The sequence below is a fragment of the Lampris incognitus genome, chromosome 16 (assembly GCF_029633865.1).
Source record: "Lampris incognitus isolate fLamInc1 chromosome 16, fLamInc1.hap2, whole genome shotgun sequence".
NCBI classification, from domain to species: Eukaryota; Metazoa; Chordata; class Actinopteri; order Lampriformes; family Lampridae; genus Lampris; species Lampris incognitus.
In genome coordinates, this window is record NC_079226.1 from 43,969,080 (window position 1) to 44,041,168 (window position 72,089).

Genomic DNA, 72,089 nt, shown 5'->3' on the forward strand with positions numbered 1-72,089 from the left:
TTAACACATATATGAAGTGTGTTAACACACATATGAAGTGTGTTAACACATATGTGAAGTGTGTTGACTCATATGTGAAGTGTGTTAACACATATATGAAGTGTGTTAACACACACATGAAGTCTGTTAACACACACGTGAAGTGTGTTAACACACATATGAAGTGTGTTAACACACACATGTGAAGTGTGTAAACACATATGAAGATGACAGGACATTACAGTATTGGTACACAAGTTGTTCTTGTCTGGTATTTTTCATGCCAAAGAGCAAAACGTCGTGTTTGAGGTTGGAGCGAGGCTGTAAGCTGGACACATTAATCTGATTCATCCAGCTGACCTTGCATTTCCCAGGTAGCCATTTTAGTTTTCTGGATAAAGGGGCAAGATGGCCTCATGACAGTAGCCTGACAACAAACTGAGCTACACAAACTGGACAGATTTACTGGGCAAACCTACGTATAGTAACGTCCCCCTCATTGTCCTCCTCATGACTCCTCCTCTTCAGACGGTCGTGTCTAGTCCAGGGCTTCTTCACACAGCTCCTACTGTGTAACGGTAACCGTGGCCGACCGACTCATCCCATCATGTGGAATGATCTAGATCTTTAATGACGGGTTCTCTGTTCAGGTAGGTGGCCCAGTAGACCAGATTGAAGCTGCCGAAAAGCACCGGGAACGTGATGCGGGACATGCGGTCGATCTTGCTGACGCTGTTGAAGGTTTTCTTGTCTTGCTCGGGCTTGGCCTCCCCTTTGGTCTTGCTGCTATCCGCGGCTGCAGACTTGGAGATGGTGGGCAGTGTTGAGTCTTTTGTGATATTGGGGGCGTAGTTGGCCACAGCCACAGCATACGCATTGTTCTTCATAACAACCACTTCCTTTTTCTGTAGGGAAGAAAACATTTTTGAGTCGTCGTCCTTTCAGAGTACCAGTACTTAACCGTTCCCCAACACAGTAACATAGCTGACTAAAAATGTAAGGGGGACAAATCTGCAGTTATGTCTCATAAGGGGGGGGGGGCCCAAAAATGACCAAAATGGCTCAAAGCCTTCGGTAAGTTGTCTCAGGATTGGTCTGAAATAATCATGTAGAAGAAGAAAAATCCTCAGTGACATTTTCATGGATATGTGCTAATGAATAAGACTGGTCAAGACCCAGTCTATGACTGCCCCGGGTGTGGGCAATGTCCCGAAACTGTGGCCAGTGTTTTACACGGACAGTCAGTGGCAGTGTCTGTAATGTGAATTCCTGGATATTAAATGTTCATCTGCAGTTTTCTGAGGTGGTCCCAGTAGTACGTGCTGTTAAAGTGCATCGAAGCAGCATATCACAGGACATGGTCACGCTGCAAGAAGCTCCAAGAAGAACAACATATTCCACTCATATATTGGGATTTTTGATTTGAAAGAGAATTTAATGTAAGTGTTGTTATAGCTACTCTAATGATTGATCTGTTTCAATCTGTGGATGTCTCTCATATGTCCAAGACTCACCCGGTAGTGACAGGCCAATTCACAAAGAATGGATTGCAGCCGCTGATAGCACCATGAATTGTGCGTCAATTGCAACCACTATCTGCCCCGTCTCCAGGTCCGATTCACAAAAGATATTGTGTGAATGACATTACAGCTCAAACAGCCCCACACAGTTTAGCAGCTGAGTGCAAAGTGCCCTTGTTTTGTCTCTGATTGCAATTTCCCACATGGCAAAGTAAAAGATGTGGCAGAAGGCAGGTTCAATGTCTTTCTTGATGACATCAAGTATAGCAAGAATTTTGGACCTGGCAACTTGTATCTGCCAATGACTTCAGTCTCAGTTAAATCAAAAAGTGATGTAGCACTGGAGCACCGGGACGCTCTTTGCTTGGCAGCACAGTTAGGGCTGCATTTCACCCTTTGCAGGGGCTTTGCAAATCACATGATTTCTTTTTGTGTTATTATTATTATTATTTGGCTGAAAAAGCCGCACAATCCTCCTGTGAATTCGTCAGTGAGTGTTTTGCCAGAGTGGATGCATTACTGTGTGCTCTCCCTCAGGCCTCTCTCTCAGGCCTCTCCCTCAGGCCTCTCCCTCAGGCCTCTCCCTTAGGCCTCTCCCTCAGGCCTCTCCCTCAGGCCTCTCCCTCAGGCCTCTCCCTTAGGCCTCTCCCTCAGGTCTCTCCCTCAGGCCTCTCCCTCGGGCCTCTCCCTCAGGCCTCTCCCTCGGGCCTCTCCCTCAGGCCTCTCCCTTAGGCCTCTCCCTCAGGTCTCTCCCTTAGGTCTCTCCCTCAGGCCTATCCCTCAGGTCTCTCCCTCAGGCCTCTCCCTCAGGCCTCTCCCTTTAAGCCTCTCCCTTAGGCCTCTCCCTCAGGCCTCTCCCTTAGGCCTCTCCCTTTAAGCCTCTCCCTTAGGCCTCTCCCTCAGGCCTCTCCCTCAGGTCTCTCCCTTAGGCCTCTCCCTTAGGCCTCTCCCTCGGGTCTCTCCCTCAGGCCTCTCCCTCAGGCCTCTCCCTTTAAGCCTCTCCCTTAGGCCTCTCCCTTAGGCCTCTCCCTTAGGCCTCTCCCTCGGGTCTCTCCCTTTAAGCCTCTCCCTTAGGCCTCTCAGCACTCAGCCGGCAAATCAAGTCACATTAGTGACGTTGTTGGTCACCTGATTCAGCAGCCCAGTCATGTCAAACTGATCACTCAGTCGCTCTAACTATGACCATTGAGCCAGCCAGTCAGCCAGAGATATTGGTGTTTGTAGGGCTGGCCCCGCTGGCTGGTCCAGCTAAAAATTAGAATCATTTTTACCTAATCATCTGGGCTGGAGATCGTGCTGTCTTTTCCCCATTTTTAAAGAATGTAAACAATATATCACACCAAATGATTAGCTAGCTACAACTTGTGAAGTAGCTGGTAAGACTGGGCAACATTCTTTTCAAACGTTTTGCTTCCTGAATAAAATTAAGAGTTTATGATAGACAATGCCAAGCTGAACACAAAAATAATTTCAGCGTGTGGCACTGGTGTCATGGCTGAAGGCAGATTGGGGTATTCAATAGATTTCTTATTTTTAGTAGAAAAGCCAGATACCTTGGTCAGAGAGCAGGAAACAGTTTGCCGGGTGATCTTTCTGTTCTCGCCATATCATTGGCGCTGCAAATGGCATAGACTTCCGAATACCACTGAGCCAAGCTCTCAGGTTGACCGCACATATTGCAACATGTTGCACGGTAAATGTGAGGAGCTCAGGGTTTCTCTTGGTCACCAGTTTTACATCAGAAGTAGAGCTCATAGTGCAGCTCATCATGGTGCGTGTTTGAGTCTTAAGTGTATCCTCACCACAGTAACAAAATGTATTGCAGCTGTTGCAACACTGGAGACATTTCTGCTGTATTAAATCTCCCTGAAGACAATAAATCCTATTGTTAAGTGTGCTCACTATGCTACTGCCTGAAGAACAGGTGCATCAACATGCGTCCAAACAGCATGTGTACATGTGAGTAGCTTTCATAGCCTGTCTGCCAGCATCTAACCTGACTAAGCATGCCCAGGCTGCCCAAGACAACATCTGCATAGCACCTAACACTGAGTGCATGCCCATGCATGCTTGAACTGACCAAAACAGCTTGCTTTGTGGGTAATATACTAGCAGACTTAAAACTATGATGGGAAATCACAAAAATATTTTATATCTACAAAACGGTATGTGAACATTTTAAGGTGATTTTCGTGATCAGCAGCCCAAAATCCATAAAATACACCCAAAAGTGTCCAGGAAGCAAAACCTTTGTTGTCCAGTGATATTTATCAAGTGCTTTGCCATGAGATTCACGAAGCTATAATTTACGATAATAAGCTTCTGTTATGAAATGTACACTTTCACAAAAGTGGGATGGGGTGACATAACAGTTTTACCATGAGCATTGACATCTGTGTTTGTGGTGTGTTTCAATTATAACAGTTAACAAGATCCTTTGTATGTACAAAATCACATTTGTGAAAAAATGTTTTAAACACTAAACTGGTCAAACCTATTTTTTAATTATGTTTTCAGAAAGGTTGATAAATCAGATGCTCATCCTAGCATATCTGCCAAATTGGGTTTATTTTTTGTATGGCAACCGATCTCTCTTGAAAAGGAGATTTTAATTTCAGTGGCAGTTTCTAAATAAAGAGAAACAAATATCCTGCTACTGATCAAACAACAATTTTTGGTGCACTCACAAACAAGCAAGCAATGTGCTCAATTGCATTTGAGAATTCATCGATTATGCTATATTAAGCAGCTAACTCAGGCAGAACTCATTGGATTGTCTTGCATCAATAACTATCACAAATGATGGCAAATGAAAGATTGCTATTGCAATAGCTCAAGGGTTATTTAGGCATGTTCTTTCCCCGCGAGCCAAGGCAAGAAGTCAGGTCAGTTATAAACAAATCAAAAATGGTGTTTTAAACCAGCTGGCTAGCCAGTGGTGAAGGAATTGGGAGTCTTCTGTCATTGCTGGAGCCTATCTCAGCAGTCACTGGGCGGCAGGCGGGGAGACACCCTCGACAGGCCGCCAGACCATCACCAGGCACAAACTAAACAGCTGAACTTAAATATACAGAAACATAGTTGAAAAATACAACCACTTTAGGGCAAATGGGCAGCCAAGGAAAACTGGACAGTACTCAGGACTGGGAAAAGTCTAGCCCTGCTCAGTCACAGCAGGGCTAGACTTGACGGCAGAGTCCTGGGCTGATGCATTAGTGCTTCTGCATTGTGCCTTCCTCTTGGCCAGCGTCTGTTTAGTTTCCCCAATGTACAAGTCACAGCAATCCTCCTGACACTTAACAGATACACTATATTGCTCTGTTTATGCTGATGGACCCGATCCTTGGGGTGGACAAACTTCTGGCATGCCATGCTTTGAGGTTTGAAAACAACTAAGATGTGATTTTTTTTTTTTTGCAGATTGGCAATGGATAAACATTACCTAATTTTCGAGAGTACCTTCAGCTGGAGAAAGCATGACAGAACAACATATTTTTTTGTTTGTTTGTTTGTTTTTGCAGGGATCCCCTCACCTTTTCTCTCTCCACAATTGTACTTGGCCAATTATCCCACTCTTCTGAGCCATCCTGGTCACTGCTCCACCACCTCTGCCGATTCGGGGAGGGATGCAGGCTACCACATGCCTCCTCCGATACATGCGGCGATGCCAGCCGATTCTTTTCACCTGATAGGGAGGAGTTTCACCAGGGGGACGTAGCACATGGGAGGATCACGCTATTCCTCCCAGTTCCCCCTCCCTCCTGAAAAGACACCCCAACCAACCAGACAAGGCGCTAATGCAGCGACCAGGACACATACCCACATCCGGCTTCCCACCTGCAGACATGGCCAACTGTGTTTGGAGGGATGCCGGACCAAGCCAGATGTAACATGGGGATTCAAACCGGTGATCCCCATGTTGGTAGGCAACAGAATTGACTGCTATGCTACCCGGATGCCCTGAACAACATGTTTGATTTGATTATCAAAACCGAGGTTATCATGGCATATTACCCCAAGATTCCTAGCAGCCTGCTTAAGACTACCTGACAGACCACCAAGATTAGTACCAAAAGGACTAATGGAATTTGGAGGAACGAACAGAATGACCTCGGACTAATCATCATGAAATTTAAGAAAATTTCAGACATCCAGGATTTAATGTCAGAGAGGCAAGTTGTGAGATTTGCTAGGGTGCTAGGATTTGTGGGTTTTAGTGGCATGTATAACTGAGGGTCATCAGCATAAAAATGGTAAAGAACATCGTGATTTTCGTGATTTTTTATAGAAAACAGAAGGGGGCCAAGAACTGAGCCTTGAGGGACACCACGACTCAACTGAGCCATCGAGGAAGTTGAGTTACCCAGAGAAAGTTCTGTTGGTGAGGTAAGAGCATAATAAACTCGGAGCCAAGCCCTTGATTCCAACCCAAGTCTCTCAGCAACGTAAGAGGATGCTGTGATCAACTGTGTTAAAGGCAGCACTTAACCCTAAAAGAACTAAAATCGAGCATGCATTATTAAGCATGCATAAAAAAGTCAATGCTCTGAAGTGGAAGGAAATTCAAACAAATCCTATAAATATCAATGAGAGAGTATCTAAACTCCACATGTATAGTCTCGTTAGTCAAATAAAAGAGCAAGTGTATGGTGGATACTTTTTCCACACCTTCCACACTCCCCCTCCCAAAGTATATACTGAATATTAGTTAGGTGAATTCATTGATGAATCTTGAGAGGTTGTTTGATGATAGCAATGTATGACAACTTTTTTTTGGAGACATTTGTAATGAACAACACAAAAAGTACCTCAAATTACTATACCTTATCATTCACCACACTCTTTCCATCCCAGGCCCAGCCTCGCTTGGTGAAGTAGTTGACGGTAGCAAATTCAATGAGCGCAGAGAACACAAAGGCATAGCAGACAGCGATGAACCAATCCATAGCTGTAGCATAGGCCACCTTTGGTAGGGAATTGCGGGCACTAATACTCAAGGTTGTCATTGTTAGCACTGTAGTTACACCTACACAAAAGGAAAAAAACAAAACAAAACAAGTTAAGTCCCAGGATGATCCCACAAGCTTATTCATGTAAACTAAAGGATCATGCCAGCAGTAATACTTTGCTTGACTCAAAATACTGGAGGCTCTCAAATGATCTAACACAATCCTAGATCTTACAGTCTATACTTTGACTACAGTCTTCAATTTGTATACAGTATGATACCACTTTATTTATTCCCTTTATAGCTATTCTACCAAGGGCTACAGGTCAAGACATAAAAATACCGAAGGGCAGATCAGTAGGACACACAGTTACATTAACGATAATTAGATGTTGTGACAAGATGCAAACACTCATGGGGAAGAACACAGGGGAGGGAGCACTCCAGTTCAAAATAGTTATTATGTAACATAGTTAAGCAGCCTCAACAGACTTGAGCCTTGTTTACTCAAGTTAACACAGATTCCTTTCAAAGCAGAAAATTCCTTTAAATCCCATTTCAGGGTCTTTGAGTATAAGTTCCATTGTTACAACTGTTCCCAACACAGTGCCAGCATTCCAGCATTTCTTCCTGGCTTCCTTCTCCATTTGTCTGCTGAAACACACATAAGTGTGTGTAGTGGCTGGGTGGTTCATTATACACTGGCATTTCTCATTACTTAAAAGAGCCATTCCTAATTCTACCTGCCTTACAACTAGTGGCTAAATCACGGCCCTACTATATTTGTAAAAATAGGTAAAAAGAAGTCATTAGCCATAGAAGCATTCAGTCAGTTCTCATACTGCCTGTTGAACAGGTAAATGCTCCTGTGTGTGTTGGCCATGGAGCACTGTAAGTTCTGTCTTGATGGTAGTCAGTGTTCGAACTATACCGTGGCCCCAGTGGGGAGCCCACTTTTTGTATTTTTTACCAACGGGGGGTGGGGGGGGGACGCTTTCGCGTGCCTCAAAAAGAGGACTTACAATGACTTACAAAGATACAACAGCTGTAAGTGTATAGCGTACGGCCTACTTGCTTTATGCCAGCACATCATATAGGCTATATAAATATATACTCCCTCTATATAAACTAGGCTATAAACAAAGCACATCAGGATGCCTACAATCGAGTACATCAACAACGGTTCAAGTTACCTGTCACAGGCTACAGAAGAACACCATAATTCCTCCGTTCAGTTAAGACATCGAGGGTCATGTAGGGTCAACAGCCCAGCCACAACACATGGGGAATAACATACCTTACCTCAACACAGAATCGACCACAGAGGCCTGGGGTCAGCTGCCTCTGCTGTTCGTCCAGAAATCCATGATGTGGACGGGTGGTGACCTGCCTTAATCCAAGATGTGATAAAGGGCATTGGGTCGAAACTCTCCAACGGGGGTCCATTAATATCCAGAAAAAGGAGTGATGAGAGGCTGTTTTCATGCAACCTATTGCGGGTCTTGCTGTCAGCATCATTGATGGCAGAAAATCCCCTCTCACACTCAGCTCAAGTGGGGAGGTAGGTTCTACTGGCTGTACAAAGCTTTTCCAGCGTTTCGCCTGGTGCTCTGTCCTGTAACCTCCAGTCGCAGAACTCCTCGACCGCCTCTCTGGCTGGTTCTCCAAGCATTTTAGCAAGTACCCGTACTTTGTTTTCTCCATACAGAATCAAAGCATTCTGATCCTGTGGCCAAAAGTTCTTGTCCAGGGGTTTTAGCATCTGTAGGAGGTCCGATTCTGGCATTCGCCTTGTGAGACTGTCGATCACAGATTGATAAAACTGATTTGGGTTCATCTTTCCCGTGCCCTTAACTAGTTGACCATCTTTAAACAGCCCCAGGGATGTGCGCTGTCCGGCCTTCTGTGTGGATTTACCTCCACTCGCTTTCACTGCTTTCAGTCTATCAATAGACTGCAGAATGTGGTGACTGGCATCCACTAGAGTGATGTCTCTTTGCTGACATTTCAGTGACAGGCCCTGTAGGTCATGGAGTATGTCTTTCATGCAAGCCAGATCAAGTAACAACCCAGAGTTTGTGAGGTGTTTGTGTAGCGCCAGGAATTTCTTCCTCTCGGTGTCATTGCGAGATGCATCCTCGCTTGCAGTTTTGAAGTGGCGTGCTAAAGCAGGGTAGTTATTCCAGATTGCCTTTACAGGATTGAAACTACTCGTCATCCAGCTGATGGTGACTATCTGTCCAATTCTCAAAATCTGCATATTTAGATGTCCACATCTCCTTTGCCACTCACATCACATCTCATGTATACGATGAGATAGGCATGGCCTACACTACGTCACAATACGTACGTGTCAGAGGACACGTTTTTGCGAGACCGAAATACGTGTACATGGACACGTATTAGCTGCCACTGGGGCCGCAATCCCGTCTTCTGGCCACTGGGGGCGCAAGAAAAAGGGCGGACAGCGTCATGGTGGCAGCAGTCCTGCAACCAACATAGTAGATGAATGCGGGAGGTGCGGCAAGACGCAGCACACCGATGAGCGGAAGTGTCCTGCAATGAACAGGAAGTGCAACAAGTGTCATAAAAAGGGACATTGGGAGCGTGTACGTCACTCTAAAGCGGTGAGAGACGTCACTGAAGAGGTTAAACAGCTGTACTTTCTGGGAGAAGTTGGCAAAGACAGCAGTCAGGAACATTCGCTCCGCCATCTTTGTTCAACATTTCTGACATTCCATTGCGTCATGACCATGGTCATGACAGAGCTAGTAGGCTACAGAGCGCCCCTAGCGGCATCTGTGAGATACGTGTCAATGAACACGTATAAGTGACTTGCAGAAGCGTGTCCATACACACGTAAAGAGGAGGCGACCGGTCTGGCATGACCATGTACTGTGCTTTCATCAATGGTGATGCTGATTTTTGAATTAAGCTCTCACATATTGGAAACAAACTTCTCCCGCATTCGCTGCGCAGTATGACCTATAATCTCAGCGCAGGAGGGATCTGATTAAGCTCCCGAAGCGTCCTTAAAGGGGTGAGCTTTCTGTAAGACAGCCTTTCCTTAGCCACCATATAGGCGGCCCTGAATGATGCTGCGGTCTCCTCCATTAACCCGGAATTCACCTCAAGGACTTTTATTTGGCAGAATCGCGTTTCGCTTAGTCAACGCCACTTCACCGGCCCTCTTGTGTGCAATGCTGCCCAGGCTGGGTTTATATCTCTTTCTTCAAGCTTGTGCTGAGCGGTGCTGCTCACTTCCTCGTTAATCCTCTCCTCGGACAAGTGTGGGCCAGGTACCTTTTCAGACAGAGGAAGGGTTTTGTGTCCCTGCAAGCGGTGCACCCCAAGCTCCCATCCTTAATGAACAGCCATGTAGTATACCGACTCTTCCAGGCTCTCCATTGCTGGCCGTTCCAGGTTGACGGGAGAGAGGAGCAAGAGGGGTTAGGACCGTGACCGGCTGAGGCCTCTTCCTCTGACGAGCTGTTCCCTCCACCATCTTCAGCCAGAGAGGAGTCTTCTTCAGCTCCTTCCTGCTGCGCTGGTACCCCGGCGGGCGGTGGGCCATCAGCGGTCCCAGGGCTTGCAGCAGGTGACCCGGTCATGCTAACATCGCTAGAACACAGTTTCTTAGTGAAACCAAGGTTCCTTAAACTGCCTTGTTTCTTGTTGACATGGCTATTGATGCTAACTGCAGAAAGGAAACGCTAAGGACTTCCCGCGCAGATCAGTGGGCCTCAGCCTCCAACGTTTATATTTGTTCTACGAATCTTCGAGTTAACGCGTAAACACGAGTGGAGTTTAATTTGCACCACAGCGCCGCCACGCCGTGACGGTCATGACGAGAACAGCATGCGTCGTTATCTTTACTGAAGTGAACTGGTGTTAAACCGCCGTCATGCATGCATGAAAGACACATTCGCAATTTTACACATAATCATCCATGATGATGATGATACACACACAACTGAAATTGCATGTCAAAATAACACATTGTCAATATTTTTAGAGACCCCCCCCCCCCAAATTTCACAAATCATGTTTTCAGGGGAGCCCATGTCTTATTAAGGGGAGCTGAGCTCCCCCTAGCTGCCCCGTAGTTCGCACCACGATAACCTAAAATGGGACTGATTGGATCCAACCTGCCATGATTTTCAGAGTTGTTTTTTTTCCTTTTTCCAAAACTGCTGATCATAGAAGGAGGGCAGGCTATGAAGGGCTTTCAGCCGCAGCTTGCAGGCAGTTTCTGTTTTGGAATTGATGTGACTCAGCAGATAAAGGAGAAACACAGCATGCTCATAATGAAGACGGTAGAAAAGGGAATGAGTATAGACATATAGACTAAAAAAGTTGAGATTCCATATGATGTATTGTTGTTGGTGGAAAAGATAGTATTTGTGTAGTAGGGCATTGTCAAACATGGCTCTGAGGAATGCGAAATGATCCATTACGTCCACTTTTGTACCAAGTATTGACAGGTTCAGTACTGATGGTCCTCTGTAGCAGTCTTCTACCATCTTCTTTGTCTTGATGACATGCAGCCTCAGAAGGGAACAGTCACGCCTGCCAGTAGATGATTAAAGAGCAGGTTCATGGTCTGGGTATTGCCTTTAGAGGAGCTGGAGCAGGACCGTATCATTTGCAAAGTTAATGATGTAATGGTTTTCATAAGCACTTTGTCAGTCAGTAGTGTGCAATATCAAAATTAGAGGGGGAAGGACTTTTCTTTTCATGGTGTGTGATGCGCCATGCAGTGACACATTCCTTAAAACCATTACGAAAAAAAGGCCATATCCACAGAGCAAGGCCATGCTGTTGTGTAAGTTTTTTGGATGTTGTTGGGAGAGCAGGCTGCAAAAAGCTGATGAGAGGTGCACAAACAGAGGCCTAGCAAACCCATGCAGACACGGGGACAGCATGCAAACTCCACACAGAGGACGACCCGGGACGACCGCCAAGGTTGGACTACCCTGGGGCTCGAACCCACGACCTTCTTGCTGTGAGGCGACCGCGCTAACCACTGCGCCACCATGCTACCCATCCCTTTGTAATCAGCAAGTTTAAATACGGTTTGATAAGTTAAAGAAAACATGTTCTACCGAAGACGGTTCGAGCTGGCACAGATTCCCGGTTGAGCCAGAAGGAGACCTGGGAGAGGATGACTGTCATGATGCACGGCAGGTATGTTTGAATCACAAAGTAGCCAATCTTCCTCTTCAGATGGAAGTGGGCGGTCATGACGGTGTATTCACCTGAGGACAAGGGAGAAGAAACACAACCTCTGACCTGGTATCTGCTTCTCCTTTAACAGCAAATCATTTGTGGTTGGCCCTCCTGCTAACTGAACTACATATATGAACACCCCACCTTCTGCTAACTGAACTATATGAACACCCCCACCTTCTGCTAACTGAACTAACTATATGAACACCCTCTGCTAACTGACCCCCACCTTCTGCTAACTGACCCCCACCTTCTGCTAACTGAACTATATGAACACCCCACCTTCTGCTAACTGACCCCCATCTTCTGCTAACTGACCCCCACCTTCTGCTAACTGAACTAACTATATGAACACCCTCACCTTCTGCTAACTGACCCCCACCTTCTGCTAACTGACCTCTACCTTCTGCTAACTGAACTATATGAACATCCCCACCTTCTGCTAACTGATCTCCACCTTCTGCTAACTGAACTATATGAACACCCCCACCTTCTGCTAACTGAACTATCTATATGAACACCCCCACCTTCTGCTAACTTACCCCCATCTTCTGCTAACTGAACTATATGAACAAACTGCCCACCAAACCACTACAAATGAAGAGGCAAAACGGTCAGTGAAAAACAACCGACGGAGGAAGGTCAGATGGATAGTTAAAATGAAATTTAACTCACTAAATGCAAACAGTACATAAGGACTCATCAGCAGTACTGACACTGACAGGTTAAACTGACCGTTACACAATACGGTGCTGGCAGATTAGTTGTAGGACAAAAACTTTACAGCAGTTCAAATATTGGCAACACTATGTGCTGTATGGCGTTGGATTAAAAGTAAAAGAAGTACAAGCCATTCAAACTTGAGCAGCCATCTTGTGGCAGCATTAGCATAGTCGGTTGCATTATTTGCTTAGTTGTGTACAACATATGACTTGTTTGAATTGTATGAATAGGAAAAAGGTCTATAATTTAGTGCAAAAAAGTTTGTATTTTACTGCAAAAATATTTTCATAAACAAATATCACGATATTGTCTAAACTGGAGGAAGTCTTTACTTCATTTCCATATAAATGATTACAGTGGTGCACTTCACAAGACAGTATGTCTTAGACTACGTGATGCTGCCATGTCCTCCTCTTTGGGTTATTGAAGGAGTTGTTGGAGGGTATCCATCTCAGGGCTAGAGTCCCGCTCTAGAAGATCCTGGTATTGTTCTTTCCACCTCTCTTTGACTGACTTATTGTCTGTTAGCAGTGTGTGTCTGTTAGCAGTTAGCAGTATAGTGCTTTAGTAGCACCAAAGAAGCCTCCAGTTTCACCGGCATCTGCAAGGTGCTGGATCTGAAGGGCTTTCGTCACCCACCGCTGGTTCTTCAATTCCCTGACCCAGCTTTGGATGGCTGACTGCTCCTGCAGGGGCAGCTCTTTTATTTTGGCAGTTGGTGTCATTCTGCCAAATGGTAAAGGCGTGCCTCTTGATGTTGATTAATCATTGGATTTCCAGGTCGTTCTCAGCAAACCAATCTTGGTGGTTCTTCGTCTTATTTTCAAGAGTGGTTTTACAGGAGACAGTGAGTGCAGTCTTGAGCATCTCCCAGTGGCTTTCAACATCATCTGGCTACTGCTTGGGCACCGATGTACTGAGAATGGCCTGGCACTGTTGATGATAGGAGGTATCAGTAAGTCTTTAGAGGTTGAGCTTTGGGTGGCTCTAGATTTTAACTACTAGCTACACCTGTGGCAAGGGCCTTTCTGTTTTTTATTCTCTACCTCTCTGCTCCACCTTTCCTCTTCTTCTGACCATCCATTTCACCGGGCGACTTGTCTAAAATATTATCGGTAGACAAGGAGGTAGACGGTTGCTATGAGCGTCACCAAAAGACGTGATGACATCATTTTTTGGTAAGTGCAACCTTGCGCCGGGGACACTGGCGAGACAGTGTCGCGCTGCCTAATGCGCAGATTCTGAGGTCCGTCAACTTTTTTCTGCTTGCTATGTTATCTCTGGTCGAGTTGACTGTTCACAGCACGCCAGGGCACCGGGACGGGCTGTTCACGTGGGCATACTGAACTCACTCGCTTCCTGGGTGCCTTTTGGACTACAGAAAGTGGAGTCCCAGGCACAGATGTGGATGCCAATTAAAAGAACATACAAAGAATTTGTCTTGGTATGTTGGTGCAAGTTTAAAAAGAATTATATACACTACCGTTCAAAAGTTTGGGATCACCCAAACAATTTCGTGTTTTCCATGAAAAGTCACACTTATTCACCACCATATGTTGTGAAATGAATAGAAAATAGAGTCAAGACATTGACAAGGTTAGAAATAATGATTTGTATTTGAAATAAGATTTTTTTTACATCAAACTTTGCTTTCGTCAAAGAATCCTCCATTTGCAGCAATTACAGCATTGCAGACCTTTGGCATTCTAGCTGTTAATTTGTTGAGGTAATCTGGAGAAATTGCACCCCACGCTTCCAGAAGCAGCTCCCACAAGTTGGATTGGTTGGATGGGCACTTCTTTGAGCAGATTGAGTTTCTGGAGCATCACATTTGTGGGGTCAATTAAACGCTCAAAATGGCCAGAAAAAGAGAACTTTCATCTGAAACTCGACAGTCTATTGTTCTTAGAAATGAAGGCTATTCCATGCGAGAAATTGCTAAGAAATTGAAGATTTCCTACACCGGTGTGTACTACTCCCTTCAGAGGACAGCACAAACAGGCTCTAACAGGTACTATTTAATGAAGATGCCAGTTGGGGACCTATGAGGCGTCTGTTTCTCAAACTAGAGACTCTAATGTACTTATCTTCTTGCTCAGTTGTGCAACGCGGCCTCCCACTTCTTTTTCTACTCTGGTTAGAGCCTGTTTGTGCTGTCCTCTGAAGGGAGTAGTACACACCGGTGTAGGAAATTTCAATTTCTTAGCAATTTCTCGCATGGAATAGCCTTCACTTCTAAGAACAAGAATAGACTGTCGAGTTTCAGATGAAAGTTCTCTTTTTCTGGCCATTTTGAGCGTTTAATTGACCCCACAAATGTGTTGCTCCAGAAACTCAATCTGCTCAAAGAAGTGCCCATCCAACCAATCCAACTTGTGGGAGCTGCTTCTGGAAGCGTGGGGTGCAATTTCTCCAGATTACCTCAACAAATTAACAGCTAGAATGCCAAAGGTCTGCAATGCTGTAATTGCTGCAAATGGAGGATTCTTTGACGAAAGCAAAGTTTGATGTAAAAAAAATCTTATTTCAAATACAAATCATTATTTCTAACCTTGTCAATGTCTTGACTCTATTTTCTATTCATTTCACAACATATGGTGGTGAATAAGTGTGACTTTTCATGGAAAACACAAAATTGTTTGGGTGATCCCAAACTTTTGAACGGTAGTGTATATACGTATATATATATATCCATCCATCCATTATCCGAACAGCTTATCCTGCTCTAAGGGTCGCGGGGATGCTGGAGCCTATCCCAGCAGTCATTGGGTGGCAGGCAGGGAGACATCCTGGACAGGCCACCAGGCCATCACAGGGCCATATATATATATGTCCCGTGTAGCTTAATTGAAAGCTGATGATTGCTTATGGCATGAAACAGGTTTGTACTGTTTCATAAAGAATTTACTTGACTCACTGGATTATTTTGCTCCTTATTTGTTGAGCACTTGTCCTGTCGTTGAGTGTTTCTTTTTAACAAAGTTATTCATATATTTATACAAAATAATAAAATAGAATAAAGATGAAAGTAAGGTGTAATAAGGTGCAATCAACACCAGTTCAGAGTTGAACACGACACCACATGGCAGTCCCTGATGCCCATCACTGGGTGGCAGAATGCAGAAAGGTAAATTGGAATTTCAACACATTATCTACAGAATAAGAGCGGTGTACAGGGTAGCACAGCTTTTATGCCGGGTGTCCATATGCAGAGAGCACAGTAGGGAAGGTAAAAGGGTGAGGGGGTGGGTGGGTGGAAATGTCAGGATTTGTGAGTGTCTGGGGGCTTGTTAGACAGGCCTACTGCTGTAGGGAAGAAGCTGTTCCTGTGGCGTGAGATTGTGGTTTTTATAGATCTTAGGCTCTTACCAGAGGGGAGTATTGTATTATTTTTTTTGACATTTTCTGCCTTTATTTGATAGCAACAGTCGAGAGAAACAGGAAAGGCAGAGGAGAGAGAGGGTGTGACATATAACAAAGGGCCCAGGCTGGATTTGAACCCAGGCTGCTGCGGGAAGGACTCAGCCTTATGTGGTATGCGCTCTACCAGGTGACCCACCGTAGCACTCCCCAGAGGGGAGGATTTTGAAGAGATCATGGCCTGGGTGGGAGGGTCGGCCATGATCTTTCCTGCTCGGGTCAATGTCCTGGAGGCATACAGGTCATGGAGGGAAGGCAGGTTGCAGCCAATTGCCCTCTCAGCAGAGCGAATGATAAACTGCAGCCTGCCCTTGTCTTTGGCAGTGGCAGCAGCGCACCAGATTGTGACGGATGAGGTGAGGATGGACTCAATGATGGTAGTGTAAAAGTCATCATTCGCTTTAGTAGGTTGAGCTTTTTCAGCTGCCGCAGGAAATACATCCTCTGCTGTGCCTTCTTTTTGAGGGAGCTGATGTTCAGCTCCCTCTTGACGTCCTGGGGTGGTGATGGTGCCCAGGAAATGGAAGGATTCCACAGTGCCGACTGGAGAGCCACACAGGGTGATGGAAGTGGGTGGGGCTGGGTATTTTATGAAGTCCATAACCATCTCAACTGTCTTACGAGCATTGAGCTCCAAGTTGTTTTGGCCACACCAGCACACCAGATGGTCAATCTCCGACCTGTCGGAGGGTTCATCTCCACCAGATATGAGCCCGATAAGGGTGCTGTCGTCAGCAAACTTCAGGAGCTTGATTGACTAGTGAATGGAGGTGCAGCTTTTCATATACAAGGAGAAGAGTGGAGGGGAAAGGGCACAGCCTTGAGGGGAACCAGTGCAGACGGTCCAGGAATCAGAGATGTGTTTCTCCAGCTTCATGTTCTGCTTCCTGTCGGATAGGAAGTCGGTGATCCACCTGTAAGTGTAGACAGGCACGTACATCTAGGAGAGCTTGTCTCGCAACAGATCTGGGATGATGGTGTTGAAGGCAGAGCTGAAATCCAAAAATAAGCTCCTGGTGTAGGTTCCTGTAGAGTGCTGGAGGAGGAAGTGAAGTACTATGTTTACTGCATCGTCCACAGACCTGTTGTTTCTGTAGGCGAACTGCAGGGAGTTCAGGTGTGGGTCAGTGATAGTTTTAAGGTGGGACAGAACAAGACACTCAAAAAGCTTCATTATCATAGAAATCAGGGCAACGGTTCTGCAGTCATTGAGTCCTGTGGTCCTTGTTTTCTTTGGGGACCGGGATGATAGTGGATGTGTTGAAGCAGGCTGGTACATGGCATGCCTCCATTTAGGTGTTAAAATGTCGGTGAACACCGGAGACAGCGGATCGGCACAGTACTTCAGGGTGGAGAGAGAGACAGATTCTGGTATAGCAGCTCTGTGGGGGTTCTGTGTACTGAACAGCCTACTAATGTCTCTCTCCATGAATGAGAGAGTTGTCCTTGTGGAAGGGGATGAGGGCACATCTAAGGTGGGCAGTTGTGAAGAGACCCGGTCCCCTGCTGAGGTGGGGGAGGAGGAGCCGGTGGATGGAGTAATGGGGTATAGCGACAGAACTGTCCCATTGTCTTTAAACTCGTTTAATTGCTGAGACTGTTGGTGTGGGCTGGTGGAAGCTTTGGACGTGATCATCCTGATTTAATTTGAATAGATCATTGTCCGATGGGGATAGTGAGAATGCAGTCCATACTCAAGTTGAGGAGAGTGGATGGATGATGTTACTTGTATGATGAAGCAGTAGCTCAGTTATTTGTGTGCTGGAGGCAATGTGTCGTGATCTCGGTTGTGGCGCAGAATACAAGACCAGAATAGGAGGAGAGGGTTGTGCAGGTATTTATAGGGATGTCAGAAGTGGTGTGGTTAAGGTGTAGTCCTGCTCCTGAAACTTCACTTGGTAAGCTTCAATTAATTTCCTTGGCATGATGCTTAAATGTGTCTCCAAGTTCTCTGAAACAAATTATGGAAGAGACGGTGGGGCTTGGCTATGTTACTCACCAGTGCTGGATTTGATGGTTTCCTTCCCCATCGTTTGGCCAAGCAGGTCATATTGGTTGAGCCTGGATCCGTCAGCTGCTACCTCCACTGACTGAGAAGCATTCCGAGTCCAGATGTACGTGACCTCGGCCTTGGTGTAAGCATCTGAGGCAAGGAGGGACACACCAGTGAGCAACAGGGAAACAACAGAACTACCTTTAATACAAAGGCAGAAATATATATCCATCCATCCATTATCCAAACTGCCTATCCTGCTCTCAGGGTCGCGGGGATGCTGCAGCCTATCCCAGCAGTCATTGGGCGGCAGGCGGGGAGACACCCTGGACAGGCTGCCAGGCCATCACATGGTAGTGTATCTACAGATCTCATAATACTCAATGCTTCCTTCTTCACAGACCTTTGGAATTGGCTCTCAGACCTCACAAGGTCGGGTATCCTGTCTATCAGACCAGAAAACCATCTCCAGTCAAAACTAAAATTGCATCTGTGACATGCACGGATAAGTAGACTCACTAGCCCTTGGCTAAGGGGTTGGACCCTTTAGTCAACCGGCTAGCATAGTCGCCTGTGGTGAGGGAGACCCGGGTTTGCGTCCCAGGTGCAGCGGTTCCCAGCTGCCCCCTGAACTGAATTCCCTACGCGTCATTATATAAAAAGCAAGTTAAACGATCTTTAGCCTGCCTCCACCCTCTGAGTGGTGGAGAGCATCACTGATGTCCTCATGATGTAGAGGGTTCAGGGGCTGGGTCGGTTGCAACGTGCATCATACACTGGAGATAGGATATATTTCCCCCCCTAACATGGGCCATGTGATGTGGTCTTGTGTCCTTGTGCGAATCTGTCACCAGGGCAATCCATTCTGCCACCGTAAGGAGATACCATTTACCGTTTGTGACCTCTTTAAATCCAGGCACAGGTGACGAATACAGCGTTTCTGCGTTTGCTACATAGAGACAGGATGGGGAATAGGCTTAACTCAGGCAGGGCTAACACAATGGAGGTGGGACAGGATGCAGAGGGTCTCAGCTGGGCTCTGCAAAGGCCCCTCACAGCATCAAGTGCTGCCGCTAGCGAGGCGCCTTTCTTTGAAATGTGAAGAAATCCTGTGTCGGAGAAATGTTGAAAAATGCTGTGTGTGTGTGTGTGTGTGTGTGTGTGTGTGTGTGTGTGTGTGTGTGTGTGAGCATTACACTTGCTCCTACTCACAGCTGCCGAACTTGAGGGGACATGAGTGGGAGTCCATGGGAAAGTCTTCCAGGTGCATTGGACACTCAGCTCGAACTGTTAATCTAGCATGAAAACACACACACACACACACACACACACACACACACACACACACACACACACACACACACACACACACACACACACACACACACACACAGGTTACATAAGCCAGATACATGACAGGAACACGTGATGTGTTCTCTCTTTCCTCGTCAGTGTTGACCATCTTTTGTCTTCCTCGGCGGACTGACTTTGGTCCAGTGTGTGCTAGCTTGTTCCAAGCTTATGGTGGCCTGGCATTTCCCATATATTTACAGATTTATTTCAGGAACGTCTTACTATATCCAAGTAATGTGACAGCTAAGGTGCAACAGCACTTGGAGGAATTTCCCCTCTCCATGGTGGCGGGGGAAGGGTGCGAAGTTTCATCTAGAATCCTTCTTTGGAAGTGGACATAACCCCCCTTCCTATGCCATAACGCTTTACAACCCGCGTCTTCTACAAGAATATTCATATAATCTCACATGGTGTTCCTGTCGCTACTAAGATTTGGGGGGGATTTGGTGGCTTCTCATACAAACTGGTATCATGGCAAAACCATATGTCTTCAGACCTTTCCTCTAACTGGGAGCACCACCTCTAAACAGTGTTCCTGTCTAAATATATCTAAACAGTGTTCCTATCTAAATATATATAAACAGTGTTCCTATCTAAATATATCTACACAGTGTTCCTGTCTAAACATATATAAACAGTGTTCCTGTCTAAATATATCTACACAGTGTTCCTGTCTAAATATATCTAAACAGTGTTCCTATCTAAATATATCTACACAGTGTTCCTATCTAAATATATCTACAAAGTGTTCCTATCTAAATATATATAAACAGCGTTCCCATCTAAATATATCTACACAGTGTTCCTGTCTAAATATATCTACACAGTGTTCCTATCTAAATATATCTACACAGTGTTCCTGTCTAAATATATCTACACAGTGTTCCTATCTAAATATATCTAAACAGTGTTCCCATCTAAATATATCTACACAGTGTTCCTGTCTAAATATATCTACACAGAGTTCCTATCTAAATATATCTAAACAGTGTTCCCATCTAAATATATCTACAAAGTGATCCTATGTAAATATATCTAAACAGTGTTCCTGTCTAAATATATCTACACAGTGTTCCCATCTAAATATATCTACACAGTGTTCCTATGTAAATATATCTACACAGTGTTCCTGTCTAAATATATCTACACAGTGTTCCTGTCTAAACATATATAAACAGTGTTCCTATCTAAATATATCTACACAGTGTTCCTGTCTAAATATATCTAAACAGTGTTCCTATCTAAATATATCTACACAGTGTTCCTGTCTAAATATATCTACACAGTGTTCCTATCTAAATATATCTAAACAGTGTTCCCATCTAAATATATCTACAAAGTGTTCCTATCTAAATATATCTAAACAGTGTTCCTGTCTAAATATATCTACACAGTGCTCCTATGTAAATATATCTACACAGTGTTCCTGTCTAAATATATCTACACATTGTTCCTGTCTAAATATATCTAAACAGTGTTCCCATCTAAATATATCTACACAGTGTTCCTATGTAAATATATCTACACAGTGTTCCTGTCTCAATATATCTACACAGTGTTCCTGTCTAAATATATCTACACAGTGTTCCTGTCTTAATATATCTAAACAGTGTTCCTATCTAAATATATCTAAACAGTGTTCCCATCTAAATATATCTACACAGTGTTCCTATCTAAATATATATAAACAGTGTTCCTGTCTAAATATATCTAAAAACAGTGTTCCTGTCTAAATATATCTACAGTGTTCCCATCTAAATATATCTAAACAGTGTTCCCATCCAAATATATCTACACAGTGTTCCTATCTAAATATATCTACACAGTGTTCCCATCTAAATATATCTACACAGTGTTCCCATCTAAATATATCTACAGAGTGTTACTATGTAAAAATATCTACACAGTGTTGCTATCTAAATATATCTACACAGTGTTCCCATCTAAATATATCTAAACAGTGTTCCTATCTAAATATATCTACACAGTGTTCCTATCTAAATATATCTACACAGTGTTCCTGTCTAAATATATCTACACAGTGTTCCCATCTAAATATATCTACACAGTGTTCCCATCTAAATATATCTACACAGTGTTCCCGTCTAAATATATCTACACAGTGTTCCTATCTAAATATATCTAAACAGTGTTCCTATCTAAATATATCTAAACAGTGTTCCCATCTAAATATATCTACACAGTGTTCCTATCTAAATATATATAAACAGTGTTCCTGTCTAAATATATCTACACAGTGTTCCCATCTAAATATATCTACACAGTGTTCCTGTCTAAATATATCTACACTGTGTTCCTATCTAAATATATATAAACAGTGTTCCTATCTAAATATATCTACACAGTGTTCCTGTCTAAACATATATAAACAGTGTTCCTACCTAAATATATCTACACAGTGTTCCTGTCTAAATATATCTAAACAGTGTTCCTATCTAAATATATCTACACAGTGTTCCTGTCTAAATATATCTACACAGTGTTCCTATCTAAATATATCCAAACAGTGTTCCTGTCTAAATATATCTACAAAGTGTTCCTATCTAAATATATCTAAACAGTGTTCCTGTCTAAATATATCTACACAGTGTTCCCATCTAAATATATCTAAACAGTGTTCCCATCTAAATATATCTACACAGTGTTCCTATGTAAATATATCTACACAGTGTTCCTGTCTAAATATATCTACACAGTGTTCCTGTCTAAATATATCTAAACAGTGTTCCTATCTAAATATATCTAAACAGTGTTCCCATCTAAATATATCTACACAGTGTTCCTATCTAAATATATCTACACAGTGTTCCTGTCTAAATATATCTAAAAACAGTGTTCCTGTCTAAATATATCTACACAGTGTTCCCATCTAAATATATCTAAACAGTGTTCCCATTTAAATATATCTACACAGTGTTCCTATCTAAATATATCTACACAGTGTTCCCATCTAAATATATCTACACAGTGTTCCCATCTAAATATATCTACACAGTGTTCCTATGTAAATATATCTACACAGTGTTGCTATCTAAATATATCTACACAGTGTTCCCATCTAAATATATCTACACAGTGTTCCTATCTAAATATATCTACACAGTGTTCCTGTCTAAATATATCTACACAGTGTTCCTGTCTAAATATATCTACACAGTGTTCTCATCTAAATATATCTACACAGTGTTCCCGTCTAAATATATCTACACAGTGTTCCTGTCTAAATATATCTACACAGTGTTCCTATCTAAATATATCTAAACAGTGTTCCTATCTAAATATATCTAAACAGTGTTCCCATCTAAATATATCTACACAGTGTTCCTATCTAAATATATATAAACAGTGTTCCTGTCTAAATATATCTACAGTGTTCCCATCTAAATATATCTACACAGTGTTCCTATCTAAATATATCTAAACAGTGTTCCCATCTAAATATATCTACACAGTGTTCCTATCTAAATATATCTAAACAGTGTTCCCATCTAAATATATCTAAACAGTGTTCCTATCTAAATATATCTAAACAGTGTTCCTATCTAAATATATATAAACAGTGTTCCTGTATAAATATATCTACACAGTGTTGCTATCTAAATATATCTACACAGTGTTCCCATCTAAATATATCTACACAGTGTTCCTATCTAAATATATCTACACAGTGTTCCCATCTAAATATATCTACACAGTGTTCCCAACTAAATATATCTACACAGTGTTCCTATGTAAATATATCTACACAGTGTTGCTATCTAAATATATCTACACAGTGTTCCCATCTAAATATATCTAAACAGTGTTCCTATCTAAATATATCTACACAGTGTTCCTGTCTAAATATATCTACACAGTGTTCCCATCTAAATATATCTACACAGTGTTCCCATCTAAATATATCTACACAGTGTTCCCGTCTAAATATATCTACACAGTGTTCCTATCTAAATATATCTAAACAGTGTTCCTATCTAAATATATCTAAACAGTGTTCCCATCTAAATATATCTACACAGTGTTCCTATCTAAATATATATAAACAGTGTTCCTGTCTAAATATATCTACACAGTGTTCCCATCTAAATATATCTACACAGTGTTCCTGTCTAAATATATCTACACTGTGTTCCTATCTAAATATATATAAACAGTGTTCCTATCTAAATATATCTACACAGTGTTCCTGTCTAAACATATATAAACAGTGTTCCTACCTAAATATATCTACACAGTGTTCCTGTCTAAATATATCTAAACAGTGTTCCTATCTAAATATATCTACACAGTGTTCCTGTCTAAATATATCTACACAGTGCTCCTATCTAAATATATCTAAACAGTGTTCCTGTCTAAATATATCTACAAAGTGTTCCTATCTAAATATATCTAAACAGTGTTCCTGTCTAAATATATCTACACAGTGTTCCCATCTAAATATATCTAAACAGTGTTCCCATCTAAATATATCTACACAGTGTTCCTATGTAAATATATCTACACAGTGTTCCTGTCTAAATATATCTACACAGTGTTCCTGTCTAAATATATCTAAACAGTGTTCCTATCTAAATATATCTAAACAGTGTTCCCATCTAAATATATCTACACAGTGTTCCTATCTAAATATATATAAACAGTGTTCCTGTCTAAATATATCTAAAAACAGTGTTCCTGTCTAAATATATCTAGACAGTGTTCCCATCTAAATATATCTAAACAGTGTTCCCATTTAAATATATCTACACAGTGTTCCTATCTAAATATATCTACACAGTGTTCCCATCTATATATATCTACACAGTGTTCCCATCTAAATATATCTACACAGTGTTCCTATGTAAATATATCTACACAGTGTTGCTATCTAAATATATCTACACAGTGTTCCCATCTAAATATATCTACACAGTGTTCCTATCTAAATATATCTACACAGTGTTCCTGTCTAAATATATCTACACAGTGTTCCTGTCTAAATATATCTACAGTGTTCCCATCTAAATATATCTACACAGTGTTCCCGTCTAAATATATCTACACAGTGTTCCTGTCTAAATATATCTACACAGTGTTCCTATCTAAATATATCTAAACAGTGTTCCTATCTAAATATATCTAAACAGTGTTCCCATCTAAATATATCTACACAGTGTTCCTATCTAAATATATATAAACAGTGTTCCTGTCTAAATATATCTACACAGTGTTCCCATCTAAATATATATACACAGTGTTCCTATCTAAATATATCTAAACAGTGTTCCCATCTAAATATATCTACACAGTGTTCCTATCTAAATATATCTAAACAGTGTTCCCATCTAAATATATCTAAACAGTGTTCCTATCTAAATATATCTAAACAGTGTTCCTATCTAAATATATATAAACAGTGTTCCTGTATAAATATATCTACACAGTGTTGCTATCTAAATATATCTACAGTGTTCCCATCTAAATATATCTACACAGTGTTCCTATCTAAATATATCTACACAGTGTTCCCATCTAAATATATCTACACAGTGTTCCCAACTAAATATATCTACACAGTGTTCCTATGTAAATATATCTACACAGTGTTGCTATCTAAATATATCTACACAGTGTTCCCATCTAAATATATCTAAACAGTGTTCCTATCTAAATATATCTACACAGTGTTCCTGTCTAAATATATCTACACAGTGTTCCCATCTAAATATATCTACACAGTGTTCCCATCTAAATATATCTACACAGTGATCCCGTCTAAATATATCTACACAGTGTTCCTATCTAAATATATCTAAACAGTGTTCCTATCTAAATATATCTAAACAGTGTTCCCATCTAAATATATCTACACAGTGTTCCTATCTAAATATATATAAACAGTGTTCCTGTCTAAATATATCTACACAGTGTTCCCATCTAAATATATCTACACAGTGTTCCTGTCTAAATATATCTACACAGTGTTCCTATCTAAATATATATAAACAGTGTTCCTATCTAAATATATCTACACAGTGTTCCTGTCTAAACATATATAAACAGTGTTCCTACCTAAATATATCTACACAGTGTTCCTGTCTAAATATATCTAAACAGTGTTCCTATCTAAATATATCTACACAGTGTTCCTGTCTAAATATATCTACACAGTGTTCCTATCTAAATATATCTAAACAGTGTTCCTGTCTAAATATATCTACAAAGTGTTCCTATCTAAATATATCTAAACAGTGTTCCTGTCTAAATATATCTACACAGTGTTCCCATCTAAATATATCTAAACAGTGTTCCCATCTAAATATATCTACACAGTGTTCCTATGTAAATATATCTACACAGTGTTCCTGTCTAAATATATCTACACAGTGTTCCTGTCTAAATATATCTAAACAGTGTTCCTATCTAAATATATCTAAACAGTGTTCCCATCTAAATATATCTACACAGTGTTCCTATCTAAATATATATAAACAGTGTTCCTGTCTAAATATATCTAAAAACAGTGTTCCTGTCTAAATATATCTACACAGTGTTCCCATCTAAATATATCTAAACAGTGTTCCCATTTAAATATATCTACACAGTGTTCCTATCTAAATATATCTACACAGTGTTCCCATCTAAATATATCTACACAGTGTTCCCATCTAAATATATCTACACAGTGTTCCTATGTAAATATATCTACACAGTGTTGCTATCTAAATATATCTACACAGTGTTCCCATCTAAATATATCTACACAGTGTTCCTATCTAAATATATCTACAGAGTTCCCGTCTAAATATATCTACACAGTGTTCCTGTCTAAATATATCTACACAGTGTTCCCATCTAAATATATCTACACAGTGTTCCCGTCTAAATATATCTACACAGTGTTCCTGTCTAAATATATCTACACAGTGTTCCTATCTAAATATATCTAAACAGTGTTCCTATCTAAATATATCTAAACAGTGTTCCCATCTAAATATATCTACACAGTGTTCCTATATAAATATATATAAACAGTGTTCCTGTCTAAATATATCTACACAGTGTTCCCATCTAAATATATCTACACAGTGTTCCTATGTAAATATATCTAAACAGTGTTCCCATCTAAATATATCTACACAGTGTTCTTATCTAAATATATCTAAATATATCTAAACAGTGTTCCTATCTAGATATATCTAAACAGTGTTCCCATCTAAATATATCTACACAGTGTTCCTATCTAAATATATATAAACAGTGATCCTGTCTAAATATATCTAAAAACAGTGTTCCTGTCTAAATTTATCTACACAGTGTTCCCATCTAAATATATCTAAATATATCTAAATATATCTACACAGTGTTCCTATCTAAATATATATAAACAGTGTTCCTGTATAAATATACCTAAAAACAGTGTTCCCATCTAAATATATCTAAACAGTGTTCCTATCTAAATTTATCAAAACAGTGTTCCTATCTAAATATATCTACACAGTGTTCCTGTCTAAATATATCTAAACAGCGTTCCTGTCTAAATATATCTAAACAGTGTTCCTATCTAAATATATCTAAACAGTGTTCCCATCTAAATATATCTACACAGTGTTCCTATCTAAATATATATAAACAGTGTTCCTATGTAAATATATCTACACAGTGTTGCTATCTAAATATATCTACACAGTGTTCCCATCTAAATATATCTACACAGTGTTCCTATCTAAATATATCTACACAGTGTTCCTGTCTAAATATATCTAAACAGTGTTCCTATCTAAATATATCTAAACAGTGTTCCTATCTAAATATATCTAAACAGTGTTCCTATCTAAATATATCTACACAGTGTTCCTGTCTAAATATATCTAAACAGTGTTCCTATCTAAATATATCTAAACAGTGTTCCTATCTAAATATATATAAACAGTGTTCCCATCTAAATATATCTAAACAGTGTTCTAATCTAAATATATCTAAATATATCTAAACAGTGTTCCTATCTAAATATATCTAAACAGTGTTCCCATCTAAATATATCTAGACAGTGTTCCTATCTAAATATATATAAACAGTGTTCCTGTCTAAATATATCTAAAAACAGTGTTCCTGTCTAAATATATCTACACAGTGTTCCCATCTAAATATATCTAAATATATCTAAATATATCTACACAGTGTTCCTATCTAAATATATATAAACAGTGTTCCTGTATAAATATACCTAAAAACAGTGTTCCCATCTAAATATATCTAAACAGTGTTCCTATCTAAATATATCAAAATAGTGTTCCTATCTAAATATATCTACACAATGTTCCCATCTTAATATATCTACACAGTGTTCCCATCTAAATATATCTACACAGTGTTCCTGTCTAAATATATCTACACAGTGTTCCTATCTAAATATATATAAACAGTGTTCCTATGTAAATATATCGACACAGTGTTGCTATCTAAATATATCTACACAGTGTTCCCATCTAAATATATCTACACAGTGTTCCTATCTAAATATATCTACACAGTGTTCCTGTCTAAATATATCTAAAAACCGTGTTCCTGTCTAAATATATCTACACAGTGTTCCCATCTAAATATATCTACACAGTGTTCCTATCTAAATATATATTAACAGTGTTCCTATGTAAATATATCTACACAGTGTTGCTATCTAAATATATCTACACAGTGTTCCCATCTAAATATATCTACACAGTGTTCCTATCTACATATAGCTACACAGTGTTCCTGTCTAAATATATCTACACAGTGTTCCTATCTAAATATATCTAAACAGTGTTCCTATCTAAATATATCTAAACAGTGTTCCTATCTAAATATATCTAAACAGTGTTCCTATCTAAATATATCTACACAGTGTTCCTGTCTAAATATATCTAAACAGTGTTCCTATCTAAATATATCTAAACAGTGTTCCTATCTAAATATATCTAAACAGTGTTCCCGTCTAAATATATCTACACAGTGTTCCCATCTAAATATATGTAAATATATCTAAATATATCTACACAGTGTTCCTATCTAAATATATATAAACAGTGTTCCTGTATAAATATACCTAAAAACAGTGTTCCCATCTAAATATATCTAAACAGTGTTCCTATCTAAATATATCTACACAGTGTTCCTGTCTAAATATATCTAAACAGTGTTCCTGTCTAAATATATCTAAAAACAGTGTTCCTGTCTAAATATATCTACACAGTGTTCCCATCTAAATATATCTAAATATATCTAAATATATCTACACAGTGTTCCTATCTAAATATATATAAACAGTGTTCCTGTATAAATATACCTAAAAACAGTGTTCCCATCTAAATATATCTAAACAGTGTTCCTATCTAAATATATCAAAACAGTGTTCCTATCTAAATATATCTACACAATGTTCCCATCTTAATATATCTACACAGTGTTCCCATCTAAATATATCTACACAGTGTTCCTGTCTAAATATATCTACACAGTGTTCCTATCTAAATATATATAAACAGTGTTCCTATGTAAATATATCGACACAGTGTTGCTATCTAAATATATCTACACAGTGTTCCCATCTAAATATATCTACACAGTGTTCCTATCTAAATATATCTACACAGTGTTCCTGTCTAAATATATCTAAAAACCGTGTTCCTGTCTAAATATATCTACACAGTGTTCCCATCTAAATATATCTACACAGTGTTCCTATCTAAATATATATAAACAGTGTTCCTATGTAAATATATCGACACAGTGTTGCTATCTAAATATATCTACACAGTGTTCCCATCTAAATATATCTACACAGTGTTCCTATCTAAATATATCTACACAGTGTTCCCATCTAAATATATCTACACAGTGTTCCTATCTAAATATATCTAAACAGTGTTCCCATCTAAATATATCTACACAGTGTTCTTATCTAAATATATCTAAATATATCTAAACAGTGTTCCTATCTAGATATATCTAAACAGTGTTCCCATCTAAATATATCTACACAGTGTTCCTATCTAAATATATATAAACAGTGATCCTGTCTAAATATATCTAAAAACAGTGTTCCTGTCTAAATTTATCTACACAGTGTTCCCATCTAAATATATCTAAATATATCTACACAGTGTTCCTATCTAAATATATATAAACAGTGTTCCTGTATAAATATACCTAAAAACAGTGTTCCCATCTAAATATATCTAAACAGTGTTCCTATCTAAATTTATCAAAACAGTGTTCCTATCTAAATATATCTACACAGTGTTCCTGTCTAAATATATCTAAACAGCGTTCCTGTCTAAATATATCTAAACAGTGTTCCTATCTAAATATATCTACACAGTGTTCCCATCTAAATATATCTACACAGTGTTCCTATCTAAATATATATAAACAGTGTTCCTATGTAAATATATCTACACAGTGTTGCTATCTAAATATATCTACACAGTGTTCCCATCTAAATATATCTACACAGTGTTCCTATCTAAATATATCTACACAGTGTTCCTGTCTAAATATATCTAAACAGTGTTCCTATCTAAATATATCTAAACAGTGTTCCTATCTAAATATATCTAAACAGTGTTCCTATCTAAATATATCTACACAGTGTTCCTGTCTAAATATATCTAAACAGTGTTCCTATCTAAATATATCTAAACAGTGTTCCTATCTAAATATATATAAACAGTGTTCCCATCTAAATATATCTAAACAGTGTTCTTATCTAAATATATCTAAATATATCTAAACAGTGTTCCTATCTAAATATATCTAAACAGTGTTCCCATCTAAATATATCTACACAGTGTTCCTATCTAAATATATATAAACAGTGTTCCTGTCTAAATATATCTAAAAACAGTGTTCCTGTCTAAATATATCTACACAGTGTTCCCATCTAAATATATCTAAATATATCTACACAGTGTTCCTATCTAAATATATATAAACAGTGTTCCTGTATAAATATACCTAAAAACAGTGTTCCCATCTAAATATATCTAAACAGTGTTCCTATCTAAATATATCAAAACAGTGTTCCTATCTAAATATATCTACACAATGTTCCCATCTTAATATATCTACACAGTGTTCCCATCTAAATATATCTACACAGTGTTCCTGTCTAAATATATCTACACAGTGTTCCTATCTAAATATATATAAACAGTGGTCCTATGTAAATATATCGACACAGTGTTGCTATCTAAATATATCTACACAGTGTTCCCATCTAAATATATCTACACAGTGTTCCTATCTAAATATATCTACACAGTGATCCTGTCTAAATATATCTAAAAACCGTGTTCCTGTCTAAATATATCTACACAGTGTTCCCATCTAAATATATCTACACAGTGTTCCTATCTAAATATATATAAACAGTGTTCCTATGTAAATATATCGACACAGTGTTGCTATCTAAATATATCTACACAGTGTTCCCATCTAAATATATCTACACAGTGTTCCTATCTAAACATATCTACACAGTGTTCCCATCTAAATATATCTACACAGTGTTCCTATCTAAATATATCTAAACAGTGTTCCCATCTAAATATATCTACACAGTGTTCTTATCTAAATATATCTAAATATATCTAAACAGTGTTCCTATCTAGATATATCTAAACAGTGTTCCCATCTAAATATATCTACACAGTGTTCCTATCTAAATATATATAAACAGTGATCCTGTCTAAATATATCTAAAAACAGTGTTCCTGTCTAAATTTATCTACACAGTGTTCCCATCTAAATATATCTAAATATATCTAAATATATCTACACAGTGTTCCTATCTAAATATATATAAACAGTGTTCCTGTATAAATATACCTAAAAACAGTGTTCCCATCTAAATATATCTAAACAGTGTTCCTATCTAAATTTATCAAAACAGTGTTCCTATCTAAATATATCTACACAGTGTTCCTGTCTAAATATATCTAAACAGCGTTCCTGTCTAAATATATCTAAACAGTGTTCCTATCTAAATATATCTACACAGTGTTCCCATCTAAATATATCTACACAGTGTTCCTATCTAAATATATATAAACAGTGTTCCTATGTAAATATATCTACACAGTGTTGCTATCTAAATATATCTACACAGTGTTCCCATCTAAATATATCTACACAGTGTTCCTATCTAAATATATCTACACAGTGTTCCTGTCTAAATATATCTAAACAGTGTTCTTATCTAAATATATCTAAACAGTGTTCCTATCTAAATATATCTAAACAGTGTTCCTATCTAAATATATCTACACAGTGTTCCTGTCTAAATATATCTAAACAGTGTTCCTATCTAAATATATCTAAACAGTGTTCCTATCTAAATATATATAAACAGTGTTCCCATCTAAATATATCTAAACAGTGTTCTTATCTAAATATATCTAAATATATCTAAACAGTGTTCCTATCTAAATATATCTAAACAGTGTTCCCATCTAAATATATCTACACAGTGTTCCTATCTAAATATATCTAAACAGTGTTCCTATCTAAATATATCTAAACAGTGTTCCTATCTAAATATATCTACACAGTGTTCCTGTCTAAATATATCTAAACAGTGTTCCTATCTAAATATATCTAAACAGTGTTCCCGTCTAAATATATCTACACAGTGTTCCCATCTAAATATATGTAAATATATCTAAATATATCTACACAGTGTTCCTATCTAAATATATATAAACAGTGTTCCTGTATAAATATACCTAAAAACAGTGTTCCCATCTAAATATATCTAAACAGTGTTCCTATCTAAATATATCTACACAGTGTTCCTGTCTAAATATATCTAAACAGTGTTCCTATCTAAATATATCTAAACAGTGTTCCCATCTAAATATATCTACACAGTGTTCCTGTCTAAATATATCTACACAGTGTTCCTATGTAAATATATCTACACAGTGTTCCTGTCTAAATATATCTACATAGTGTTCCTGTCTAAATATATCTACACAGTGTTCCCATCTAAATATATCTACACAGTGTTCCCATCTAAATATATGTACACAGTGTTCCTGTCTAAATATATCTACACAGTGTTCCTATCTAAATATATATAAACAGTGTTCCTATGTAAATATATCTACACAGTGTTGCTATCTAAATATATCTACACAGTGTTCCCATCTAAATATATCTACACAGTGTTCCTGTCTAAATATATCTAAACAGTGTTCCTATCTAAATATATCTAAACAGTGTTCCTATCTAAATATATATAAACAGTGTTCCCGTCTAAATATATCTAAACAGTGTTCCTATCTAAATATATCTAATTATATCTTAACAGTGTTCCTGTCTAAATATATCTAAACAGTGTTCCTATCTAAATATATCTAAATATATCTAAACAGTGTTCCTATCTAAATATATCTACACAGTGTTCCTGTCTAAATATATCTAAACAGTGTTCCTGTCTAAATATATCTACACAGTGTTCCCATCTAAATATATCTACACAGTGTTCCTGTCTAAATATATCTACACAGTGTTCCTATCTAAATATATCTAAAAACAGTGTTCCTGTCTAAATATATCTACACAGTGTTCCTATCTAAATATATCTAAACAGTGTTCCTATCTAAATATATCTACACAGTGTTCCTATCTAAATATATCTACACAGTGTTCCCGTCTAAATATATCTACACAGTGTTCCCATCTAAATATATCTACACAGTGTTCCCATCTAAATATATCTAAACAGTGTTCCTATCTAAATATATCTACACAGTGTTCCTATCTAAATATATCTACACAGTGTTCCTATCTAAAAATATCTACACAGTGTTCCCGTCTAAATATATCTACACAGTGTTCCTATCTAAATATATCTACACAGTGTTCCCATCTAAATATATCTAAACAGTGTTCCCATCTAAATATATCTACATAGTGTTCCCATCTAAATATATCTACACAGTGTTCCTATCTAAATATATCTAAATATATCTACACAGTGTTCCTGCCTGTTCCAGACCAGTCTTCCGGCTCAGTGGAGGTGTAACAAGTGTCAGAATGCAGAAGGCTACTGGAACCCCTTCACAAGTCTTCTGTTTGTCGAAGGCTGTTGCCTCTAGTTCATGTACCTTTCTAAGTATATTAAAATATGTTTGTGCTTTGCAACCAGTTCATCTAAGTAATGTTCACGGCCATAAGTTCAAGCGTACAGTGGCACTATTCAATCCTTAACTTCCACTCGGGGTGAGAAGAACTACCCTTTTAATGCAATGCTTGAAAGAAATGTTAGCATCAAAACAGAATGTCTATTGTTGACCTTGTGCCAGTGAATGAAGCTGTGACCTTAAGAGCTGATATGAGGGAGAACCGTGCAGAGTCCATGATGGACCACGTGTTCCTCCCCACCGCTCGGAGGACCACATTCGACGTGAGATGGTGTGAACAAGCCGAGAGGAGCAGCCACCTCATGGTGTAGAGCAGCGTGCCATCCTCCATGATCCTCAGCAGCTTGTTGGGCATGGTCATGTTGTGGGCCACCGACTTCTTGCCATTGTGGAAGAACGTGTCAGGGGTCCAGATCTTACTCGCCATCAGGTTGTTGAGACGCAGGATGTTCATTGGTCCGTGGAACTTCAGCCTCTCATCCTTCCACCTTTGGCGGAAAAATACATCCACTGTGTATTCCTGGGCAGGGGAAGAGGTGGCGTGAAAGACAGAAAAGAGGAAGAGGGTAAGGAACAATACAACGTCAGGGATGTTGGAGTATTTTGAATGTTTATACTGAACAGGGCTCTTCGTCGTATTTTAAACAAACAACAACAACAGAAAAAGCAGCTATAACGAACTGCACTCAGCGAGCGTCCTTCCTTGCCTACCGAAAGAATAACGGCAAAAAGCTGCTTGCTGCTTCTCGTTCCAGCGGACGTTGCTAGAGCGAGGGAGAAGTGGGTAACCGAAGGGCGCCGACATGAACGTGGCTAGAGGCTGGTGTACCCAACCGGAGGGGGCAGCCATAGTCACAAGCAGGGCTAAGAGGAAGCAGAACATCTCCATTTTAAAGGTTTCTTCCTGGTTTCTTGACTTTCCTAAACCCCTCTCCTTCTTTCTATACCTCTTCCCTGTACACCTGCCTGGCTATGGAGACTGTGCAGAACTACATATGTGTGTGTATATATATACATATACACACATATATATATATGTATGATATGTGTGTGTGTGTGTGTGTTCCATCTTGGTGGAAGACGGCTGCTCCCCAGGCAGGCAGGTGTCAGCCATGGTTTACATCAGCCCTGCAGCTCTCCACTCCACCCAGCCATTAGGGAAGCCCCTACCGACCTACACCATGTTACACCACATTACAAGGCGCCACACTCAGCTCCTCGGGGAGGGGCATGGCTGCATCTTTAAGGCAGCCGGGCAAGCACATTTGCTTCTGGGAAAACAAATGTGTGTATTTCAGAATAACGTGTCCAAGTCTGAAGATACCATGTTGGTGCTGTGAACGATGTGGATCTGTTAGGTATCTGAAGATAAAGCCTGCAATGTCCCAGGCACTCCACGCTCCATGCTTCCCGCTTGCAGTGTGGGAAGATGGCGGCGTGACTTCACGCTTGCACCGGCCTCACCCAGGCAACGGTGTGGGAAGATGGCGACGTGGTCTTGCGTTTGCGGCGGCCTCACCCAGCAACGGTGTGGGAAGATGGCGGCGTGGACTTGCGTTTGCGGCGGCCTCACCCAGCAACGGTGTGGGAAGATGGCGGCGTGGACTTGCGTTTGCGGCGGCCTCACCCAGCAACAGTGTGGGAAGATGGTGGTGTGGACTTGCGTTTGTGGCGGCCTCACCCAGCAACGGTGTGGGAAGATGGCGGCGTGGACTTGCGTTTGTGGCGGCCTCACCCAGCAACGGTGTGGGAAGATGGCGGCGTGGACTTGCGTTTGCAGCGGCCTCGCCCAGCAACGGTGAGGGAAGATGGCGGCGTGGACTTGCGTTTGCGGCGGCCTCGCCCAGCGCTGCCCGTGCCGTGTCTTTTCCCAGGTCCACGTTTGTTTTGTGTTGGTTTGGTGGCTGGGAGAGCCTGGTCTGCTGCATCCTGTGGGACGGGCACCACGGCCCTGCTGGAGCTGCGCCCGAGGAGGAAACACCGAGGGCGGTCTGACAGCACGCGGTAGCGGGGCAGGCTAAGCTAACCGCTAGCCCATGCAGACCGGCAGGTCCGACAGCCAGCCTGGCTGGCGTGGTTCTCCTGGACGGGGGAGTGTGTGGACTGCGCTGCACTGCGTGGCCTGTGTTGTTAACCGTGTGTGTGGTTTTATGTGTTCTCGTTTTTGGGAGTTTTGGATGTGTGGTTTTGTCTTTTGTGTTGCACTGCTGTGGGCTGGGGGACATGAGACCCCCGTTTCTTTTGTGTCCCTGATTTTTCTGCAGTCTTGCTCTGACAGGGGAGACGTCAACCATCTGTGGAGGAGGCGCAACCCAAGCTGCAGCAAGAGGGCGCAGTGGAGGTGAGGAAGACACACGTGTGTGTGTGTGTGTGTGTGCAGGCCTCGAGGGAAATCCTCCAGCGCTGGACTGAGAGGGACAGGGTACCAACTTTAGATGGAACGATGTCTGTCTCTTTCTTTTCTTTCCCAGACTGGATAGTCACGTCTTCCGTCTCCACCCACCCACGTCTCGGCTGTTAATGGCTTAACTATTTGAGAGGAGCCCTGGGTGGTGCTGGTGGTGGTGTAGTGGGGTGGCGGGGGTGATGAAGGAACAGAGGAAAGCTTTTAAGGTAGATGGAAATGGACAGACCAGGAGGGGAGGACAGGAGAGCATGAGGGAAGAGGCTCTAACAGGGAGGTGGAGGTGGAAAGGGGTTGAGAGCCACATGCATGCACTTGTGCCTGCACACGGGTGTGTTCGTGTTTGCATGTGTGTGTGTGTGTGTGTGTGTGTGTGTGTGTGTGTGTGTGTGTGTGTGTGTGTTCACGTGCCAGCGAGCAAGAGGCCTCCCTGTCAGCCGAGCAATGGCGCCATCGCTCTCCTTCTTCACATGCAATGGCTGGATTTCCAGCACCAACAGGGCACAGACATCCACCCAGTGCTGATGCAGATCCTAGTCAAAGCCCTCCGCCTGCTGGATATCACCACGACCTCACTAGGCGTGGTGACGTCATACCTGGTGTCACTCGAACCCTCCTTTCCCTCCAAAACTCGAAGTCTAGGTCAGGGGTGTCAAACTCCAGGCCTCGAAGGCCGCAGTGTCTGCAGGTATTTGCTGCAACCGTGCACTACACCACCTGATTTCACTAATTAGCTCACCTCCTGGATCAGGGAGGGAAAGGGACTAGTTTAATCAGGTGGTGCAGTGCACGGTTGCAGCAAATACCTGCAGACACCGCGGCCCTCGAGGCCTGGAGTCTGACACCCCCCTGGACTCCAGGTTCTCCACACTTTATCGCTTAACATCAGTGTTTGAACTGGCAGCATGCTTGCTGTGACTGGGTGTGAGGACCACAACACACTCCTCATCACAATCCTCACACTGTTCCTGAGCGGCAAGGCAAGCCAAGTCTTGTACCGACTGGGTCAGATGCTGACGCGACCTTGCAGAGTCCCGCACAAACACACAGGTCAGAGTTAAGCCACTTCAACTCGTGTGCACCCAGCACGTTTGGAGGCGTGTCAGGAAGTGCGTGAGAACGGAGAACCTTTTCCTGCAGAGTCTGCTGTCTGTACAAGTACTCTGTACACACCTGTACAAGTACTCTGTACACACACACCTGTACAAGTACTCTGTACACACCTGCAAGTGAAACCGCCGTGTCTTTTCAAAGCCAGATAGTGTGAAGCAGAGCGAGCCGCGCTGTGGCGACCTCCTCAAAAGGGGATTCGGTCGTTGCAGAAGGTGGGGCGACTTGAAAGTCAGCTGGCTTGTGGTGTTTCTGGTCGGCATGCGGCGCCATTTTGTCCCGTTAGCAAAACGTAAAGAGCAACATCGGAGTTTCTTGAAGTGTGCTCAGCTAATTAAAAAGATACACAATCAATACTGGGGTTGAAACTCCATTTTCCTCCTCTGCTGCGGAAGTGCATTTCCTCACCTTCATTATAACCACGGGCTTTCCTTCAGACAGGAGGTTCTGAGTACCTGTCTACATATGCACAGGCACCTCCTCCATCTGAGCCTTACTGACTCATCTGTCACTAGATAATGACTCCCCGCTGGCTGCTTCAGCTCTCACCCGTGGAGACCACGGCCCTTTCTCTGTACCGACTACTCTCTGATATTCCTTTACTATATTTATAATATAAAATAAATACTATCTATTTACTATACTAGTCTATATACTGACTACTCTCTGATAATCCTTTACTATATTTATAATATAAAATAAATACTATCTATTTAATATACTAGTCTATATACTGACTACTCTCTGATATTCCTTTACTATATTTATACTATAAAATAAATACTATCTATTTAATATACTAGTCTATATACTGACTACTCTCTGATATTCCTTTACTATATTTATAATATAAAATAAATACTATCTATTTAATATACTAGTCTATATACTGACTACTCTCTGATACTCCTTTACTATATTTATACTATAAAATAAATACTATCTATTTAATATACTAGTCTATATACTGACTACTCTCTGATATTCCTTTACTATATTTATAATATAAAATAAATACTATCTATTTACTATACTAGTCTATATACTGACTACTCTCTGATATTCCTTTACTATATTTATAATATAAAATAAATACTATCTATTTAATATACTAGTCTATATACTGACTACTCTCTGATACTCCTTTACTATATTTACAATATAAAATAAATACTATCTATTTAATATACTAGTCTATATACTGACTGCTCTCTGATACTCCTTTACTATATTTACAATATAAAATAAATACTATCTATTTAATATACTAGTCTATATACTGACTACTCTCTGATATTCCTTTACTATATTTATAAAATAAAATAAATATTTACTTAATATACTAGTCTATGTACTGACTACTCTGATACTCCTTTACTAAATTTACAATATAAAATAAATACTATCTATTTAATATACTATTCTATATACTGACTACTCTCTGATATTCCTTTAATATATTTATAATATTAAATAAATACTATTTATTTAATATACTAGACTATATGCTGACCACTCTCTACTATTTCTTTAATATATTTATAATATTAAATAAATACTATGTATTTAATATGCTATTCGATATGCTGACTACTATTTCTTTAATGTATTTATAATTTAGAACAAATACTATTTATTTATTATAATATTCTATATGCTGACCACTCTCTACTATTCCTTTAATATATTTATAATATTAAATAAATACTATCTATTTAATATACTATTCTATATACTGACTACTCTCTGATATTCCTTTAATATATTTATAATATTTAATAAATACTATTTATTTAATATACTAGACTATATGCTGACTACTATTTCTTTAATGTATTTATAATATAGAACAGATACTATTTATTTATTATAATATTCTATATGCTGACCACTCTCTACTATTCCTTTAATATATTTATAATATTAAATAAATACTATTTAATATACTATTCTATATGCTGACTACTCTCTACTATTTCTTTAATATATTTACAATATAAAATATATAATATTTGATATAATATTCTATATGCCGACTACTGTTGATACAAAAAACACCGGCCACATGTCCCAAGCCACAGCCGGTGGTATTCAGCTTAAATTAATTTAAGTTGTTGTCACGTTGCTGTAGGAACCAATAAGTCTATCATGTAACTGATGCAAACCTGTGAATTTACATTATCTCCTATGTTGCTACACGTTACATTACCTCCTATGTTGCTACTCACATTACCTCCTATGTTGCTACTCACTTTACATTACCTCCTATGTTGCTACTCACATTACATTACCTCCTATGTTGCTACACATGTTACATTACCTCCTATGTTGCTACTCACATTACCTCCTATGTTGCTACTCACTTTACATTACCTCCTATGTTGCTACTCACATTACATTACCTCCTATGTTGCTACTCACATTACATTACCTCCTATGTTGCTACACAAATTACATTACCTCCTATGTTGCTACTCACTTTACATTACCTCCTATGTTGCTACTCACATTACATTACCTCCTATGTTGCTACACACAATACATTACCTCCTATGTTGCTACTCACTTTACATTACCTCCTATGTTGCTACTCACATTACATTACCTCCTATGTTGCTACTCACTTTACATTACCTCCTATGTTGCTACTCACATTACATTACCTCCTATGTTGCTACTCACATTACATTACCTCCTATGTTGCTACACGTTACGTTACCTCCTACGTTGCTACACACATTACATTACCTCCTATGTTGCGACTCACTTTACATTACCTCCTATGTTGCTACTCACTTTACATTACCTCCTATGTTGATACTCACATTACATTACCTCCTATGTTGCTATTCACATTACATTACCTCCTATGTTGCTACTCACATTACATTACCTCCTATGTTGATACACATGTTACATTACCTCCTACGTTGCTACACGTTACATTACCTCCTATGTTGCTACTCACATTACATTACCTCCTATGTTGCTACTCACATTACATTACCTCCTATGTTGCTACTCACTTTACATTACCTCCTATGTTGCTACTCACGTTACATTTCCTCCTATGTTGCTACTCACGTTACATTACCTCCTATGTTGCTTCTCACTTTACATTACCTCCTATGTTGCTACTCACATTACATTACTTCCCATGTTGCTACACACATTACATTACCTCCTATGTTGCTACTCACTTTACATTACCTCCTATGTTGCTACTCACTTTACATTACCTCCTATGTTGCTACTCACATTACATTACCTCCTATGCTGCTACTCACTTTACATCACCTCCTATGTTGCTTCTCACTTTACATTACCTCCTATGTTGCTACTCACATTACATTACCTCCTATGCTGCTACTCACTTTACATCACCTCCTATGTTGCTTCTCACTTTACATTACCTCCTATGTTGCTTCTCACTTTACATTACCTCCTATGTTGCTTCTCACTTTACATTACCTCCTATGTTGCTACTCACATTACATTACCTCCTATGCTGCTACTCACTTTACATCACCTCCTATGTTGCTTCTCACTTTACATTACCTCCTATGTTGCTACTCACTTTACATTACCTCCTATGTTGCTTCTCACTTTACATTACCTCCTATGTTGCTACTCACATTACCTCCTATGTTGCTACTCACTTTACATTACCTCCTATGTTGCTACTCACATTACCTCCTATGTTGCTACTCACATTACATTACCTCCTATGTTGCTACTCACATTACCTCCTATGTTGCTACTCACTTTACATTACCTCCTATGCTGCTTCTCACTTTACATTACCTCCTATGTTGCTACTCACATTACATTACCTCCTATGTTGCTACTCACATTACATTACCTCCTATGCTGCTACTCACATTACATTACCTCCTATGCTGCTACTCACTTTACATTACCTCCTATGCTGCTTCTCACTTTACATTACCTCCTATGCTGCTTCTCACTTTACATTACCTCCTATGCTGCTACTCACATTACATTACCTCCTATGCTGCTACTCACTTTACATTACCTCCTATGCTGCTACTCACTTTACATTACCTCCTATGCTGCTTCTCACTTTACATTACCTCCTATGCTGCTACTCACTTTACATTACCTCCTATGCTGCTTCTCACTTTACATTACCTCCTATGCTGCTTCTCACTTTACATTACCTCCTATGTTGCTACTCCCATTACATTACCTCCTATGTTGCTCCTCACTATGAGAAGACTTGCTCCTCTACATCCCAGAAGCCCTTCTGCACACCACTGGTCTGCCTGCCCGCCACTGGCAGATTAAAGCGGACTGAAATGTTGACTGTACAAGTGCCGACTGTGGGACTTGGTTTTGCTGCAGGAACATTTCTCTTCACCTTCATTACAATGCCTAGAAAGATGTCACCAGCACTCTCTGACCGGTACGTACCATATCTGTGTCTGATACCGGACCGAAGCTGGTGACGTAGATGTCCGTTTTGACCTCTGTCACTCTGTCTGTGAAAACAAGAAAACCCACGTCAGACGTAAACCGATAAAGCTTTTTTCCACGATTATCAGGAATCACCATTTAATGTGTATTTCTTACATGATTTTATCGTCTCTATTTAGTTTTGCCAGCGAGAGCCAGCTTCATATTCCACATCCCACTGCAAAGAACAACAGGGGGGGGGGGGCAGCCGGGGGTTCGAGGTCTTGGTCAACTTCACCTCAGGGGTCTTTTTTTTTCGGGTGGGGGGGACATCAATGCCACTCATTTACCCTGTTGTACCACATTCTCCCTACGGCTACAACTCCTCCTCTACATTTCAGGCAACTGCCACACCTCCTAAATTATCTGAATGTTTAGTACATGAATACCCGCGGGACATGAATACCCGTGGGACATGAATACCCCTGGGACATGAATACCAATGGGATATGAATACCCCTGGGACATGAATACCTGTGGGACATGAATACCCGTGGGTCATGAATACTCGTGGGTCATGAATAGCCGTGGGACATGAATACACGTGGGACATGAATACTCGTGGGTCATTAATAGTCGTGGGACATGAATACCCGTGGGACATGAATACCCGTGGGTCATGAATACTCGTGGGACATGAATCATTGTGGGACATGAACACTCGTGGGTCATGAATACCCATGGGTCATGAATAGTCGTGGGACATGAATACCTGTGGGACATGAATATTCGTGGGTCATGAAAACCCGTGGGACACGAATACTCGTAGGTCATGAATACCCGTGGGACATGAATAGTCGTGGGACATGAATACCTGTGGGACATGAATATTCGTGGGTCATGAAAACCCGTGGGACACGAATACTTGTAGGTCATGAATACCCGTGGGACATGAATACTCGTGGGACATGAATCATTGTGGGACATGAACACTCGTGGGTCATGAATATCCATGGGTCATTAATAGTCGTGGGACATGAATACCCGTGGGACATGAATACCCGTGGGTCATGAATACCCGTGGGACATGAACACTCGTGGGACATGAATACCCATGGGTCATGAATAGTCGTGGGACATGAATACCTGTGGGACATGAATATTCGTGGGTCATGAAAACCCGTGGGACACGAATACTCGTAGGTCATGAATACCCGTGGGACATGAATGGTCATGGGACATGAATACTTGTAGGTCATGAATATCCATGGGACATGAATACCCGTGTGTCATGAATACCCGTGGGACATGAATACCCGTGGGACATGAATACTCGTGGGTCATGAATACCCGTTGGTCATTAATACCCGTGGGTCATGAATACTCGTGGGACATGAATACTCGTGGGACATGAATACACGTGGGACATGAATCATTGTGGGACATGAACACTCGTGGGTCATGAATACCCATGGGTCATGAATAGTCGTGGGACATGAATACCTGTGGGACATGAATACTCGTGGGACATGAATACTCGTGGGATTTGTGAATAAAAAAGGCAGTTGTGGTTCATCTTGTTGCATCTGTGGAGAAAGGGACATGGGACGTTCTAGATTTTGGAGCCAACATAAGTTCAAATGTTGTACAGGACCATGTTATGTCCCCCCTCTGATATTCATTCTCTCTCTCTCTCTCTCTCTCTCTCTCTCTCTCTCTCTCTCTCTCTCTCTCTCTCTCTCTCTCTCTCTCTCTCTCTCTCTCTCTCTCTCTCTCTCTCTCTCTCTCTCTCTCTCTCTCATTTACTTAAAGATGTGCTGTATTTGCTCAGTGACTTAAATGTTTGTGATGCTGTTGTAATATAATGTGGACTTTTTCAAAATATATTTTTAAAATGTTTTCAACCAGGTACCATCCTGAGACCCTTCCCCGTTTTCATGTGCTGTCTTCATACAAAACCAAAGGCTGCCTGGACTGCTGCCAGTTCCATCCAACCCACTTCACAGAGCCTCCTTGTAACGAAGGGGTATTGCTTCCCTGATCACATCTTCACGTTGACCGGGTAGGACCTCTCACCACATTAGCCAGAGGTAACGAGTACGTCCTCATGCTCGCCGTCCCATCTCCTTGTGATTTGGCCCGCCGACGCGTCAACTCAGATGGAGGGACGGACGCACTTTACTGCCGATGTCATGCAGCAACTTTGGCAGCTTCTGGGTGTGAGAGATCTCTAGGCGAGACTTGATGGAACATACATGAGAGTTGAGAACTTCTCCTGGCGGGAGCACGAGACCAAAGCTGGAATCTACGGTGCTACACCACCTACCCCAACCCACGCCTGCAGAGGAGAGCACGTGTTGCAGGACATTGCTATAGAACAAAAGATCAGATTACATCTGACGTTATCTGTATGTGTCCCCCGTGTCCTAACAGAGGAAGGCGACCTTTCAACCACATACACTGTATTTCAAGAGACACTCAAATAAATGTTCAAGACTTACCAAATCAGATGGGAAACAGAGAATACTGGCATGGCGTTGTGAATGCATGCTCGACTGCGGTCGAAGGATGATGATGATGATGATGATGATGATAGGTGTGAAAGCTAACTTCCACATCAGCCACCACCCTCTGGCCTTGGGCTAGGTAGAACGGGTCAATTGAACAGCAGTCAGCATCCTGACAAAAGTATGTGGCATCCAACTATGGGCTTCATGGTGTCCCACTGGTTAGCACTGTTGCCTCACAGCAAGAAGGTCCTGGATTCGAACCCCAGGTCGTCCCAGGTCTTTTCTGTGTGAAGTTTGCATGTTCTCCCCGTGTCTGCGTGGATTTCCTCCGGGTGCTCCGGTTTCCTCCCACCATCAGTGAGACATGCATGTTAGGGTTAATACTCCTGCCTGTGCCCCTGAGCAAGGCAATGGAAAGAAGAACTGGAGTTGGTCCCCGGGCGCTGCAGCTGCCCACTGCTTCTTTACAATAGGATGGGCTCTTCCAATAATCTGGTTGGCCTTTCGAGTTGGCTGGACGAAGATGTAGTGCCAAGGCGTCTGGGTAGTGTAGCGGTCTATTCCGTTGCTTATCAACACGGGAATCACCGGATCGAATCCCGTGTTACCTCCGGCTTGGTTGGGCTTCCCTACAGACACAATTGGCTGTGTCTGTGGGTGGGAAGCCGGATGTGGGTGTGTGTCCTGATCACTGCACTAGTGCCCCCTCTGATTGGTCGGGGCACCTATTTGGGGGGGGGACTGGGGGGAATAGTGTGATCCTCCAACGTGCTACATCCCCCTGGTGAAACTCCTCACTGTCAGGTGAAAAGAAGCAGCTGGTGACTCCACATGTGTCGGAGGAGAAATGTAGTAGTCTGCAGAGATGGTACAGGTCACGGGCTTCCTGCACAGCTGCAGGGAGATCTTACAGGTCATGGGACTCCTGCACAGCTGCAGGGAGATCTTACAGGTCACGGGGCTACTGCACAGCTGCAGGGAGATGATACAGGTCACGGGGCTACCGCACAGCTGCAGGGAGATCTAGGGGAAATGGTGTGGGCCTTGTGCAGCTGGCAGGTGAAAATGGTAGGAGGTTGGTGACCATCCGAGGATGCACAAGACTAGTCTATGCTGTACAAAACACTGCCAGCATCTCTGAAGAAATGTAAACACAAAATCCTCATCCAAAGAAGTTGAATCAAGTGCAACTGGACTTGGTATATATCCGTGAAGACGTTTCACCTCTCATCCAAGAGGCTTCCTCAGTTCGTGCCTTTCTGACTAGACCAAGCTAGTCTGACTGGCTGCTGATGAGACTCAGTATTTATCCTCTAGGAGTCGTTGTCAGAGCTATAGATATGCGTGGCTCTTTGTGATCCGATGTTTATCAACGCCCGTCGCTAACAGAGCCATAGATATGAGTGGCTCTTTTGTGTTCCGATGTCCAGCCGATTTGTATTTGTTTAGCAGCGACGGTCGTTGGGGGTGTTAGTTTCGACTTCATTGTTCAGTGGTCATGAGAGTGGTTAGAGCCGTTAGTGAGTGACTGTTGTTCTTGGAGGCTAGGCTTCTTGAGTCTCCTGGGTAGAGATGAAAGGACGGCATTGTAAGTGGGAGATAGGTGGTGTCACAGACCTCCTCCTCTGTTGAGGGATGGTTTTTCCAGTTTCGCATAGATGGCTTCCTTCACCCCTCTTTCAAACCATCTATCTTCTCTGTCCAAAATGTGTACGTTGCTGTCCTGGAAGGAGTGTGTCTTCTCCTTTAGGTGTAGATAGATTGCTGAGTCTTGTCCTGAGGAGTTTGGCCTCCTGTGTTGGGCCATCCGTTTGTGTAGTGGTTGTTTGGTTTCTCCTATGTATAGGTCAGCGCAATCCTCATTGCATTGTACAGCATATACCAGATTGCTTTTCCGGGTGTGTGGTACACGGTCTTTGGGATGAACCAGTCTTTGTCGGAGTGTGTTGCTGGGTTTGAAGTATACCGGGATGCGGTGTTTGTTGAAAATTCTCCTGAGTTTCTCGGAGACCCCAGAAACATATGGGATGACTGTGCTCTTCCTTCTGTTCCTTTTCTCCTCGTCGCTCACCCGGTTGGTCTTTTTGGAACGTCTTGCAGTTTTCACAAAGGTCCAACTGGGGTAGCCGCAGGTTTTTAAAGCTCCCTCAGGTGTTTGTGTTCTTCTCGTTGGGCCTGAGTGCTGCTGGGTACATTGTCAGCTCTGTGTTGCAGAGTTCTGATGATGCTCAGTTTGTGTTCCAGAGGGTGGTGTGAGTCGAAAATAGATATTGGTCTGTGTGTGTAGGTTTCCTGTAAACCCCAATGTGGAGGTTCCTGTCTTCCCCAATGTGGATGTCACAGTCCAAGAAGGGCAAACTGTTGTTCTTTACGTCTTCCCTTGTGAACTTAATGTTCTTGTCCACTGAGTTGATGTGTTTGGTAAACGCTTGCACCTCTTGTGTTTGGATTTTGACCCATGTGTCGTCCACATATCTGAACCAGTGGCTCGGAGGTGTTCCTCTGAAGGAGTTCAGGGTCCTGTGTTCTACCTCTTCCATATATAAGTTGGCCACAATGGGAGATACTGGTGAGCCCATTGCACAGCCGTGTTTCTGTCTGTAAAACTGGCCCCTGAATTGGAAATATGTAGTGTTCAGACAAAGGTCCAGTAGTTGGCAAATCTGGTCTGGGCTGAGGTTGGTCCTATTGTGGAGGGTGTCGTCCCGTAGCAAACGTTGCCTCACAGTTTCCAAAGCCTCCATGGTTGGTATGCAGGCGAATAACGACGTCACGTCGTAGGATACCATGGTTTCATCTGGTTCCAGTTTCATGCCTTGGACCTTGTCCATGAAGCGACGGGCGTTGGTAAACATCGGATCACAAAGAGCCACGCATATCTATAGCTCTGACAACGACTCCTAGAGGATAAATACTGAGTCTCATCAGCAGCCAGTCAGACTAGCTTGGTCTAGTCAGAAAGGCACGAACTGAGGAAGCCTCTTGGATGAGAGGCGAAACGTCTTCACAGATATATACCAAGTCCAACTGCACTTGATTCACCTCCTTTGGACAACCATGACCTGGATGAATGAGAACATTCACAGACACAAAATCCTCATGTTTTCTACAATGAAGGAACCTAATCCACTTCAGTAACCCATTGGGACTATGTACCCCACATGTTAGTATGAAGCATCCTTCTGAGCCCTGTTTGGGAGGCAGTACCTCCAAGGCTCAAACTGTGTCAGCAAATGGCAATCTTTTATGTCAACTCTGACCCAATAAAATGTATTAAGCCAGTTGATCTATTACCAAAAATGGATGGATAGTCTAGATCACCTTCCTCCACATGGAACAGTGATTTGCAGCCATAAGGAATCAAACAGCAACAGAGTGTAAATATACAGATGCTCTGTGATGAAAGCAAAGGACCACATGTATTGTGTAAAAATGTGCCATTAAAAAAAGTATTGATAAAAACGCTTTAGATTCAACACCACCCCAAACAGCTATTGTACCCAATCAGCTACTGTACCCCAAACAGCTACTATACCCAAACAGCTACTATACCCAAACAGCTACTGTACCCAACAGCTATTGTACCCCAAACAGCTATTATACCCAAACAGCTACTGTACCCCAACAACTACTGAACCCAAACAGCTACTGTACCCCAAACAGCTACTGTACCCCAACAGCTACTGTACCCAAACAGCTACTGTACCCAAACAGCTGCTGTACCCCAACAGCTACTGTACCCAAACAGCTACTGTACCCCAAACAAAGTTGTTTTTTTGTTTTGACTTTTAGTAGAATATAATTACTTTTAATGATGAAACAAATTTCATAAATTATCTTATGCAACGACTGTACACTCTATATGTGCATGCATTCATATGTTAATAGACAGAAAGCACATCAGTGTGTACAGAGTCTGGCTCTGAGGCGTCTCACCTCCTAGACCAGGTCTCAGTCTGTTGTCATAGCCATCAAGGAGGCTGTCCAGGATCTTGGTGAAGGTTTTAATGTTGCTACTTTTGTCGGTAGCATTGGATTCTGCTTTTGACCTAAATAGTAAAAAGAAAAATGTATATACACACACGCACACACACACACACACACACACACACACACACACACACACACACACACACACACACACACACACACACACACACACACACACACACACACACACACACGAGTGTGACGGAACTAAATAAGAAACAGGAAGAACGAAGGAGATGGGATTTCATGCAAGGTACCAAAATATACTCTTTCTCAAACTGCTTAGGGGAAACTCATGTGCTCCCCCTCTTCTTTTTTATGGGGGGTGGGGAATAACTGTTTTAATTACTTATGTTTTACTTAGACTTAAACTGTCCCTCTGTTTAGTGTCCATTACAAGTGTCATATCCACTTTGTCACGACCTGGACAAAATGCTACATGCTCATCTCCTCCTGCATGGACGACTGTAACTCCCTGTACTCAGATTCCATCACTTCTCTTGCGCCTCCGTCAGCCGGTACCTGGACGAGGGTACCCCCCCCCCGTGTTGACCTCTCTACGCGGCCCCCACTTCCTGCCACCACCGGCAGCTGGATGGCTCTGCAGGGAAGAGCGCTGGCTGCAGTCGGTGAGAGGCGGTGGCCTGGACTCCTAATGCTCTAGAGATGTACGTCCCGTTAGAGAAACGTGTGTTCTAAATGAAACTGTAAATTATTGATTTCCAACAAGCGCTGCTTGGGCTGGCCCTGCCTTCACCTTTGACCTCTTTTGGCCCCTTTCAACCCCAAGGTCACTCAGATTGCCCAGCCAAACACTCTGTTCCATGATGCTGGGTAAACATGACGTTGCAGTGACTGTGAGACAGTCTGCCTTGCTCTGTTAGGTCTGTCTGCCTGCCTGCCTGTCCGTCCGTCCGTCCGTCCGTCCATCCGCCTGCCTGCCTGCCTGTCTGTCCGTCTGTCCATCCGCCTGCCTGCCTGCCTGTCTGTCCGTCTGTCCATCCGCCTGCCTGCCTGCCTGTCTGTCCGTCTGTCTGTCTGCCTGCCTGTCTGTCTGCCTGTTTGTCCGTCTGCCTGCCTGCCTGCCTGTCCGTCCGTCCGTCCGTCCGTCCGTCCGTCCGCCTGCCTGTCTGCCTGCCTGCCTGCCTGTCCGTCCATCCGCCTGCCTGCCTGCCTGTCCGTCTGTCTGTCTGCCTGCCTGCCTGCCTGTCTGCCTGTCCGTCCGTCCGTCCGTCCGTCCGTCCATCCGCCTGCCTGCCTGTCTGTCTGTCTGTCTGCCTGCCTCTCTGCCTGCCTGTCTGTCTGCCTGCCTGCCTGTCCGTCCATCCGCCTGTTTGCCTGCCTGTCTGTCTGTCTGTCTGCCTGCCTCTCTGTCTGCCTGCCTCTCTGTCTGCCTGTCTGCCTGCCTGTCTCCAACCTTCAAAACCCTGCTTGAAAGCCCATGTGTATTTTCTTGCATGTAATTCTACGTGAGCTGCTCTTTGTTTATCAGCAGCAGTCTTGTCTTCTGTGCCTTCTCGCACCTTTCTAATGTCTAATTTATGTTTAATTTGACTAATCTAAGACACATTTATGTCTATTTTATGGATATTGTGCATGCTTATGCTTGCAGCAACTTGGTCCAGGTCGGGCGGATGTGCTCTATAAATAAAGTGGACTCGATTAAAGGAAAGCATCGGCAGAACATAAAACACAATCACTTTATGATCATTTGGTTTGAAATGTATAACGGTAAGTGTCCCGTTATTGTTGTGGCCCACTTATCTTAGCCTACTCCCACTGTTACCACCCCGGGTCACTCCGCCAGTATCTCCAGAGGTGACGTGGTACTGGGACGGACGTCATCTTACCGCGCCAGTCTGCACAGACGCGCCAGATCCAGGATCTTACCGCGCCAGTCTCCACAGACGCGCCAAAACTGAGATCTTACCGCGCCAGTCTCCACAGACGCGCCAGATCCAGGATCTTACCGCGCCAGTCTCCACAGACGCGCCAGATCCAGGATCTTACCGCGCCAGTCTCCACAGACGCGCCAGATCCAGGATCTTCCCACGCCAGTCTCCACAGACGCGCCAGAACCGAGATCTTACCGCGCCAGTCTCCACAGACACGCCAGAACCGAGATCTTACCGCGCCAGTCTCCACAGACGCGCCAGATCCAGGATCTTACCGCGCCAGTCTCCACAGACGCGCCAGATCCAGGATCTTCCCACGCCAGTCTCCACAGACGCGCCAGATCCAGGATCTTACCGCGCCAGTCTCCACAGACGCGCCAGAACCGAGATCGTACCGCGCCAGTCTCCACAGACGCGCCAGATCCAGGATCTTCCCACGCCAGTCTCCACAGACGCGCCAAAACCGAGATCTTACCGCGCCAGTCTCCACAGACGCGCCAGAACCGAGATCTTACCGCGCCAGTCTCCACAGACGCGCCAGAACCGAGATCTTACCGCGCCAGTCTCCACAGAGGTGCCAGAACCGAGCAGCAACGTTGCTGGCGAGGCTTTTGGTTTGCCAGAGCTGCCTGACAGCTGGCCTCGTGCTAAGCGGGTGCAGGATTACGTGATGTGCACGTGCAGCAGATATCTGCCGCCATGATGGACGCTTCGCTTTCACACGCTATTGGATCTGACGCCTCGCTGCTAAACCAATTAACAACAAGCAGCCAATTAACCACAAGCAGCCAATTAGCAACAAGCAGCCAATTAATTAACAACAAGCAGCTAATTAACGACAAACAGCCAATTAATTAACAAAAGCAGCCAATTACTTAACAAGTAGATAATTAACAACAATCAACCAATTAACAGTCAATTAACAGTCAATTAATTAACAAGCAGCCAATTAACAAGCAGCCAATTCATTAATAACAAGCAGCTTATTAACAACAAGCAGTCAATTAACGGCAAGCAGCCAATTAACAAAAAGCAGCCAATTAATTAACAACAAGCAGTCCATTAAGCGTCAGAACCTCTCAGGTCCGGGTCCGGGTCCGCTGGCAGAGTGAGTGTTGCTTCTATTTAGTTTGCGTCTCTTCCGTAACAGAAACAACCCAGACAACAAGTTCACGAGCCCGTGGTTCTCCCTGACAGCGCACGCCCAGAGAGGCGCGCGCCGTGGAGGCACACTCACCGTGCATGACGCAGGACGCTCGCGGACAGGAACGCCACGAAGAGCCGCGAGCCCCATTGTCCTCCCATCGTCCAAACCTGCAGGACGGTTCCGGCACCGGCAAGACCTGAAGACCAAACACAGCTGCGCTCAGTCGGGTCAGCACACACACACACACACACACACACACCTGGGGAATCCCTTTTATGGGACGAAGTTAATGAAGAAAGTGACGCCGCTGACAGACTGCAGTGAAACCGGGTGGACCCGGACGGGCGGACAGGCGGGCTGATGGGCTGGCGGGCGGTTAGTGGATGAGGAACCCGGATCACGGGTTATAAGCGGGTCTTTGCAGGCTGCGCAAGATGCGCCAGAAAGTTGCAAAACGCAACACAGCTGGTACTGACCGGACGCTCCAGCGGTCTGCCGCCCGGGTGTCCTCTGCAGAGTGGTGGACACGCACACACACACACACACACACACACACACACACACACACACACACACACACACACACACACACACACACACGAAGCGAATTACAGGCAGTTGCTGAACAAACAGGCGTGTTGGCGGTGCCTGTTTCTGACATTAAACTTCTCCAGAATGAGCCACCAAGCGAGCTAAACCTGTCTCTGGTCTGGTCCAGAATGAGACACCAAGCGAGCTAAGCCTGTCCCTGGTTTGGTCCAGAATGAGACACCAAGCGAGCTAAGCCTGTCTCTGGTTTGGTCCAGAATGAGACACCAAGCGAGCTAAGCCTGTCTCTGGTTTGGTCCAGAATGAGACACCAAGCGAGCTAAGCCTGTCTCTGGTTTGGTCCAGAATGAGACACCAAGCGAGCTAAGCCTGTCTCTGGATTTGTCCACATCTCCAACAGGGAGTCTTCCAAGTGGAGACGCTCGTGCAATCCAGCTGCGGACGTGTGATCCAGCTGCGGAGGAACCCGGGCAGAGGCGGCAGCAGCTGCCGGCTCCTACGCGGAGTCCGCGGAACACCAAACCAAAGCCGATAAGCCAGAATCCGGATGCTGCTGTGAGCCGGCTCTCCTCTGCCACCTGTGCCACACACGAGCGCAGAGCCACGGGTGGTACAGATGCAGGACCCTACAGATCCACATGCAGGACGCTACAGGGCGGTCTGGCGGTGGTGGTTTTCTACCGAAGTGTAGGCGTGGCGTGCACATTCACATGTGAAACAGTTCAGCAGAGCATCCTCAGGGGGACGCAGTTCACCGTAACTTATCTGCTGAACTGATGCCCAGATGCCAGCCAGCACGTGGGCTCCTCTGGAGGAGGACGGGGGGGGGGCGTGGGGGCGAATTCTGCCTCTCTTCATTACTGGCTTCACACACACACACACACACACACACACACACACACACATACATATATATATATATATATATATATATATATATATATATATATATATATATATATATATATATTCACCCTTTGCCCGTGACGTCACGTCCCACTCGCGGGGAATATGAACGCCATGACGGACGGCAGAAGACTTGGACGAACAACTGTAAGCTAGCCCTTCTCAAGACTGGCTAGCGTTGAGTCATGACTTGAGTTATGGGTGACCAAACCTCCACCTTTCCCCGGACGTGTCCTCTTTTCACGTCCTGTCCGGGGCGGGGGGACGGGGGGGGGGTAAACTTTAATGTTGGTGAAAATTCCTCCCAAAAGCAAATGAAGACATCTGATCCCTTTTAAAGAAGAAGCAACGTGTCAGTAACTGTTTACACGTGATTAACTGAGAACGTTCTGTAATTAATCCAAACATTAACCTTTGAAATTAGTGTGAGAATTATTTACTATTTAATGCCAACCCTTCCTTTTCCATTAGTGGCTCAAGAGCACAGTTATTATAGTATATGTGACATTAATGTGCTGCTACTTGTATTGTAGTAAGACATGAGTATTATTTATAAGCTAAACTAGTCACAGCTTGTCCAGCTGATTTGTTTGTTTGACTATCAGGCGTCATTTTATTCTGAAAATCCCTGTCAGCAGCAGCCTGAGCAGCACAGACACACACAGACAGGTGAGCTGCAGCCTCTCAGGTGAGCTCTGACGTCATAGTGATCTTTCCCGGTCATAAAGATCTTTCCCGGTCTATCACTTCCTGCCGTCCGTCCGGTCTATCACTTCCTGCCGTCCGTCATGGCGCAGTCTCCCTCGTCACGTGATAATTGTGACGTATCTGCAAAGGGTGAATACATATTTAGATTTGCATCACTTGAAACGGCACCAAGCAGTTAAGCAGCTGCAAGGCTGGCCTCCTCCTGCTGCAAGACAACCATCAGCCAAATGACCCGGCACCAGGGGAAGCTAGCACCTCCCCTCCACACATGTCCAATATACCCAGCACCTCCCCTCCACACATGTCCAATATACCCAGCACCTCCCCTCCACACATGTCCAATATACCCAGCACCTCCCCTCCACACATGTCCAATATACCCAGCACCTCCCCTCCACATGTCCAATATACCCAGCACCTCCCCTCCACACATGTCCAATATACCCAGCACCTCCCCTCCACACATGTCCAATATACCCAGCACCTCCCCTCCACACATGTCCAATATACCCAGCACCTCCCCTCCACACATGTCCAATATACCCAGCACCTCCCCTCCACACATGTCCAATATACCCAGCACCTCCCCTCCACACATGTCCAATATACCCAGCACCTCCCCTCCACACATGTCCAATATACCCAGCACCTCCCCTCCACACATGTCCAATATACCCAGCACCTCTCCGCCACACATGTCCAATATACCCAGCATCTCTCCGCCACATGTCCAATATACCCAGCACCTCCCCTCCACACATGTCCAATATACCCAGCACCTCCCCTCCACACATGTCCAATATACCCAGCACCTCCCCTCCACACATGTCCAATATACCCAGCACCTCCCCTCCACACATGTCCAATATACCCAGCACCTCTCCGCCACACATGTCCAATATACCCAGCATCTCTCCGCCACATGTCCAATATACCCAGCACCTCCCCTCCACACATGTCCAATATACCCAGCACCTCCCCTCCACACATGTCCAATATACCCAGCACCTCTCCGCCACACATGTCCAATATACCCAGCATCTCTCCGCCACATGTCCAATATACCCAGCACCTCCCCTCCACACATGTCCAATATACCCAGCACCTCTCCGCCACATGTCCAATATACCCAGCACCTCCCCTCCACACATGTCCAATATACCCAGCACCTCCCCTCCACACATGTCCAATATACCCAGCACCTCTCCGCCACACATGTCCAATATACCCAGCATCTCTCCGCCACATGTCCAATATACCCAGCACCTCCCCTCCACACATGTCCAATATACCCAGCACCTCTCCGCCACATGTCCAATATACCCAGCACCTCTTCTCCACACATGTCCAATATACCCAGCACCTCTCCTCCACACATGTCCAATATACCCAGCACCTCCCCTCCACACATGTCCAATATACCCAGCACCTCTTCTCCACACATGTCCAATATACCCAGCACCTCCCCTCCACATGTCCAATATACCCAGCACCTCCCCTCCACACATGTCCAATATACCCAGCACCTCTCTTCCACACATGTCCAGTATACCCAGCACCTCCCCTCCACACATGTCCAATATACCTAGCACCTCCCCTCCACACATGTCCAATATACCCAGCACCTCCCCTCCACACATGTCCAATATACCCAGCACCTCTCCTCCACACATGTCCAATATACCCAGCACCTCTCCTCCACATGTCCAATATACCCAGCACCTCCCCTCCACATGTCCAATATACCCAGCACCTCCCCTCCACACATGTCCAATATACCCAGCATCTCTCCTCCACACATGTCCAAACCATCTTAATCCTGTCTCTCTTGCTTTGTCTCCAAACCGTCCAACCTGAGCTGTCCCTCTAATATACTCCTTCCTAATCCTGTCCTTCTTCATCACTCCCAGTGAAAATCTTATCATCTTCATCTCTGCCACCTCCAGCTCCTCCTCCTGTCTTTTCATCAGTGCCACTGTCTCCAAACCATACAACATAGCTGGTCTCACCACCATCTTGTAAACCTTCCCTTTAACTCTTGCTGGTACCCTTCTGTCACACACCACTCAGTCAGTCTCCAATCCGTTTCAGAGCGCACCTCCTGCATAAGATAGCAGTAACAGTAATTGTCCACCTGTGTGGGAGAGTTTGAACCCAGCAGCTCTGATGCTCCTGGCCTTACTCCCCTCCCACCTGGTGTCTTGCACACACCGTATGCCTACCTTCCTTCTCTCCATCAAATCATCCAGCTCTCTCCCTCGACCAGTCATGGTGCCAACATCCAAAGTTCTGACTCTCACCTCTACACTCCTCCCTCCCCTCCCCCCCCCCTCTCGCTGCCTCTGGACATGCCTTCCCCCTCTCCTTCTCCTTCTTCGCCCAGCATAGTTTCCAGTACCGGTACTGAGAGAGAGCCCTGTCAAGCTCCCGGCTGTGGCTGAGACTTGTCCCATCCGTCAGTCCGTTAAACAAAGTTGGGCCACGTCTATTCCCTGACACTTCCTGTTGCTCATGTCACAGGTCAGATGCAGAGCTGTCAACTTCCAGGGCTGCCCTGGCGTGATGTTTACGAGTGTGTGTGTGTGTGTGTGGGGGGGGGGGTGGGGGGGGGGCAGTGTTGCCGGGTGGACTACTTCTGAAGTGTTGCCGGGGGCGGGATGTTTTGTCCGCTGGCTGGGTAGACCTACCTGACATGCACATGACATGAATAATATCTATAAATTAAAGTCCATATTTCCAAAGACATAATTTATTCACAACCAAATCCTCCCAAACTGACTCCAGATCAGCATGTTCAGGTTCAGGTTCGGATTCAGATTTATTTATCCCAGACCACACACCCAGACCAGACACACACCCACAGACAAGCGGCAACCAGCAGCATGTCAGGCCACAAACAGGGCAGCACATGGGCAAGAGGTGGACACTGGCGCCCTCAGGTGGCCATGCACGCACTCACACGAGGACCAGGCGAAGGACAAAAATCACACGTTAAAAGAATAAATGAACAAATAAACAAACGAATCATCCTAAGATGTATGGCGAGTTACATCCCACCGCAGCATTCAGTGCAGGTACAGACCCACAAGCCATGTGGAAAACATACAAGTTGTTGTGGTTTAAAACAAAACAAAGCATTGTTTAAAAGCACACATGGGCCTGCTAGGCTCTCGGCCTGCTAGGCTCTCGGCCTGCTAGGCTCTCGGCCCGCTAGGCTCTCGGCCCGCTAGGCTCTCGGCCCGCTAGGCTCTCGACCCTTCATGTTCTCCAGGCAGGTGGGGGGAGAAAGGAAAGAGCAGGCGAAAAGACAAAGCACCAGGTTAGTTTGTACACGTTGTCTAGCTGTCCCCCTCCCTAGTGTGTTGTGCCTGTGTCTAACTGTCCCCCTCCCTAGTGTGTTGTGCCTGTGTCTAGCTGTCCCCCTCCCTAGTGTGTTGCGCCTGTGTCTAGCTGTCCCCCTCCCTAGTGTGTTGCGCCTGTGTCTAGCTGTCCCCCTCCCTAGTGTGTTGCGCCTGTGTCTAACTGTCCCCCTCCCTAGTGTGTTGTGCCTGTGTCTAACTGTCTCCCTCCCTAGTGTGTTGTGCCTGTGTCTAGCTGTCTCCCTCCCTAGTGTGTTGCGCCTGTGTCTAGCTGTCTCCCTCCCTAGTGTGTTGCGCCTGTGTCTAGCTGTCTCCCTCCCTAGTGTGTTGCGCCTGTGTCTAACTGTCTCCCTCCCTAGTGTGTTGCGCCTGTGTCTAGCTGTCTCCCTCCCTAGTGTGTTGCGCCTGTGTCTAACTGTCCCCCTCCCTAGTGTGTTGTGCCTGTGTCTAACTGTCCCCCTCCCTAGTGTGTTGTGCCTGTGTCTAGCTGTCCCCCTCCCTAGTGTGTTGAGCCTGTGTCTAGCTGTCCCCCTCCCTAGTGTGTTGTGCCTGTGTCTAACTGTCCCCCTCCCTAGTGTGTTGTGCCTGTGTCTAGCTGTCCCCCTCCCTAGTGTGTTGTGCCTGTGTCTAACTGTCCCCCTCCCTAGTGTGTTGCGCCTGTGTCTAACTGTCCCCCTCCCTAGTGTGTTGAGCCTGTGTCTAGCTGTCCCCCTCCCTAGTGTGTTGTGCCTGTGTCTAGCTGTCCCCCTCCCTAGTGTGTTGTGCCTGTGTCTAACTGTCCCCCTCCCTAGTGTGTTGCGCCTGTGTCTAGCTGTCCCCCTCCCTAGTGTGTTGCGCCTGTGTCTAACTGTCTCCCTCCCTAGTGTGTTGCGCCTGTGTCTAGCTGTCTCCCTCCCTAGTGTGTTGCGCCTGTGTCTAACTGTCCCCCTCCCTAGTGTGTTGTGCCTGTGTCTAACTGTCCCCCTCCCTAGTGTGTTGTGCCTGTGTCTAGCTGTCCCCCTCCCTAGTGTGTTGAGCCTGTGTCTAGCTGTCCCCCTCCCTAGTGTGTTGTGCCTGTGTCTAACTGTCCCCCTCCCTAGTGTGTTGCGCCTGTGTCTAGCTGTCCCCCTCCCTAGTGTGTTGCGCCTGTGTCTAACTGTCCCCCTCCCTAGTGTGTTGTGCCTGTGTCTAACTGTCCCCCTCCCTAGTGTGTTGCGCCTGTGTCTAGCTGTCTCCCTCCCTAGTGTGTTGCGCCTGTGTCTAGCTGTCTCCCTCCCTAGTGTGTTGCGCCTGTGTCTAACTGTCTCCCTCCCTAGTGTGTTGCGCCTGTGTCTAGCTGTCTCCCTCCCTAGTGTGTTGCGCCTGTGTCTAACTGTCCCCCTCCCTAGTGTGTTGTGCCTGTGTCTAACTGTCTCCCTCCCTAGTGTGTTGCGCCTGTGTCTAACTGTCCCCCTCCCTAGTGTGTTGCGCCTGTGTCTAACTGTCTCCCTCCCTAGTGTGTTGTGCCTGTGTCTAGCTGTCTCCCTCCCTAGTGTGTTGCGCCTGTGTCTAACTGTCCCCCTCCCTAGTGTGTTGCGCCTGTGTCTAACTGTCTCCCTCCCTAGTGTGTTGCGCCTGTGTCTAACTGTCTCCCTCCCTAGTGTGTTGTGCCTGTGTCTAGCTGTCTCCCTCCCTAGTGTGTTGCGCCTGTGTCTAACTGTCTCCCTCCCTAGTGTGTTGCGCCTGTGTCTAACTGTCTCCCTCCCTAGTGTGTTGCGCCTGTGTCTAGCTGTCTCCCTCCCTAGTGTGTTGCGCCTGTGTCTAGCTGTCTCCCTCCCTAGTGTGTTGCGCCTGTCTAGCTGTCCCCCTCCCTAGTGTGTTGTGCCTGTGTCTAGCTGTCCCCCTCCCTAGTGTGTTGTGCCTGTGTCTGTCTCCCTCCCTAGTGTGTTGCGCCTGTCTAGCTGTCCCCCTCCCTAGTGTGTTGTGCCTGTGTCTGTCTCCCTCCCTAGTGTGTTGCGCCTGTCTAGCTGTCCCCCTCCCTAGTGTGTTGTGCCTGTGTCTGTCTCCCTCCCTAGTGTGTTGCGCCTGTGTCTAACTGTCTCCCTCCCTAGTGTGTTGCGCCTGTGTCTAGCTGTCCCCCTCCCTAGTGTGTTGTGCCTGTGTCTAACTGTCCCCCTCCCTAGTGTGTTGTGCCTGTGTCTAACTGTCCCCCTCCCTAGTGTGTTGTGCCTGTGTCTAGCTGTCCCCCTCCCTAGTGTGTTGTGCCTGTGTCTAACTGTCCCCCTCCCTAGTGTGTTGCGCCTGTGTCTAACTGTCCCCCTCCCTAGTGTGTTGAGCCTGTGTCTAGCTGTCCCCCTCCCTAGTGTGTTGTGCCTGTGTCTAGCTGTCCCCCTCCCTAGTGTGTTGTGCCTGTGTCTAACTGTCCCCCTCCCTAGTGTGTTGCGCCTGTGTCTAGCTGTCCCCCTCCCTAGTGTGTTGCGCCTGTGTCTAACTGTCTCCCTCCCTAGTGTGTTGCGCCTGTGTCTAGCTGTCTCCCTCCCTAGTGTGTTGCGCCTGTGTCTAACTGTCCCCCTCCCTAGTGTGTTGTGCCTGTGTCTAACTGTCCCCCTCCCTAGTGTGTTGTGCCTGTGTCTAGCTGTCCCCCTCCCTAGTGTGTTGAGCCTGTGTCTAGCTGTCCCCCTCCCTAGTGTGTTGTGCCTGTGTCTAACTGTCCCCCTCCCTAGTGTGTTGCGCCTGTGTCTAGCTGTCCCCCTCCCTAGTGTGTTGCGCCTGTGTCTAACTGTCCCCCTCCCTAGTGTGTTGTGCCTGTGTCTAACTGTCCCCCTCCCTAGTGTGTTGCGCCTGTGTCTAGCTGTCTCCCTCCCTAGTGTGTTGCGCCTGTGTCTAGCTGTCTCCCTCCCTAGTGTGTTGCGCCTGTGTCTAACTGTCTCCCTCCCTAGTGTGTTGCGCCTGTGTCTAGCTGTCTCCCTCCCTAGTGTGTTGCGCCTGTGTCTAACTGTCCCCCTCCCTAGTGTGTTGTGCCTGTGTCTAACTGTCTCCCTCCCTAGTGTGTTGCGCCTGTGTCTAACTGTCCCCCTCCCTAGTGTGTTGCGCCTGTGTCTAACTGTCTCCCTCCCTAGTGTGTTGTGCCTGTGTCTAGCTGTCTCCCTCCCTAGTGTGTTGCGCCTGTGTCTAACTGTCCCCCTCCCTAGTGTGTTGCGCCTGTGTCTAACTGTCTCCCTCCCTAGTGTGTTGCGCCTGTGTCTAACTGTCTCCCTCCCTAGTGTGTTGTGCCTGTGTCTAGCTGTCTCCCTCCCTAGTGTGTTGCGCCTGTGTCTAACTGTCTCCCTCCCTAGTGTGTTGCGCCTGTGTCTAACTGTCTCCCTCCCTAGTGTGTTGCGCCTGTGTCTAGCTGTCTCCCTCCCTAGTGTGTTGCGCCTGTGTCTAGCTGTCTCCCTCCCTAGTGTGTTGCGCCTGTCTAGCTGTCCCCCTCCCTAGTGTGTTGTGCCTGTGTCTAGCTGTCCCCCTCCCTAGTGTGTTGTGCCTGTGTCTGTCTCCCTCCCTAGTGTGTTGCGCCTGTCTAGCTGTCCCCCTCCCTAGTGTGTTGTGCCTGTGTCTGTCTCCCTCCCTAGTGTGTTGCGCCTGTGTCTAACTGTCCCCCTCCCTAGTGTGTTGTGCCTGTGTCTAACTGTCTCCCTCCCTAGTGTGTTGCGCCTGTCTAGCTGTCCCCCTCCCTAGTGTGTTGCGCCTGTCTAGCTGTCTCCCTCCCTAGTGTGTTGCGCCTGTGTCTAGCTGTCTCCCTCCCTAGTGTGTTGCGCCTGTGTCTAGCTGTCTCCCTCCCTAGTGTGTTGCGCCTGTCTAGCTGTCTCCCACCCTAGTGTGTTGCGCCTGTCTAGCTGTCCCCCTCCCTAGTGTGTTGCGCCTGTGTCTAGCTGTCTCCCACCCTAGTGTGTTGCGCCTGTGTCTAACTGTCCCCCTCCCTAGTGTGTTGCACCTGTATCTAACTGTCCCCCTCCCTAGTGTGTTGCGCCTGTGTCTAACTGTCTCCCTCCCTAGTGTGTTGTGCCTGTGTCTAGCTGTCCCCCTCCCTAGTGTGTTGCGCCTGTGTCTAGCTGTCCCCCTCCCTAGTGTGTTGTGCCTGTGTCTAACTGTCCCCCTCCCTAGTGTGTTGCGCCTGTGTCTAACTGTCTCCCTCCCTAGTGTGTTGTGCCTGTGTCTAGCTGTCTCCCTCCCTAGTGTGTTGTGCCTGTGTCTAACTGTCTCCCTCCCTAGTGTGTTGCGCCTGTGTCTAGCTGTCTCCCTCCCTAGTGTGTTGTGCCTGTGTCTAGCTGTCCCCCTCCCTAGTGTGTTGCGCCTGTGTCTAGCTGTCCCCCTCCCTAGTGTGTTGTGCCTGTGTCTAACTGTCCCCCTCCCTAGTGTGTTGCGCCTGTGTCTAACTGTCTCCCTCCCTAGTGTGTTGTGCCTGTGTCTAGCTGTCTCCCTCCCTAGTGTGTTGTGCCTGTGTCTAACTGTCTCCCTCCCTAGTGTGTTGTGCCTGTGTCTAACTGTCCCCCTCCCTAGTGTGTTGCGCCTGTGTCTAGCTGTCTCCCTCCCTAGTGTGTTGTGCCTGTGTCTAACTGTCCCCCTCCCTAGTGTGTTGTGCCTGTGTCTAACTGTCCCCCTCCCTAGTGTGTTGCGCCTGTGTCTAACTGTCTCCCTCCCTAGTGTGTTGTGCCTGTGTCTAACTGTCCCCCTCCCTAGTGTGTTGCGCCTGTGTCTAACTGTCCCCCTCCCTAGTGTGTTGTGCCTGTGTCTAACTGTCTCCCACCCTAGTGTGTTGCGCCTGTGTCTAACTGTCTCCCTCCCTAGTGTGTTGTGCCTGTTTCCTCCCCGTCTTCTGCGTCAGTTCGTCTTGGTCCTTGCGTGACAGCGGTCCAGCATGTTTGTCCCTCGTGTTTTCCCCGTGAGTGTTCTAGATCAGACCTGAGAGTTTTTGGATACTTTTGCTGAGCTGGTTGACCTCTGTGTACCGAAACTTCTGCTGAATAAAGGACTTGATTTGTGCCCTATCCTTGAGTGTGCTTGCATTCTGGGTCCTGCTCTATTCAGGGCTTGAAAGTACCAACTGCCAAAACATAGACCCAGCCGACACGCGCTCGGCACGCTCCGTGTTTCAGGCACTCAAGATCCAGTCCCAAGATGAGCAGATAACCATCCATCCATTATCTAAACCGCTTATCCTGCTCATATTGGTCGGCAGGCGGGGAGACACCCTGGACAGGCCGCCAGGCCATCATAGGGTCGAAACACACACACACACACGCGCACACACACACACACAGACACACACACCTAGGGACAATTTAGTACGGTCGATTCACCTGACCTACATGTCTTTGGACTGCGGAAGGAAACCGGAGCCCCCGGAAGAAACCCACGCAGACACGGGGAGGACATGCAAACTCCAGACAGAGGACGACCTGGGATGACTCACCAAGGTTGGACTACCCCAGGACTCGAACCCAGGACCTTCTTGCTGTGAGGCGACCACGTTCACCACTGTGCTACCGTGCCACCTGGCGTCCCTGGGTGGGCGGATAACCACTTAAGAGAACTGACCGACCGACAAGATTCTACCGTGACGGCATTCGGTACACAACTGAACTTCGTGGTCGAACAAATGCAGAAGCTGCAGATTCAGTCAGCGGGTCCACAGCCGGTTCCCTCCATGCTTCCGGGTCTGACAGTCAGCGTCGCTCCACCTACTTCAGCCTCAGTCCCTCTCACTCTGTCCCGACCTGAGCTTTTCTCCGGAGATTTGCATAGCCGTCCTCTTGCAGTGCGATCTTCACTTCGAGTTTCAGTCAGCAGCCTTCCCCACTGAACGATCCAATCACCTACCTCATCTCTCACCTGAGCGGCAGAGCCGAGGCTTGGGCTAAAGCCGAGTGGAGTCGTAAGTCCCCTATCTGCAATTCCCTGTCTACCTTTTCCAAAGCCTTTACCCAGATTTTCCAGCAGATGGCGCCGATTCGAGATGCGGCCAGGGCTCTGCTGAGGCTTCGTCGGGGCCGTCAGCGGGTTTCGGACTACGCCATAGTATTCCGCACTCTAGCAGCCGAGAGCAACTGGAATCAGTCGGCTCTTTTTGACGCCTTCCTGGATGGGTTATCTGAGCCCCTCAAAGACCACCTGGCTCCCCTCGACTTACTTGCTGACCTGGATTCCCTCATCGCCCTGTGTATCAAGATAAAAGACTCCTAGACAGAGAAAGAGAATGGTCTCGCTCCCACTGTTTGCCGCCTCACCAGCAGAGGCTCCCGAGCGCTCCATCCGCTTCTGCATGGAGGCGTAATTCACCTGAGCATACTACAGTGCCCTCTTCTGTCCCAGAGGAACCCATGCAGCTCGGGTGCACTCGACTTACTCCCGAGGAAAGACAACGACGCATGACAGAAAGACGATGCCTGTACTGCGGGCTCTCGGGGTATTTCATTGCCACCTGCCTGCTGAGAGAAAGAACCCCGGTTAAGGTGAGTGCTCTCTCGAGCGGAACTGACTGTTTCCAGCCCCTCTCATATCCAGTCTAAAGTTACTCTGTCCAAGCCTCCAAACTCCACTGAACAAACTGTCTTGATTGATTAAGGTTCAGATGCCAACCTCGTGAACTATCAATTAGCACAACAGTTAGCTCTCAAGCTTTTCCGTCTTCAACAACCACTCGAAGCCAGCGCCATTGATGGAAGAATTATCTGCAAGGTGACACACCGCACCCAATCTATTACACTCGTTTCCTGATTCAAACACTGAAAGGATCAGTTTTCACGTTTTCAACACTTCTCAACACCCACTCATCCTAGGCTTCCCTTGGCTGTCACAACACAATCCCTATATAGACTGGTCCACTGGTCAAATCCTCTTCCGGCGGAATTGTTGCGCTACTAACTGTCTCAAAATTGTGTCACCCTCTCTACCACTATCCTCCTGTGCCGCCCCTGTTCTTCAGTCTACCCCCTACAGACTCTGAGACCCAGGACCTTTCTCTGGTTCCGGATTGTTAACACGACCTTAGAGAGGTCTTCAGTAAGACTAAGGCTACTTCTCTTCCCCTTCATCGACCCTATGATTGCCCCACAGACTTGCTGCCGGGGACTTCGCCCCCCAAGGGGCGACTCTATTCGCTATCAGGTACGGAAATGCAGGCGATGAAAAAATGTGGAGCAGTCGTTGGCAGCAGGCATCCTCCTCTCCAGCGGGAGCTCGATTTTTCTTCGTTGAGAAGAAGGACAAGTTGTCAGGGTTCCTAGTGTTTTCTGTTTTTCTCTGTGTTGTCTGTGCTGTTGGTCCCTCCCCCTTCTGCCTGTCTGGAGGTTGGCCGGGAGCTGGGCGGGGCTGGAGCTAATCACCTGCACACCTGTCTTTTATCAAGCCTCATCAGTCACCTACTCTCCTGGTCCATAAAGTCTGGTTCATTCTACCACTCGTCGCCAGATTGTTTGCTTACCTATTGTGGTATAGTTGCATTGGCTCTGTATGTTGAGATTATCTCTGTGCCAGCCGTGTGCTCATCGTACTGTCTTTCTGTTCAAGACCATCAGCTCCAGCTTCCATTCCTGCTTCGTCTCCAGCCGTTTAGACCCAAGACCCAGCTCTGCCCTGCTCGACCAGCCTCCTGTCCCCCTGCCTCATCCTACCTGGTGTCTCTCCAACTCCCAGCCTCCATTTTGGATTTCTACACGCCAGTGATACCCTTCAGACCGGCAAGACCAGCATCCACTAATAAACCTGTTTCTTCACACTATCTGGGAGTTCTTTGTCTGTGTCTGTATCAGTGGGTGCCCAGAGAAGACATTGCCTAATACGACAGAACGATCTGGCCACAAAATGGACACCTCAGATACAAACACTGAACCTGCTTTTCTCCGCCAGGCAGTTTCCCAGCAAGGGATCCTGCTTGGTCAACTTGAACAATGCATAAGGACTCTTTTTGACCAAAACCTAAGCCAACAATTATCACAACTTACCTCTCAAATTTCTTCCCTACTCTCCACCCAGACAGCCGCCCTCACTGTAGCTCCTGCTGCCCCAGCTCCAGTGGACCCTGAGCTCAAAGACTCCAGAGCCCCGGACCTAGAGCCCTACTCAGGCCAGCCTAATCAGTGTAGAGGTTTTCCTTTTCAATGCTCCACCGTCTTCCAGTTAAAACCTGTCTCATTTGCATCTGGTGTCTCCAAGATTCAGTATATTTGTGGCTTATTAGGAGGAAAGGCTTTAGACTGGGCCGAGGCCCGGTTCTCCAGTCGTTCGTTGCAGGACACAGATTACGACGAGTTCTTAAAAGAGTTTAAGAGGGTCTTTGATCACCCTGATTATAAGTATGATGCTTCCATGAGAATAATGGCCTTGTCCCAGGGCTCCAGACCAGTATCCGATTACACCATTGAATTTTGGACACTGGCTTCAGAGGTGAATTGGACGGAGGATGCTTTAAGAGCAGCGTTTATAAAAGGACTAAATGAAGGATGAACTGGTTTCAAGATATGAGCCTGTTGAATTGGACTCCCTGATTTCATTGGCTAACAGGATAGATAACAGGCTTCGTTCTCGCCTTCAGGAGAATACTTCTGCTTCCAGACCCAGGAGCCCCATGCCTCTGCCAACCTTCAATGCTGCCCATGCTGCTGTTCCGGCCTCTCCTCTGGTGCCTCCTGAGGAACCCACGCAGCTCAGCCGGGCCCGACTTTCTCCAGAGGAGAGACTGCGGAGGCGTCGGGCTGGTGAGTGCATTTACTGTGGAAAGAGTGGACACTTTATCGCCGCCTGTCCGGTGCGGCCAAAAGACCAGGCCCACCAGTAACTATGGGGGTTCTGGTGGGCCAGACCAAACCCTCCCCTAAGGCGCAAAACCGGTTTCAATTGCCTGCCTCCCTCTGTTGTAACTCTTTCTCCCTGTCCTTGCTGGCTTTGGCGGACTCCGGGGCCGAAGAGAATTTCCTCGACCAGCAGGTGGCAGAACAAGCAGGCCTCACCCTGGAGTCCCTGGAGGAACCTCGTACTGCTCTGGCTGTTGATGGGAGGGTATTGGCACAGGTAACACACTGCACTCTGCCCCTCACTGTGATTCTTTCTGGTAACCATAGAGAATCCATATGTCTACACACAATTTCTGCTCCTAGCACACCTCTCATTCTTGGTCACCCATGGTTTAGACTTCATAACCCCAATATCGATTGGTCTAATGGAAAGGTCTTGGGTTGGAGCCCCTTTTGTCATCAAAACTGCTTGCAGTCTGCCTTTTCCCCAACAGGTGGTGTAGATTCTCCTCCTGAATCTCCAGACCTTTCTGGGGTGCCAGTGGTGTACCATGATCTGCAACAAGTTTTTAGCAAATCTAAGGCCCTCTCTTTGCTTCCCCATCGACCCTATGATTGTTCTATTGACCTACTCCCTGGTGCTCCTCTCCTCTCCACCCGTCTCTACAGACTCTCCAAACCTGAACATGAGTCTATGGAGAGGTACATTCAGGACTCCTTGGCTGCAGGCATTATCCAGCCCTCCTCTTCCTCCTTGGGAGCCGGATTCTTTTTTGTGCCCAAGAAAGATTCTATGTTAAGGCCTTGCATTGATTTCAGGGGCTTAAACAACATCACCGTAAGAAATAAGTACCCTCTACCTCTCATTGATTCGGCCTTTACACCACTCCAAGGAGCTACAGTTTTCTCTAACCTAGACCTACGTAACGCACATCATCTTGTGAGAATAAAGGAGGGAGATGAATGGAAGACTGCATTTAACACGCCTTTAGGGCATTTTGAGTACTTAGTGATGCCTTTTGGCCTTACTAATGCCCCTGCAGTTTTCCAGGCATTAATAAATGATGTACTCAGAGACTTCCTGAACAAAATTGTCTTTGTCTACCTGGATGATATTCTCATCTTTTCACAGACCTTAGAAGAGCACCAGGATCATGTGGGGAAGGTTCTCCAATGCCTGCTGGAAAACAAGCTCTACGTGAAGGCTGAAAGATGCCAGTTCCATGCAGAGAGGGTCAGTTTTTTGGGGTTTATTATTGAGAAAGGTCAAGTGAAGACAGATCCAGAAAAGGTGAGAGCGGTAGCAGAGTGACCTGTTCCTGCGAATCGAAAACAGCTGCAAAGATTCCTTGGTTTCGCTAACTTCTATCGAAGATTCATTAGGAATTTCAGTACTGTGGTTGCACCTCTCACACGCCTTACCTCCTCTGCAGTCTTGTTCCAGTGGTCCCCAGAGGCTGATTCCGCTTTCCTCCGTCTGAAGCAGCTTTTCACCACAGCCCCGGTCCTCATTCACCCCGACCCGTCTCTGCAGTTCGTCGTGGAGGTGGATGCATCTGAAGTTGGAGTGGGAGCTGTCCTCTTTCAACGCCGTGGTCCAGATAACAAGCTTCATCCCTGCGCATTCTTTTCCAAGCAATTGTCACCAGCTGAGCAGAACTATGATGTAGGCAACAGGGAATTGCTGGCTGTTAAGATGGCTCTTGAGGAGTGGCGACACTGGCTGGAGGGCTCTGAACAGCCATTTGTAGTATGGCCTGACCATAAGAACTTGACATACATTTAATCTGCTAAAAGGTTAAATTCTCGGCAAGCCAGATGGGCTTTATTCTTTAGCAGATTCAACTTTACACTAACCTATCGTCCTGGATCATGCAACATTAAACCCAATATCCTGTCTCACCAGTTTTGCCAGAAGGAGGCCCCCACCGAACCTGATCACATCATCCCTGCCTCCTGTGTTGTCGCCCCTGTCTCCTGGGAAATTGAGTCATGCATCACGAAGGCTCTCCGCTCCCAACCCGACCCAGGTACAGGCCCTCCTGATCGACAGTTTGTCCCCAAGGCAGCTCGGGCTCGTGTATTGCAGTGGATTCACTGTAGCAAATTCTCCTGCCACCCTGGAGTTAATAGAACCCTATCCCTCCTCGAACGTTACTTCTGGTGGCCCTCCATGGACCAAGACACCCGCTCTTATGTGCTGGCATGCCCTGTCTGTGCTCGAGGGAAGTCCTCTTGTTCACCCCCCTCCGGTCTCCTTCAGCCCCTACCCATTCCTGGCCGGCCGTGGTCCCACATAGCTTTGGATTTCGTCACCGGACTTCCACCATCTCAAGGTAACGATACCATCCTTACCATAGTAGACCGCTTCTCTAAAGCAGCTCATGTCATTGCCATACCTAAACTATCATCTGCCAAGGAGACTGTTGATTTACTTACCAATCATGTCATTCGCCTACACACCATTCCAGTGGATATTGTATCGGACAGGGGACCGCAGTTTGTATCACAGGTTTGGCAAGCCTTCTGTCTGGGAATCGGGTCACGGCCAGTCTATCGTCAGGATTCCATCCCCAGTCTAACGGGCAGACGGAGAGGGTTAACCAGGACCTAGAGACATCACTACGTTGCATGGTGGTGGCTAACCCCGTTTCTTGGAGTACTTACCTTCCCTGGGTCGAATATTCCCACAATTCCCTGATCTCTTCTGCCACATGTATGTCTCCATTTGAAGCTTCTTTGGGTTCCCTTTAATTCTTGCTGATACCCTTCTGTCACAAATCACTCCTGATACTTTTCTTCACCCACTCCACCCTGCCTGCACTCTCTCCTGCACTCCCCGTTACTTTGGACAGTTGACCCCAAGTATTTCAACTCATACACCTTCTTCTCCTTCATCTCCTTGCATCCCCACCCTTCCACTGTCCTCCCTCTCATTCATGCATAGGTATTCTGTCTTGCTCCTACTGACGTTCATTCCTCTTCTCTCCAGTGCATACCTCCACCTCTCCAGGCTCTCCTCCACCTGCACCCTACTCTCACTACAGATCACAATGTCATCCACAATCATCATAGTCCACGGAGACTCCTGCCTGGTCTCATCCGTCAACCTGTCCATCACCATTGCAAACAAGAAAGGGCTCAGAGCCGATCCTTGATGTAATTCCACCTTGAACCCATCTGTCATTCCAACCGCACACCTCACCACTGTCACACTGCCCTCATACATATCCTGCACCACTCCTACATACTTCTCTGCAACTCCCGACTTCCTCATACAATACCACACCTCCTCTCTCGGCACTCTGTCATATCCTTTCTCTAAATCCACAAAGACTCAATGCAACTCCTTCTGGCCTTCTCTATACTTCTCCATCAACATTCTCAAAGCAAACATCACATCTGTGGTGCTCTTTCCTGGCATGAAACCATACTGCTGCTCGCTGATCATCACCTCTCCTCTTAACCTAGCTTCTATTACTTTCCCATATCTTCATGCTGTGGCTGATCAACTTTATACCTCTGTAGTTGCTGCAGTTCTGCACATCGCCCTTGTTCTTTAAAATCGGTAGCAGTATGCTTTTTCTCCACTCCTCAGGCATCCTCTCACTTTCCAAGATTGTGTTAAACAATCTAGTTAAAAACCCCACTGCCATCTCTCCTAAACATCTCCATGCCTCCACAGGTATGTCATCAGGACCAACTGCCTTTCCACTCTTCATCCTCTTCATAGCTGCCCTCACTTCCTCCTTGCTAATCCGCTGCACTTCCTGATCCACTATCCCCACATCATCCAGCCTTCTCTCTCCCTCATTTTCTTCATTCATCAACCCCTCAAAGTACTCCTTCCACCTTCTCAGCACACTCTCCTCGCTTGTCAGTACATTTCCATCTCTATCCTTGATCACCCTAACTTGCTGCACATCCTTTGCAGCTCGGTTCCTCTGTCTAGCCAATCGGCACAATCCTTTTCTCCTAAATACCTCTGTAAATGTCTCAAAGGCAGAGGTCCAACGAAAGGATAATCTTGGACAAGTCCAGAAAGTGTGAGTAAGCGAGCTTATGTGATTTACATCTGTTACAGTTAGGATCTGAATCAGTGTATATCTTAGAAAGCTTTCCATTTGAAAAGTGAAGGCGACACACTACTTCAAACTGTATGAGCCCTTTTGAGAGCAAATACAGGATGTATGGACTCCTTCTAGAATAGACTTCCAGTCCTCCTCCACTCAAATCATTCAACTCCGAAGTCATTTCCCCAATAAGACTTAATTATATCAAGGGAACAAATATATGAAGGGATACGCTTCAATAAATTTAAAGCACCCAGTAGATTCTCCAGCACATGGGGTCCATTCATTGACGATCCCAAAGAACAATAATGGTAGATTACAGTCTGTAGTGATGCAACCCGCTGCTCGCACCTTTTATATGTACTCTTGTAATACCTGAATGTATACGTTGTTGAAAACTGTGAACCAAGTTATATATTATATAAGTTATATTATATTACATAAGTCATATTATATGTCTGTTAATTTTTGTTTTATCTTGTTTGCGTGTGTCTTGTATATAAAACTGAAAATATTAAAAAAATATCTATCAATGGAAGGGAAATCATATTCTAGATAGAAGTCCTTTATTATGGGGTTTTATTTCTAGGATCTCATCCAGAACGGATCCCTGTGGCAGGAGTGGAAACTGGGCTGTTTTATTACATATAAAGTCACAAATGTGTAAATATTGGAAAAAGTGTGATGGTGGAAGACAGGCTTTGTGGGATGTCTGATTAAAGGAGGCAAAAACATTGTCGATATAAAAGTCCTTAATTGATTATAGCTCTCGTCTTCCCCATAATTTACATGTCGAATCAGTGGAAGATGGCGGGAACATATCATTCCTGTTAAGTGGAGCAAGTTTCGCCTTGGATTGTGGACCAAACCTTTTCCTAGAGTGTAGGCGAGTTGTAGGAGAGCGGTATACTGACGGGTTATGACTGGAAGGTGTGGCTGTGGGCGGGTGGGAATGATGCTGCTGCTGCTGCTGCTGCTGCATGAGGTCTGTGTGCAACAGAGATTCTGTAGGAACCCGGCCCGGGCAGTCCAAAGCAGAGCTGTCAAGCCAGAACAGTAAATGTTGTATACCTTCAACCCAATAACAGAAGTGGAGGTTGGGTGGTGCTAGGCCACCCCAAGTTTTTGTTCTTTGCAAGTATTCCTTGCAAATCCTGGAGGGCTCACCATTCCAAACATAATAAGAGATCCCTTTATCCAGGACGTTAAACAAGAGTTAGGAATTAAACATGGGAATACACTGAACATTTCCAATAAATGCTTAACCGAAAGCAGTTTGGTGACGTCATCGGGACCAGTGTTCAGGCTGTGTCCCGTACTGCCAGGTCTCCTCATGCGGAAGGCTGTAGACACATCTACCAAACGTGATTCAGGCTTTGATTACGCTTCCTAACAACGCCCCACCGGTCTAGGGACGTTAGACGGTATTTGTGCTGTAATCGTTTTGTACAGCAAGTTAGCCAAGTGTTGGTAGCACCGACTGTTAAATAACAAGCTTTTCAAAAAGGGGTTTGGCTTGCAAGGTTTGGTTACTGAACATGCTCACAGGGCGCATGTATACATTGGGAATGTGTACTCATATTTGGGACTGTGTACTCTTATTTGGGAATGTGTATTCATGTGCCAATGTGCATTCAGAAGCTGAAAGTGTGTAGTCATATTTGTAGACATGCACCCTAGCCACCCCGAAAAGGTACAAATCCCTAATTGTAACGAGCACCTGTGAATGCTTTACCCAATTACAAACACTGAACAAAATTCATGTACAGATATGTAAAGCTCTCCACCCGTTCAGCTCTCGCCACATCAACAAGTCAGTTCTGTTCTGCCTTAACTTGTACACCAGCTATGTGTGAGAGCAGGGGGTCTGTTTCTCGGCGCTGCTCGGAAGAGTCGACTCACCGGCGGGAGAGAAATGATGTGATTTGAGTTTTGCACCACAAGTCCTCTCTGTTGTTGACATTTCTGATGCTGTGGCTCTTCGGTTCCCCTGCAACCCCCCGCATATCTTCTCCTACACTATTTTTGTGTGTGTGTGTGTGTGCTGCTGCAGACACAGTTTTAATTGTGTGCTCACTAATGAATGGAAAAAGAGCCAGAGCAGAAATCTTAAAACTTGTTAAAGCTGAAATCTGCAGGAAACTCACCTCTGGTCGAGTGAAGACACGACACTAGAGAAAGCTTGGGTAGGGGAAATGTTCTGTTCCAGGAATGAGAATAGAACGTGGGGAGGGGGGGGCACGGCCATCCTATTTCTGACCCCAGGGGAGGGTATGTCATAGTGAAGGGTAACCTTGTATGGTACACATGTGGCACTAGCTAATGTACTATATGGACCAAATTGGGATGACCCCCTTTGTTTCCCCAGCTTCACAGCAGCCCTTCCAGCCCTCAGTAATGCTGTTGATACTGGGGGGAGGTTTTAATTGTGCATTAAACCCTATTAGGACAGAACAAACTCAAGACCTACTAGTAAAATCTCAAGAGAAGAAACAACCCAACTCCCAAAAAAGTACTCCTATTTCCCCCCAAGTGCATCGCTCTTACTCTATATAGCCCTTCTGCAGAGTGAGTACACCTCATAGCTAGGGGGGTAGGAGCAGTGGGGAGCTCAGCTGTGACATAATGGGAGCCGGACACCGAGTTAGAAAAGGTATAGAATATTGAATTTTAGTTCAATATAAAAGATGAATCAAACATTAGTTTCAGGACAGCATACAAATAACAGCTGTCTGAACAACACTGCTCTAAATCCTCCAAGACCCGGGTCCTAAACAATAAGGCCTTTTCAAATTCAAGACCATACAATTAAAAGTGTGTGTGTGTGTGTGTGTATTCGTGTCCTACCCCACCGGCAGATGAGAGATCAGTGTGTGTCTCTCATTTCTCTCTGTGTCTCCCTCCTGGCCCTGGGGTGGCTCGCCAGTGCTCCAGGATGT

At 44.7% G+C, this 72,089-nt stretch overlaps 1 protein-coding gene across 1 annotated transcript; it reads right to left on the reverse strand.

The window, feature by feature from the left end:
• Positions 1-584: 584 nt before the first annotated feature.
• gabra2a (gamma-aminobutyric acid type A receptor subunit alpha2a) lies at positions 585-48,276 on the reverse strand. The gene is made up of 9 exons (XM_056295471.1): positions 48,224-48,276; positions 47,731-47,843; positions 41,303-41,370; positions 33,654-33,874; positions 19,025-19,107; positions 17,819-17,962; positions 11,553-11,705; positions 6,323-6,525; positions 585-884 (listed from the first exon to the last, which is right to left on the reverse strand). The coding sequence occupies exons 1-9, from the start codon at positions 48,274-48,276 to the stop codon at positions 585-587; spliced, it is 1,338 nt and encodes a 445-aa protein (XP_056151446.1).
• Between the last annotated feature and the right edge of the window lie 23,813 nt (positions 48,277-72,089).

What these genes read in the sequence shown, in the direction of transcription:
- gabra2a (XM_056295471.1), bottom strand. Translation starts at nt 48,276, where the DNA reads ATGGAATCTGAGTACAGGGAGTTACAGTCGTCCATGCAGGAGGAGATG. An exon ending in ATGCAGGAGGAGATGAGCAT is followed by an intron (nt 47,844 to 48,223) that starts GTAGCATTTTGT and finishes TTTACTATTTAG; the next exon opens with GTCAAAAGCAGAATCCAATG. An exon ending in TCCCCTCAAGTTCGGCAGCT is followed by an intron (nt 17,963 to 19,024) that starts GTGAGTAGGAGC and finishes TCCTTGCCTCAG; the next exon opens with ATGCTTACACCAAGGCCGAG.